The following is a 72,089-nucleotide window of genomic DNA, read 5'->3' as shown; positions in this document are numbered from 1 at the left end:
GATGTTATAGTTTGTATTATATATGTATTAAATGTTACAGTTTGGGTTTAAGGTCTGAAGGCCTTAAAACCATACATAGTTGAAGAAAACTGCATGTTTGTGTATAGACATCAAACCTGTTCTACCTCTGAGCACTGCCATAGAAAGTTTAATACATCACTTTCCATTTTATTTTTAATTATATATATATTATTCAGGGACATTTGGTAACCAAGATAAGTCCTTGGAGCAGAGGCATGGGGGAAGGTATCAGACAGAAACAGCACCAATGCACAGATGTCTGTGTCAATTGGCCTTCAGCTTTAAACTTAATAGGCCACCTGAGGCAAGATGACACACATCCTGTCATATCGCATGGCTTAATTGCAAGAAGCATTATCACAAATAAACATGGATTTTTAGCATAAGCCAATGATTATACTGAGAATAGCAATTTCCATGGGCATGGCCAGTGCTATTGAAATGAAGAGTTAGGTGTGGCTGTTTACTGAGTCAGAGAGAAAGGATTGCCTTTTGTTTGGCAAGGTCTTTTATAAAAGTAGTTTATGGTAATAAAATGCATGGTGAGTATACATAAGTTGAATCCCTCACCAAGACTCAGACTGTAAATTTAGATTTATGTTCCTTTTAACTGACCATTAGCATAAGCAATTCATTTCACCAGATTCAGAAATCTTCTGGCAGCAGTACATATATACCTTACATTTTAATTTTCCTTTCAACATACAACAGAATAAAAGTGTAGTGAGCAAAAGAAATAAATGCAGAATTCTTTTGATCTTTAGAAGAAATAATTTTGATTACTGAGGTGTGAACAACATGTATTAGTTTTGTCAATCTCTAAACAATCAACATGTACATTGATTTCTGTTAAATGTTATTGGAAATGTACACAAAAAATCCATTATTCTGTAGGCATGGGCCTTCTGTCCTCACTGATTTTGAATGTGACATTTGGAAATAAGAGTTAGTAGTCATTGAAAAATGTGTTTAAATTAAATTATTCCTAACGTGAAATTGACTTTTTTGTAGAAAATTCAACCAAGCTACACACAGTATTCTCTAAACATAACTCTTAACAGATATAACAAGCTAAAGCTTTTTCGTTGGCCTTTGTTATCGGAAGTTTGTTTGGCCTTTGTTTTACCAAAATGGTGGCTATGAAGACTGTTTCATTATCTTTTATACTGAGAAATGAGGAGTGCTGTTTTCTTGTACCAGAGTTATGTAACTGATCACTTCATCTAGCCATACTCCAGGATTGCCAATAAAGTTTTATGAATGAACTGTTGCTGGAATATCTTTCTGCATTTAGTGCTGCAGAGATGTCCTTCACTGCTGCAGTTGCTCCTACTCTTTGGAGAATACTTAGATATCTGTGAATATCTAAAGCTGCAACTCTCATATATATTTCCAGTCAAGCTCTGAAGGTAGTTAAGCTGCCTAAATTCAAATGGGAATGTGCCATTCCTAGCTTAAAAAATTGTGATACAAGCCCTACATTTTTGCAAAACCAGTTCTGGTACTTCCCTGGGTAGTCACCACTTAGGAGACTTGCCAATTTTTTCAGTGAAAGTCTCTGTCTCTGAAGCTTCAGAAGGTGTTATAAAAAGAAAGTAATGGTTTAATAAGACATTAGTACACCAATAAGAATCCCAGTATATCTGAATTGTCTTTTACTTTAGCTAAGGAGCAGCTTGAACCAATATGTTAACACGTCTAGGCTCTGTTTAAAACCTATCTAGATACTACTTTTCCTTTGATATAAACTGCAGGATAATTTTCAGAAAACATTTATTAAATATTCAGTTGGAAAGGACAATACCCAAAGCTGAAATATAAATATCTCTTTAATTCGATACCCTGAAACTTAAGTTTAAATCCTTATGTATACATGTTGGCTCAATTTTACAAAGATTCCCTAAATGCAAATATGAAACCACACTGATTTTCACAACTATCATTTCTGTCATATCCACCAGGGGAGCAATGTCAGTCTAATAATATTTTTTTGACATTTGGACATTAGAAACATGAGAGTCATATACCTCGGGGGGAGTATTTCAGGAATAACAGATAAGGATTTCCGTAGGAAAAAAAAAACTGCAGTGCAAACCTCCTCACCTTTGTTCTTCTTTCATCTACAGCATATTCCTGCATGTGTTTCAATGGAAAAAGGTACATTAACCCTATCACCAGTCTGGTAGGATTCCCAGAGATGCAGAGAGAAATAACACATATAAATAAAGTTATGCTAAAGGCAGGTAGAAGAAGTTTACCTGCTCATAACATAGCAAGGCCTTTATATTGCAGAGCATCCTTACAAAATATAATGGTAAAATACTGGCCTCACTGAAGTCACTGAAACAATGCCTTTTGACTGGTGGTTCAGGACCTGTCCAGTGAATCTTAGATCTGCTGGTGCAAAAGGCAGCTTCATGTTAAGGGAATAACTGGTGCCAGTCTGTTTTAGTCCAGGATCATATATGTTGTATTGATGAAACTGTATGCCATTTTAGGTCTTACTCACAGTTGAATAATATCTTCTTATCCTTTGGTTTCAGTGATCTATTAACAATTTAAGAAAACCTGATGTGAAAAGTGTTTGCTTTCACTATGCCCCATGTAAGTAGAAAAGATCATAAAATTTTTTTTCTCCAAATCAAAGAAATATAGCAATGTCTATGTCTTGTTAAACAAGTTTTTATGACCGTACAACAGCATTAGCTATTCAGCCAAAGAAAGTTGAGTGATATGCCAAACTGACAAGAGTTGATTTTGTCTGACTGCTTTAGTAACACTTACCATTTGTGTCTAGATTTTCCATCTGTTTAACCAAGAAACAAATATAGACTTCTGTCAAAAAACTCTGATTCTTTCCCTGATAAAAAGTATTCAGTGGCCAAGTAGTTTGAATGCTGAAATGACAAAGGAGAGGAAAAAAAAAATTAAAACCCAACCATACAGAAAAAGGTCTTGTTTGTTTATAGCCAGAGCTTCATAGATTAATATTATAGATGTGTAAGCATATAAATTAAAGTAAATCCAACTGGAAAAGTGAAATCTAGACAAGATTGTTGAATATCTGTTTGCCTTCATTAAAACTGACAGGTCACATTCATTCTTACAAGCAATCTGCTACGTTCAGTAGTACTATTTCAGGAGTTTGGCACATTCTCTGCGAATACTATTTTTATGGATATAATATTTCTCACAAAGACGAGTAACTATTATCAGAGTAAATATTGAGCAAACAAATGTGAAAATATGTAATATATTATTTAATGTCATTATTTTACTTCCTAAAAGAATCTGGTCCACTTGAAGTTCTTCCAGACCTATAACATCTGACCAGTGCATGACAAAGTCATTCGGAAGTATGAATATGTTCAACATGATGCAGGTCCAGCAGCCTCTATCCTTTGTATCACAGGTGTGAAGAGAAAAGGTAGGAAACCTAGAGACCCTCTGAGTGTGGCACATCAGCTCTCTGGCCCCTAGATGGCTAACCTAGAGTCGGGGAACAGCAGGGTAGCTAGTGCAGGGTTTGGGGAGCTGGGAGCATTGCTGACAGGGCAGTGCCCTCACCCACGTGGGATGAAGCCCTAAGGTACCTCAGCAAGAAGAGTAGAGCATGTCTCGATGTGCCAGTGTCAGGCAGAGCCCAGGTCTCCAGGCAGGTCCAGGGCCAGGTCAGCAAGGAGAAGTTAGGCAAGGAGCAAAGGCAAGGACCTGAGCAGCTGCCAAGACAGGTGGGGAGGCCCCAGAAGAGCTTCTGACAGCTTTTTCTCACAATGTAGCTGTTTTCACAGCAGCCTGATTCAGGGTCACAGTTGCACTGTAACAGAGCCGACCCTGCACACCCGCTGCCAGCCCCCAGGAAGGTGGCAAGGCTGCAGAGCCTGCTGGTGCCCTCAGCACCTGGACACAACATGGCACACCTGGACCTGTGTGCAGTTTGGAGACAGATCATGAGAAACGAAGGAGCTTTATAGTAACAGGAGGATTACTGGCAATGTGTAAAGTTGAACATGAGCCAGCAATGTGCCCTTGCCACAAACAAGGCTAAGGGTGTACTGGGTTGCATTAGACAAACTATTGCTAGCAGGTCAAGGGAGGTGATCCTTCCTGTCTACTCCGCACTGCTGAGGTCACACCTGGAGTGCTGTGTCCACTTCTGGGCTCCAGTACAAGAGAGACATGCAGATACTAGAGAGAGCCCAATGAAAGGTCACAAAGATAATGAAGGAACTGGAGTAGCTTTCTTATGAGGAAAGGCTTAGACATGTGAGACTAGCCTGGAGAAGAGAAGGCGCAGGACGGATCTTATTGTTAAATTATGAGTACATAAATAATATATATATGAAAATATATAGCATATTATATATAGTATATGTAAAATAAGAAGTATATAAATACCTGAAGGGAGGATGCAAAGAGGATGGAGCCAGGCTTTTTTCAGTGGTGCCTAGTGACAGGATGAGAGGCAATGGGCACAAACTGAAACACAAGGTCTTCGCTCTGAACATCAGGAAACACTTTTTTACTGTGAGGGTGGTGGAGCACTGGCACAGGTTGCCCAGAGAGGTTGTGGAGATATTCAAACGCCATCTGGACATGGTCCTGGGCTCTAAGTGGCCCTGGCTGAGCAGGGTGGGTGGACCAGATGACCTCCAGAAGTCCCTTCCAACTTGAGCTACTCTGTGATTCTGTGATTTCGTGACTCTCCCTGCTCCAGGATGAGGACAGACAACTGGATCAGCTGCAGCAGCATAGACAAGGCTTCCTGAGCCCCCTGCACCCTTAGCCCACCTCCTTCTTCTGGGTGGGCTGGAGTACCATGTTTGCATCCTGTCTGAGAACTGTCTTCTGCCCTGCAAAGCACAGGACAGTTTGAATGAGCATCTTAATGACATAGTAAGGAATGAGAGGAGTGAGGAGTGCTCCCATATGCCCACTAAGTCAGACATTCTCCTGAAGAATGTCAGTTTCAATGTTTTGGGGTAGGGTCAGACAGTGAATGCAGGCTCCTATTCATCATTACAGTGGGAGTCTGTTATAGACCACCCAACCAGGATGAACAGGCGGATGAGGAGTTTTACAAGCGGCTGTCAGAAGCCGCCCGGTCGCCAGCCCTTGTACTCTTGAGTGACTTCAACTTGCCAGATGTCTGCTGGAAATTCAACATGGCAGAGAGGAAGCAATCTAGGAGGTTCCTCGAATGTGTGGAGGACAACTTCCTCATGCAAGTGGTAAATGAGCCCACTAGAGGAGGGGCCCTACCTGACCTGTTGTTTGTGAACAGAGAAGGACTAGTGGGAGATGTGAGGGTTGGTGGCCGTCTTGGGAATAGTGACCATGAAATGTTAGAGTTTTTGATAGTGGGGGAAGTGAGGGTCAAGAGCAGAACTTCTGCCTTAGATTTCCGTCAGGCAGACTTTAGCCTGTTTAAGAGGTTGGTGGACCGAGCCCCTTGGGAGTCGGTCCTGAAGGGCAAAGGAGTCCAGGAAGGCTGGACATGCTTCAAAAGGGAATTGCTAAATATTCAGGAACAGGCTGTCTCGGTGTGTAGGAGGACAAACCGTTGGGGAAAAAGACCGGCCTGGTTAAACAGAGAACTTAGGCTAGAACTTAAGGAAAAAAAGAGAGCCTACTTGCTCTGGAAGAAGGGTCGGGTAACTTGGGAGGTCTATAGGGACATGGCCAGATCGTGTAGGGAGAAGATTAGAAGGGCCAAAGCTCAATTAGAGCTTGATTTGCCTGCTATGGTCAAAGATAACAAAAAAAGCTTCTACAAATACATTAACAGCAAAAGGAGGGTCAAGGAGAGCCTCCACCACTTGCTGAATGAGGAGGGTAGTGTAGTGTTAGGGGATGAGGAGAAGGCAGAGGTGCTCAATGCCTTCTTTGCCTCAGTCTTTAACGCCAAGACCGGTTGTCCTCAGGAGACTCGCCCCCCAGAGCCTCAAGTTAGGGACGGGGGGCTGTGTGAACCCCCCGTAATCCAGGAGGAGACGGTTAGTGACCTGCTGTGCCAGTTGGACACCCACAAGGCTATGGGCCCAGATGGGATTCACCCCAGAGTAATGAAGGAACTGGCAGACGAACTTGCCAAACCACTCTCTATTATCTACCGGCAGTCCTGGTTAACTGGAGAAGTTCCAGCTGACTGGAAATTAGCAAATGTAATGCCCATCTACAAGAAGGGCCGGAAGGATGATCCAGGGAACTATAAGCCTGTCAGCCTGACCTCGGTGCCAGGCAAGGTGATGGAACAGATCATCCTGAGTGCCATTACACGGCACATGCAGGACAATCGGGGCATTGGGGCCAGCCAACATGGATTCATGAAAGGCAGGTCCTGCTTGACCAACCTGGTCTCCTTCTATGACAAAGTGACCCGCTTAGTAGATGAGGGCAGGGCTGTGGACGTAGTCTACCTAGACTTCAGTAAGGCATTCAACACCATCTCCCACAGCATTCTCCTAGACAAACTGGCTTCCCGGGGCTTCGATAGGTGGACTCTTTAATGGGTTAAAAACTGTCCGGATGGCCGAGCCCAGAGAGTGGTGGTGAATGGGGCAAAGTCCAGCTGGCGGCCGGTCACTAGCGGTGTTCCCCAGGGCTCAGTTCTGGGGCCGGTGCTGTTCAGTATCTTTATAGATGATCTAGATGTAGGGATTGAGTGCACCCTCAGCAAATTTGCAGATGACACCAAGCTGGGTGAGAGTGTGGATCTGCTGGAGAGTAGGAAGGCCCTACAGAGGGATTTGGACAGGTTAGATAGATGGGCTGAGACCAACGGCATGAGGTTCAACAAGAACAAGTGCCGGATCTTACACTTTGGCCACAACAACCCCATGCAGCTCTACAGGCTGGGGGAAGAGTGGTTAGAAAGCGGCCTGGCGGAAAGAGACTTGGGGGTGCTGATCGACAGCCGGCTAAACATGACCCAGCAGTGTGCCCAGGCGCAAAGAAGGCCAATGGCATCCTGGCCTCCATTAGGAATAGTGTAGCTAGCCGGTCTAGGGAAGTGATCGTCCCTCTGTACTCGGCACTGGTGAGGCCGCACCTTGAGTACTGTGTTCAGTTCTGGGCCCCGCACTTCAAGAAAGATGTTGAGGTGTTGGAGTGAGTCCAGAGGAGGGTGACCAAGCTGGTGAAGGGTCTGGAGGGTCTGACCTATGAGGAACGGCTGAGGGAGCTGGGGTTGTTTAGCCTGGAGAAGAGGAGGCTCTGAGGTGACCTTATTGCAGTCTACCTGAAGGGAGGTTGTAGTGAAGTGGGAGTCGGCCTCTTCTCCCGGGCAACTAGCGATAGGACAAGAGGACATAGCCTCAAGCTTCACCAGGGGAGGTTCAGGTTGGACATTAGGAAGAATTTCTTTTCAGGAAGGGTTATTAGACATTGGAATGGGCTGCCCAGGGAGGCGGTGGAGTCACCATCTCTGGATGTGTTTAAGAAAAGACTGGACATGGCACTTAGTGCCATGGTCTAGTTGACATGATGGTGTCAGGGCAACGGCTGGACTCGATGATCCCAGAGGTCTCTTCCAACCTGATTGATTCTGTGATTCTGTGATCAGGCTTTGCTTACTAAGCTAGACTGGTTAATAACCTTAATACATAAAACAAGGAAGAAGACAGGAGGGTAGGAGGCTTCCTCTTCTTCACCTCAGGCTGTTATTCAAAGTAAATTGGCAGGTCTCACTACTTTTTGAAGGAAACGTGAGCCTGCAAGTGAGATTTGGGCATGCTCTTGAATACTCCAGTGTTCAAGCACCTACTTTGGGGATTCTCATTGGACTTACTTGTATTGAAAATGAAGCACTTGTGCAAAAAGTACTTAGGGAATAAAAACATTAACTCTAGCTCATGTGGAACTGAGGTTCCTTCATAAGTTAGCTGATTTCAAGTTCATGACTTTAGATTCATAGTACCTGCCTATGTTTAATTTATTTAGGTTCTTAAGTCTTCTTCTTTTAAAATTTGAATACATCATCACACTGTTATAATTTTAAATGGTTACCTTCTTTTTTTTTTTATAATCATTCATCAGCATCTATCTCCAGTCTGCTTCCTTGCAGTTAACAAGATCATTTTGTGACTAAGTGTCTGACTGAGTGAAAATTTGGAACATAGCTCAGATCATTAAGGGGGTATCATATTGGAGTGGTATTATATTTAGGATTAATCTGGATGGCTGGCAAGGCTGGCAAAAGTAGATTATTTAGACATCATCTGTTGCTGATGGTCATTTGCATTATTATTATTATGCTGTTCTTTGTGACACCATAATGAAAGTCATCAAGAACGTACTAAAGAGAAGGTTTAACTTCCTAAACATCAGGTTTTGAGTACAGATATTTCCCGAAATAGGTCTAGTTCACATTTCTCATTAACTTACGTTGTGTCTTTCTGATATGGCTTTACATACATCTGGTACTTAATGCCATTTAAAGTGGTGACTCCATAGAAGCCAGATGACATACATTATATTTAAAATCTCGCCTGACAGAATAAGCATTTGGACAAATTTCTTCTCTTTCTTCACTGTAAGGCAGTGACTTGTTCATTCATTGTCTCTTCACCTATGGAAAAAAAAGATGAATATGTGCATTTCAAGGGCTGCTATGTACTGATTCTGTCTCCATATAGGAGATGCTTTAGAGAACAGACCCAAGATCTGATGTCACTTCCTCATATAAAGGTAGGAGTTGCAGGTGACTTGTAGCAGAGGAGGATGCAACAAAGGAAATGCAACTGCTAAAGCAAGAGTGATCACAGTCAAAGAACTTCACTGATAACTATTTATTGTACCCTTTCCCATCACTGAAAGAATGTCCTATTTCCACTGTAGTCACCCATACATCTTATTTTTCCCCAAAAAGAACAGTCATTGGGGATAAGATTAATTACGTGAAAATTTTCACAAAGAAACTGTAGAAATGAAAAAAAAAAAAAGAGCAATAACCTTAATACAACACTGAACTCCAAAGAATTCACATTACAGATATAGCTCTAAATGGACAGTAGTGAATATCGTGGTGAGGCCTTCATGTTAAAGCCAAACATATATATATATATATTTATGTACGTGTTTATATCATGAGGTAGAAGCAGATAATTTTTCTTTCTGTCGCCAAAAAGGCTTCAATAACTTACTTGTCCCCTAAGTCAACATGAATTATAGTCTCACTTACTTTTACTTCTGAATATGGCAGCTAAAGATAAATCTAGTATTTAGAGGTCTGTCAGTTAATAATTAATTATCCTACCACATGTGAGTATATACATATTCAATGGAAATAAACAAACTAACCATACAGAGTTTGATGTCATAAGATAACTGCTCATATATTTTGGGAGGCCAAGCAGCTTATCAAACAGCAGTAAAATCAGTGACCAAAAAAGTAACATCCATAGGAGGGTATATTATTTTGCCCTGTACTCTGCACCCCTCCTGTACTCAGCACTGGTGAGGCCACACCTCCAATACTATGCTCATTTTTGGGTGCCTCACTACAAGAAAGACATTGAGGTGCTGGAGAGAGTCCAAAGAAGGGCAATGAAGCTGGTGAAGGGTCTAGAGCACAAGTCTTATGAGGAGTGGCTGAGGGAACTGGTGTTGTTTACTCTGGAGAAAAGGAGGCTCAGGGGAGACCTTATTTCTCTCTACAACTACCTGAAAGGAGGTTGTACTGAGGTGAGTGTTGGTCTCTTCTCCCAAGTAACAAGTGATAGGACAAACGGAAGTGGCCTCAAGTTCTACCAGGGGAGGTTTAGATTGGATATCAGGAAAAATTTCTTCACCTAAAGGGTTATCAAGCAGTGGAACAGGCTGCGCAGGGAAGTGGTGGAATCACCATCCCTGGAAGTATTTAGAAGATGTGTACATGTGGAGCTTAGGGACATGGTTTAGTGGTGGACTTGGCAGTGCTAGATTAATGGTTGGACTTGATGATCTTAAAGTTCTTTTCCAACTAAAACAATTCTATGATTCTGTGATTATGTTTATTAGGTTAAAAAGCAATGAATAAATAAGATTTATAATTCCTGTGATACTCCACTGTTTGGAAGTCTATAGGGCTGGTAATATGAGAAGACATGTAGAATAGTTCATATCAGATACGTCCACACTTGTAGTGTGAAGAAAAATTAAATAAGTAAATGTTTGCATAGCCCAAGCACACTTTGGCACAACAGGGTAAACCAGGCCCTTTTTATATTAAACCCTGTAGCTGGAAGCTACAGCTGGGTGAGAGTTTGCTCTAGCTAAGAAAAGGGTTAATATGAATCAGTTTACCCAGCTTTCCAGCCCTCTACTAACTGCCCACTCTGTGACAGGTACACAGATAATAGAAGGACAGCCTCTCTCCATAAAGTACCTGACTCAGGAGTCCCCATGGCCACTGCCTTATGCCCCTTGGTAGCTTTCCAGGAGGGCTCATAACTGAGTTCCTGGGAAAAATATGTGTGAATCAGAATCTGGAAGTGAAAAACAGGATTGCAATGACTCTGTCCTACATTGACTCAGTCCCACCCTGTTGTCATCGGAAGAGGAGTGGGGGCTGTACTTCGTACTAACTTTATTGGATCCTAAAATAGACAAGAGTACAGGTACTGAAAGCACCTATGATGTCTTCCCATATAAGAAGTATCAGAATGCTTCTGCTGCCCTTATTCAGTATATTCTCATAACTCACCACAAATCAGTTTTGAGTTGAAAGTTTTGACTCTGGAACCTGTGACAGAATTCAATCAAAGGGAAAAATAAACAAAAAAACTTTAATGGCAATGGTTTGTGTGTGTGGTGGGTTGACCTTGGCTGGATGACAGGTGCCCACCAAAGCCACTCTGTCACTCCCTTCCTCAGCTGGACAGGGGAGAAAAAATATAACAAAAGGCTCATGGATCAAGATAAGAACAGGGAGATCACTCAATAGTTACCATCAAGGGCAAAACAGACTTGACCTGGTGAAAATCATGGTCAGGGACATCTTTCACTAGATACGTTACTCAAAGCCCTGTCCAACCTAACCTTGGTCACTTCTGATGATGAGACTTCTCTGGACAACCTGTTCCAGTGTCTCACCACCTTCATCGTAAAGCATCTCTTCCTTATATCTAATCTAAATCTACCTTCTTTCAGTTTAAAACAGTTGCCCTTTGTCCTATTACCACAGGCCCTAGTAAAAAACCTCTCTCCGTCTTTCTTGTAAGCCTCCTTTATATATTGAAGGAGGACACAATAAGCTTTCCCTGGACCCTTCTCTTCTCCAGGCTGATCAAACCCAACTTTCTCAACCTTTCTTCATAGGAGGGTGTTCCAGCCCTCTGAACATTTTCATGTCCCTCTTCTTGACCCACCCTAGCAGGTTCCTATCCTTATTATACTGGTGACCCCAAAGCTGGATGCAGTACTCCGGGTAGAGTCTCACAAGAAGAGTGTAGAGAGGGAGAATCACCTCCCTCGCCATGCTGGCCACACTTCTTTTGATGTAGACCAGGATATAATTGGCTTTCTGTGCAGCGAGTGCACATTGCTGGCTCATACTCAGTTTTTCATATTGAATAAGAAATGATGAGCAGGAGTGAGATTAGGAAAAAAAAACCCAAACAAAAAAGACTCCTTTCTACATGCAGTAATGAGGCCAAACAAAGGAACTCTAACACCTGCATGTGTGGAGAATGATTTTCAAAGGTTTTCCATCCACATTTTAACCACTCCCTGTTGACTCTTCTAACCTTGTTTTTTTTCATGATGAAGGGAGCAAAAGTACCAGTACCTTGAGATTTACAAGTGCTTTCCATCTAACCTGCTACTCCCACATGAAGACTAAGCTAACCAGCTCTGATGTTTTCTCTGTTTACTGTGCACTGTGCAATGAGTTTCTGAATCAAGACCTCACTGCAGAATATTATGCCTAGAGCATAACCTTTCTTATGTTCACACAAAGCAGTAACTCACACTGGGGTTGAAATTTAATGACATTGTGTTCGCTGTTGTGCTCTGTACAAAGACTTGCAGAAAGAAGACTTTGGTGCACATAAACAGTAATACATTTAACATGCTAATAATTTAATCAAGTTATTTAATAACAAAACAAAGAGAAATTAAGAGACATGCTTTCACTGACCTTTTTTGGTGAGATCTGAAATTAGTTAACTAATTTATTACTTTAAAATGATTCAATTTATGTTACAGTATTATCTAAATCCCCTAACCTGAGTCAGAATGATACTGTGAAAACAGAGTCCCAGTCCCAGCCCCAAAGGGCTTACAATGCAAACTGACAACATAGACAAGGAGTCAAAGAAGGCACATCCAAAAACTGTCAGCAGAGCAGTCATCCCCTGGTATTAGAAGTTAGTAAGTTAGTGATGGGTATCACTTCTACTTCTTCATGCTGATTTAAACACAATAAAAATAAAAACAAAAAAACCCATACCCCCAAAATAAAAAACAAAATCCTTTCAAAAATTCTCATTTTCTGTGCTCTCCATTTTACCCCTAATGCTGAACAGCCAGTGTAACCCTTTTGCTTTCAATAATGAGAAATTACTCATTTTGACCCAGAGTCCTACTGCTAGCTGTGGCGTTAGGAAACAAACATTTAGTAACAGCTGTGGCCAGCTTTGCAGACAGTTTGAGAAACCCAGAAATCTGCCAGAACAATAACCACAATATCTTTAGCTTTGAAACAAAGTAAATATGTTTTACACATTTGTTTCATTCTCAGAAAACACACAGGTACAGCAAAATGATGACAACAGCATAGTGTTAGTGTACTAAATATCTAATTTACAAAGGTCTAATGCTGGTTATGTAGCAGACTCTGCCATACTCTCCTCATGGGTTCAGCTAGATTTTGTGGGTACTTACAGTGGAGAGCAAGGGCACATGCTGAGCTCCCAGGACAGAGTGCCTGTCCCAGTCCTCTGCTTAATCCATAATGGTGCCAAGGGGTGTGCGGGTGTGTGGATGTGTATATCCACTTTCTATGAAAAAGAAATTTGGGCATGAGGTTAGCTTGCCCTCACAGTTGCTTGTGAGATAATGAAAATGTATTGACATGAATGCAGTCAGAACAGAAAGACTCCAGAGATTATGCATTTTAATCAATAACAAAATGTTTGTTTTAGAACTATGGGTAATTGATAGTGGTTTTTATGTAAATTATTTTGGCTGAGCATTCTTGTGCCCTTTAAAGTGAACAGGAAGCATCCTGAAATTTTCAGTCCAAAAGATAATTATCTTTTTAAGTCTGAAATTCATATTTTTTTCAAACCATTTAAAACTTATGGTTCTTTTTTATGAGTCTTACTTTTTGAGAAGTAATGAGTCATTGCTACAATGTTTCTTGAAGACACACAGATATGCTGTGCTGTAGTTAATTAATCATTCATATTTCACAGGATGTTTTTTCCTCACAGAGCCATTCCTGATCAAGTGTCTCTTGAACTCCTTATAATGAAGTTGAAAAGACATAAGCTTTATAAACAGAGATTTGTCAAAATAAGTCATATGAATTAGTAGAGGTTGCTGTCTCTGAGTAATAGAAACTCAGATGGCTCTTATGTTAACATTTGGGAGTGTACACCAAAAGTTAATCTTTACTGGCCATGGTGCTTTAACAATGCAGTGGGAATAGAATTTACCTAGTAATCAGTATAATTGCCTTTAAAAAGAGGGTTGGAAAATAGCCATTTAAGCCATAGATTGAACGTAATCTAAAAATTCACGGTGACAATGATAAATCCAGACGATAATTACAGCAATTGTTCAAACGTACAATCATTTGAGACCAAGCCCACTGGCTTAAAATATGCAGTTTCTGGGTGCTAATTGTCAAAAGTGTTTTGGGTGACTCTGTTTTGTCATTGATGGAAGGGCAAAGCAATGTTGTCTCTATTACACTCCTACGTTGTAACTAACTGGATAAGATAAAAAGGAGAGCTTCATGCTCTGAAAGCAGGATCTCTCACAAAGAAGAAATGCTGTTATGATTCTATATCAAGGCTGGTAAAGAAAGTCACAAGTCCTGTTGGCACAAGAAAGGGCATTCACACTAGTCAAAGACTAAGCATATCTCCTTAGGTTCGTTTTCTGTCATGAGAGAAGGGAGACAGCTTCCTCCTAGGGGTGATACAGAGCATCTACTGTAGGTATGTATGTTGAAATTCTCCTTGAGGACACATCTTTCTACAGAGTAACTCTGTAGAGAGCCTTGCAAAAATCATCTGAGTTACACAGCACACATATTAGCCACATGCCTCCTTCAGTGTGTCTGCTTTGTAAATTTGGCAAATTATTGCACTAAATCCATTCAGTATAAGTTGACTATGGGATAATCAACTTTATGAAAGAGATTCTTAATACTACTTCACTATTCCTTTGTCCCACATATTAATTGTGCAAGAAGCATGAGAGGAAGGAAGGACGGAAGGAAGGACGGAAGGAAGGATGGACTCCCACAACACCCCTGCACTTTCACTGCTGTTAGCTGGCACAGCCTCGTTGCAACCATTCTCCCTTGGCATTTCAGCACTGCTCTAGGCTGGAAAGCAGAGATGAAACATAGGATTCCTGTGAGCAACTCTTATGCTCCTAAGCTATAGATAGGGACTGAGGCATATATCTATGCATGTACATAACAATATGTGTTCATGAATGGTAGCAGATCACACTACAAAATGCCAGATAAAATTATTTCAACCTTCACCGTATCCTCTGAACACCTAACTACACCTTATATTGTAACATTTCAGTAAATAACATTCTCTAGCCCTTACACTAATATACTTTTTTCTTTTCAATAGTAATTTTAATTAATTCATCCTTTCTGACATTTGCATTTGTCTTTAAATGTCACTAGATAACAGAGTTATAATCATTCCAAATAGCTTTTTAATTATCGACCTAATTACTTTTGCAGAAGGTTAAGCTGCACAAACAGGAATAAAACTGTTTGCTTGTGCTCTGTGTTAAGAATGATGTAGTGTTTTCTCATTAGGTATTCTGTAAACTTGCTCGGTCAGTTTTATGTGACATTTGGGGAAAAAAAAAAAACAAGCCCCAAACTGTATATCAGAAGGCTGGAATTAGATTCTAGGACAGCTTAACACCCAGCTGTGTGGAACTCTCATTGATCTTTAATTAATTATGAAATCAAAGTTAGTCATCTTTTTCCATTGCAGTGGTCGTTTTGGGCTGACATGTTTGAAAATGTAAATGTAGAGGGGAACATATAATCTTCCTGCTAGATAGAAGGTTTTTTCTTTGTAAACACTTCTTCTCATGTATTTTTTTTTCGTCTGAAAATTTTCCACCACTGATGATGTACCCTGCTGGCCTGATGGAAAATAATTTCTTACTGGAGAGATTCTATGCCTCTACTGGAGGGTAGCCAGTTTGCATAAACAAAAACAAGAGTTAATTTACACGTCACTGTCATCATATACTATTCTTGAAGGATAGTTCATTCTTTGTGGGTAAAGGTCTGAATATGACATAACTGGGCAGGAGCTCTTTCATTCCTGTTGAAAATCGTGCCAGGTACACTTATATTTTATGGCGTTACTATAACACTATAACAGCTGTCTAATTGCATAGCTTAATTTGTACATCAGCTGTTACATACAGTACTTTTAAAAAATCACGAAGCTAAATTTAGCTCAGAAAACTGAAACTTATGTATTTTTCCGCTCCTCTAGCCCAAATGGGCTAATTAGAATTGAAAAGCCAAAGTATATTCTACACCTATGGGCTTGACTCCCATTTAATAGTCTATATCTCACTAAGGTTAAATAATCTGCAGATGCCAACATATTGTGTTTCAGAGTTTATTCCACTCTTGTGCCCACTAATGATTTAATCATGTTAATATGTATTTGTTAGTTATACTTCTCTACTTTCCTTGGTTTGATTTTATTCAAGGGAATCTTACTGTTAGGTTGCGCTGTAACTATCTATTGCTTTACCAAAAGTAAACTCTCCTTTCAAGGGATCTAAAAATAAAAATAAGCCTAAACACAAAGTTTAGGACAAGAAAAAGTATTCAAAGTCTCTTACCAAACAATGTCACACATAAAATGTACACAGTTGAAGGTGCTGATGTAATTGCAAATATCTCATTATCAAACTGTTCGGTGGACCACTCAGTAGATAAGGAATTATCTGGATGGTTGCAGTCAGAGTTGCAAAGGCTTCATGTCTGGGTGGAGACCAGTGACAAGTGGTGTCCCTCAGTTGTCCCTATGGGGACCAGTATTATTTATCAACTTTGTCAAGGACCTGGACAATGGGATTGAGTGCACCCTCAGCAAGTTTGTGAATGACATCAAGCTGAGTGGTGTGGCTGATGCTCTAGAGGGAAGGGATGCCATCCAGAGGGACCTTGACAGGCTATAGAGGTGGCCCCATGCGAGCATCATGAAGTTCAGTAAGGCCTAGTGCAACAAGGTCCTGCACCTAGATTGGGGCAATCCCAAATATGCTACAAACTGGCTGATGAGTGGATTGACAGCTGCCCAGCAGAGAAGAAACTAGGAGTATTATTGGATGAAAAACTGAATATGAGCTAGCAACGTGCAATTGCAATTCAGAAAGCCAGTCACATCCTGGGCTGCATCAAAAGAAGTGTGGCCAGCAGGTTGAGGGAGGTGATTCTGCCACTCTGCTCTGCTCTCGTGAGACCCTACCTGGAGTACTGCATCTAGCTCTGGGGCCCCCAACATAAGAAGGACATGGAACTGTTAGAGTGAGTCTAGAGGAGGGCCATGAAGATTATCAGAGGGCTGGAGCACCTTTCCTATGAAGAGAGTCTGAGAGAGTTGGGGTTGTTTAGCCTGGAGAAGAGAAGGCTCCAGGGATAGCTTACAGCAGCCTTCCAGTACTCAGAGAGGACTTACAGAAAAGAAAGGGAGGGAATCTGTGTCAGGGGTGTAGTGATAGGACAAGGGGGAATGGTTTTAAACTGAAAGAGGGTAAATTTAGTTTAGATGTTAGGAAAAAATTATTTCCTGTGAGGATGGTGAGACACTGGAACAGGTTGCCCAGAGAAGCTGTGGGTGCCCCCTCCCCGGCAGCGTTCAAGGCCAGGTTGGGGGGCTTTGAGCAACCTGGCTAGTGGAAGGTGTCCCTGCCCATGGCAGGTCAGGCGGAACTAGATGATCTTTAAGGTCCCTTCCAACCCAAACTATTCTATGATGCTATGATAAACTGCTGAATTTGTAGAGGGTGAATTAATTTGGTTTTGAGATTTTGTTACCTTCAAATGAGACACTAAATATATGTCAGACTTCCTTTTTTGTTTGCTTCACTTAGGATTTATAATATATATGAAAGAGTAGAATACTCATATTTTCCTCGCTATCTTTGTTGTTATTTGGATATGTTCTAATTTCACACATGCAAAATTTATGGGTTAAACATGTACCTTTCCTTCTTCATTCAACAATATATACAATTTTTTGTTTTCTCAGAAACTGAGGATAGTAAAGATTAAGACATTTTGAATGAATGCTGCATTTAAGAAGTGCTTTTCATCTTGAACATTAAGCGTTTTACAAACACTACTTAAAATCTTTTTTTCTAGCAGGCAGTCTACGATATGTTGCCTAGTTCCTTTTAGTTTTCTTAAAATGTTGCCGTATTCAAAGAAAGACAATAAAAGTAGTATATGAAACAATGCTGATGCCATAACATTTTATGACAGGGTTTTGCTCTTACATATAATGAACATATTACTAAGAGGAAGTATAGCTGTGTCCTGGTTTGGCCCAAACCAGGCCAATTAGTCTTAGAGAAACCAAGGTCACTGCTAAATTCCTCACTGCTTATGAGTGAAGAGCCGAAGGGGGCTCGCACCTGCAGGGAGGAGCAGATAGGGCAGGTGACCCAAGATTGACCAACGAGGTATTCCACCCCATACAAGTCATTCTCACTTTCCTATTTATCACTAACACACTGCCTCCTGGAGGTGGGGCCCAGGAGGGAGGAGCCCTCCTGTCTCCCACTGATTGGTACCAGCTTTGCCAGTTTCCAGTTAAAAGCCTGCAGGTGTGATGGCAGGGGGAGCTACTGCATTTTCCCCTCTGCCCGTGCTGGGTGGAGGTACTGCATTTTCCCCTCTGCCCGTGCTGGGGAGAGCTACTGCATTTTCCCCTCTGCCCGTGCTGGGGAGAGCTACTGCATTTTCCCCTCTGCCCGTGCTGGGGGGAGCAACTCTGCCTGAGGAGGATTGCCAAGCTCTCGATCTTGGTTTTGTGTATATTTGTATATATTTGATTATTTCTATTATTACTATTATACTTTTTTTCATTACTATAGTTTATTAAAACTGTTTTAACTTTCCAACCCATAAGTCTCTCTCCCTTTTCCCTTTCCCTTTCCCTTAGTGGGGGGGGAGAGGGTTAACAGAGAGCATCTGCCACCTGGTTAATAGCCAGCCCAGCTTTAAACGGTGACAAGCTGGAAGTATTGTGACTGTGAATTTACACTCAGGAACAAATACTATTAAGAAAAAGACAGTAGAGAAATATTGGTATGGACAGTTAATAGGTGTGCGGTAATGGCAAGACCTGTAATAGTGTCAGACTGGTAGAGGAAACCAAGTAAATATTTTTTAAAATATAATTTCTTATGTTAAATAATATTTTACTATCAGATTAATTTCTGACTAAAAAAGAAAAGAAAATAAATATACTAAATAGATATATGGTGTTCTTTTCATAAATATCAAAGGTCCCTTCCAGCCCAAACTATTCTGTGATTCTATGATTCTCTTCAGGTTTGTTTTCTGTTGGGTTCTTCCAGACAGATCCTTGAACAGTTCGCTCTCCTGAAGTCCAGAGTTGTTATCCTGCTTTTGGCTCCTTCCTGTCATGATTCTGAACTCCACCATCTCATTATCATTGGCAACTGAGGTTGCCATCAGCTTTCACATTACTGACCAGTTCTTCCATGTTTGTAAGTATGAAACCATGTCTAAATTTTCAGTATGTCAACTGCCGTTTCAGCTTGAGAATTCTTGGGTTGTCACAATGGCAAGGTATCTCTATTTAGTCCCCGGTCTTCCAGCTGATCAATGGTATCTTACAAAGACAGACTAGTGGATATGGTGGTACGTTTATAACATCTTCCTTCAATAGAAACACTGAATCCTCAGGTATTTTTAGGGTACTGGTGTTATCTTCCCTTTTTTTTTTTTTTCCCCTGGAGTCAGCTTCCATCAAAGCCAAGAATCTGTATCTATAAGAAGCAGGAGGTCAAAGAAGTAAATTCTCTGTAAGTGGCTGATGGACTAGGCTCATTTATGCCTATCAAATCTACTGCTTTTTACATTTCAGATGTTAGACTTTATGACAAGGTTCTGAACTCATAAAAAGAGTTACTTGCTGGAGTACAGAAGTATGAATATAGTTGCTTATGATTAGATACTGAATTTCTAAGCTAGTTTTGGTATATTGAAGCAAATGTAGTTCTAAAATAGCTTCATAATGCAAGAAGAAAGTGCCTTGAGTCATAACGACATTGCAGCTACAAAAGTACAACCCTAAGACTCACAAAACTTTGACACAGGTTTTGGATTGTCTATATTTTCTCATCCTAAGAGAACCTATAACAGCACTTTCGAAAACCATCATTTTTACATGGCAGTTACTAATGCCTTTACAGAATCACAGAATCACAGAATCACAGAATCACAGAATCACAGAATCACAGAATCACAGAATCACAGAATCACAGAATCACAGAATCACAGAATCACAGAATCACAGAATCACAGAATCACAGAATCACAGAATCACAGAATCACAGAATCACAGAATGTTAGGGATTGGAAGGGACCTCGAAAGATCATCTAGTCCAATCCCCCTGCCGGAGCAGGATTACCTAGACCATATCACACAGGAACGCGTCCAGACAGGTTTTGAATGTCTCCAGAGAAGGAGACTCCACAACCTCTCTTGGCAGCCTGTTCCAGTGTTCGGTCACCCTCACCGTAAAGAAGTTTTTCCTCATATTTATGTGGAACCTCCTGTGTTCCAGCTTGCACCCATTGCCCCTTGTCCTGTCAAGGGATGTCACTGAGAAGAGCCTGGCTCCATCCTCATGACACTTGCCCTTTCCATATTTATAAACATTAATGAGGTCACCCCTCAGTCTCCTCTTCTCTAAGCTAAAGAGACCCAGCTCCCTCAGCCTCTCCTCATAAGGGAGATGTTCCACTCCCTTAATCATCTTCGTGGCTCTGCGCTGGACTCTCTCTAGCAGTTCCCTGTCCTTCTTGAACTGAGGGGCCCAGAACTGGACACAATATTCCAGATGCGGCCTCACCAGGGCAGAGTAGAGGGGGAGGAGAACCTCTCTTGACCTGCTAACCACACCCCTTCTAATCCACCCCAGGATGCCATTGGCCTTCTTGGCCACAAGGGCACACTGCTGGCTCATGGTCATCCTGCTGTCCACTAGGACCCCCAGGTCCCTTTCCCCTACGCTGGTCTCCAACAGGTCTGCCCCCAACTTATACTCATACATGGGGTTGTTCTTGCCCAGATGCAGGACTCTACACTTGCCCTTGTTATATTTCATTAAATTTCTCCCCGCCCAACTCTCTAGCCTGTCCAGGTCTCTCTGAATGGCTGCGCAGCCTTCCGGCGCGTCAGCCACTCCTCCCAGTTTTGTGTCATCAGCGAACTTGCTGACAGTGCACTCTATTCCCTCATCCAAGTCATTAATGAATATATTGAATAGAACTGGTCCCAGTACTGACCCTTGAGGGACTCCGCTAGACACAGGCCTCCAACTGGACTCTGTCCCATTGACCACCACTCTCTGGCTTCTTTCCTTCAGCCAGTTCACAATCCACCTCACTACCTGATCATCCAGACCACACTTCCTCAGTTTAGCTGCAAGGATGTTGTGGGAGACCATGTCAAACGCTTTACTGAAATCAAGATAGACCACATCCACAGCTTTACCATCATCTATCCACCGGGTAACATCCTCATAAAAGGCTATCAAGTTGGTTAAGCATGACTTTCCCTTGGTGAAGCCATGCTGAGTGCCCCTAATGATCCCCCTATCCTTGATGTGCCTAGAGACAGCACCAAGGACAAGTTGTTCCATCACCTTTCTGGGGATGGAGGTGAGGCTGACCGGTCTATAGTTACCCGGGTCCTCCTTCTTGCCCTTTTTGAAGACTGGAGTGACATTCGCTTTCCTCCAGTCCTCAGGCACCTCTCCCGTTGCCCACGACTTAGCAAAGATGATGGAGAGTGGCCTAGCAATGACTTCCGCCAGCTCCCTCAGCACCCACGGGTGCATCCCATCAGGGCCCATGGATTTATGGACGTCCAGATTGCTTAATTGGTCCCTGACCCAGCCCTCATCAACCAAGACAGATTCCTCCTCTATCCTGACTTCTTCTGAGGCCTCAGGGGTCCAGGGCTCCTCAGGACAGCCTCCAGCAGTATAGACAGAGGCAAAGAAGGCATTCAGTAACTCCGCCTTCTTTTTATCCTCTGTCTCCAGGGCCCCCACCTCATTCATCAGTGGGCCTACATTGCCTCTAGTGTTGGTTTTACCTGCAATGTATTTGAAGAAGCCCTTTCTGTTGTCCTTGACCTCTCTTGCAAGGTTTAATTCCAAGGAGACCTTAGCTTTCCTAGTTGCCTCCCTACATCCTCTGACAACAGACTTCTATTCCTCCCAAGTGGCCAGCCCCTCCTTCCATGATCTGTACACCCTTTTCTTCCACTTGAGTTTGCCCAGCAGTTCCCTGTTTAACCATGCAGGTCTCCTGGTACCCTTCCTTGACTTCCTACCTGCTGGGATGCTCTGATCTTGAGCTGGGAAGAAGCAGTCCTTGAATGCTAACCAACTATCTTGAGCCCCCTTACCTTCTAGTACCCTGTCCCATGGGATTTCCCCTAGCAATTGCTTGAAAAGGCCAAAGTTGGCCCTACTTTATGGATTGTTGCGTTTCTCTTTATGCCGTAAGTTACAAAAAGATGGGTAGGCCAGATGTAATAAAAATGTCTTGTTTTGTGGTAATTCTCTGCACTAAAAGCATGCAATTATCTGCTTGATGTCTCTCTGGTCTTGCCCTTATTGCTCCCACTCAAGGTTAATTTGGTAGCCACATAACTGAAGTCTCATTAATGCAAGATCAGGTTCTCCTTTGCTCTCCTATGCTTTTAATTTTCTTCTGTCTACTTACAACATTACACTCAGGCTGCATGGCAAAAGATAAAGCAAAATATCTCACAGCTATTCTGATGGCTCGGAAACAAACAATAAGAGGTGGCCGTAGGATTATCACATATGACTATATCACCCCATTCTTAGAAGTTCTCATCTCCTCATTTTGTTGCCAAAGGAAGACAGATTAGGTTTAACTATTCAAAGGAATTCAAATCAATAGCAGCAACAGCTATTACTTGTTCCTATGAAAAATTGTGTACTTAAGAACTCCTTGCTTATCATATTTTAAGAAAATGTGATCAATCCAGTGAATTAGTTCATACAATAAAGAATATTGTTTATGCTACATACTCATCTTAACTTGTGCTTATTTGGATCACAGGTAGGAAAAATAAAACAAGTAAAGGCAAGTGAAGTGTGAACCTATCTCGTCATGGATTTCACAGAAATGGATTTTGTGACTGGGGGAACATTGACATTTTACAGAAATTACAAGTAGCCTTCAATCATTGCAACATGGCTACTTCCATTTCTGTTGGTGTTCTCTTATCTTTACTTGCAAGACCTAGGTCTTACAAGTTTCTGCACCACTCCTAAATACAAAAGTCACTGGTGTTATGGGTGTTGATATCATCATTCTTTATACACTGGGGGGATAATCTTAAAAATATAATTAACTCACATGTTGCTGACACAGTAAATCCTTGCCTGGTCTGGTCTAACTCATGCAATGGTATGAACTTCAGGCCAATGGTTGACAAAGTTTACATTTATAAAACTAAAAGCATAATCAGCTCTCCTGTGCAGAAATACTAATATGTTTTCTTCACGTCTTTTATGAGAATGAATAACTTTTTGATCACTGTGCTTGCTTATGGTGATATTCCCTTCAAATTAACATCACTAGGAGTGTGGGGACCTCAAAATCCTTCTAGAACTATCTTTTTTTCTTTAAGTATCAATAAAACAATGTTGGAAATTAGTAACATAATTATACTGAGTAGGAATAAGACCTCCATTTGTAAAACTTCAACAGTGCTCAGAAACAGTTGTTTTTTAATATGTGTATTTTGTTCCCACACCCTCAAAAAATTTCTGTGATCTTATACTCAGGTACCTTTTTAATACCTTTTCAATATTCATCACTCTCTGCATGGGGTGCTAATATATTTGTTGCATGTCCTCTCACAAGGGATGTAAGAGTTAGTTTGTGAACAGAAGTAAATTTAAAGTCACATGAAGTATTAATATTTTAATATGTTTTGATTGGATGTATTGCTAACAGTTATAGACTTGTACTTCGAATTTTGTCATCTGGAATTGTATGCAGGGTATGAACAAAAGAAGTACTAAAATGGATGCCAATAAACAATTGGAATATTAGTCTGTTTTAACAGGACACAACAATGAACAGTAGTGATTCAGAACATCTACAATCCTGTGTAAAGGGGATGAGGCCCAAAGAGGTAAAACTTTTCAAGGAGTACCACACTGAAATGTTTCTAAGTGCATCATTTGAAGGAGATTATTCAGCTTTGTATTTAGACTAAAGGGTAAAGCCAGTGGATCTGCCTAAAGTTAGACCAATCCCTACTTGGGTACTGTGTGTCTGAACTACTTCTGGATCATTGATCATGCCAAAAGTTGCTATGAAATCTAACAGAGTGACTAAAGAACCTCTTTAGCTTGATTTATTAATAGACAAATCACATTTTCTATGTATCACTCAAAATGCATTTAAATTGGACTGAACATGCAGGAAAAAGTTATATGTCTGAGTTCAGGAAATAAGTGAAATATACTTAACTGACAGCACCAGTACAGAGCAAGACTCTAGTTTGGGGGACAGGACGAGCATGTTTAATTCTGTTAAAAGTCACTCACAGTTTAAGTGGGGGCAGAATATAAAAACATATAATAATATCCCATCATAGCAGTAAGAGGATGGAAGCCTCTATGTTTTAAAAGTAAGTTTTATTTTTATAAATGGCATCTAATCTTTGATTTTCCAACATCCAAATCTGGAGAGATCTGACACTGTACAAAGCTGGCCTTGGCTGTAAGAAAATCAGGCTCTTTCCTAGGACAGCAGTATGCTGGGGGTGTCACAGTTCTGCTGCCTGTTTTGACTGTACCAGAAGACTCGGCCATTTCATTCTTGAAATGAACACTACCAAAGCAGTGATCCCCTGTCTCCTGACCCAGAGAGAAGGATGAGTGGGGCTGTGGTTTTTCTCTTTGGAAATGAGGGGTGAGCCTGAGCTAGGGGTAACAGCAAATGCTTCTAGCAGCAGTTGCCCTCTCTGATCCTTTTTTGATGCTCTGCAGCATCATGGGCAGGAAGCCTTACTCTTAGATTCTGTCTCAGCAACAGCAGTTGACCATCCTTTCCCAAACACTTTACCATCCCACCCACTCTTTGACAGAAACTACTCAAGAGGCATAAGATGGTGTAATGACATAGGATTGGTTGTATGAGAAAAGACAGAAGGAGGAGCTCCTGATGGTCTTCTTGAGATGAAGGAAGGGGAGGATGAAGTCACAGATGTATGGGAAAAGAGGTCTGTGGGTCACAGCCTTGAAATGGACTAGGACAGATGTTCAGTGCTCCAGGTAAGTTTGGAAAGCAGAGGATCAGGCAAAGAAATAGATGAAGGCAAATATCTGACATATTTTGTACATGATGACCCAGTTTAACATCTACTCTGTGTTATATACGAAGTCACTGTTTTGCTTTCATTTTCAAAAATTCCACCCTCTAGATTTCTCATAGTCAATCTGTTCCTTGACAGTATGGAGCATCATTATGAAAGCCCTCCACTTACAGAATTGATACTAGCATAGAAGAGCGAGAACATGTGATTAGTCAAGATAAGTACTATAGCTGGAGTCAGTATTCCCAAACAGGCAAAGCTAATTAGTTATCTGGTGCCAAGAGGTCATACGAGTATCTTGTTTTCAGAATAAGCTAATGCATATGACGTATTTCTACAGTTAATGCCATGCCAGTGTTTTTCTTCTCAATGAACTGAAGTGACATGGTCCATGTTAAAAAGTAAAACTTAGCTCAGCTCTAAGAAATGAACAAATTACTTTCTGTTGTTTTGAAGTGAAAACGTTGTTGCCACTTAGCAAAACACGTAATTTCAATGTCACCATGTTCCACAAGGAAATCAAGCTTCAAGAACATCCCAGGATAGACCAGATAACAGAGGAAACTGGGGAAGAAAGGACAAACAAATGTGCTAAGTATGGGGCATTCTAATGTTGTGCAGATCTAACAGCTACAAGGTAAGAATTTATGATGGTAATTAATGCATAACTAAGCAAGGGATGTCACCAGAGAAATGAAGTTTTCCTACTGACACATTTTTGTACATGAAATTAAATGAAATTATAGGCCTGTTTCACAAAGCGTCTCTTGTGGAAGTCATCTTTTATTTCACTGAAGTTCTCAGTATGGAAATTTTCCAGACTGTCTTTTCAGATAGGTCCTTCTATCTTTACAGATACAGCATATTTGGCTAGCTCTACATTCCCTGGTGTGAGTATAGAAGTTCTTAAGATGGCTTGCTTTTTACCAGAAGCTACTATGCTCTTTGAATTTTTTTTTTTTTTGAGATTTTTGAAATTCCAATGAGGTATGTTCTTAGACCTATTGTGAGTCATCAGTGTGGATTGTTTGGTTTTTGAAAACATAGAATTCCTTGGCACTGTCAAGAGCAACCAGCAAACTTTTGAAGTGGACAACTGTACAGCTTTCTCATTTTTTTGTTTTTAGATTGACTATTATTTGCTGACAATTTTATATTAAAAAAAGAAGCAAATAGAAAAACCTTTTTAAAATATATAAATCATATAAGCTGGAGGAGTGTTTACAACAAAGTAACAAATTTGTTTAATTATCTATAGTAATTACACTGACTAGAGAAAAGGCAAGACTTCAGTTTCATTTACAAGGTATATATTCAGGGAGACTCCAGTGACTTTGAGATAATAAATGTAAACCTTCTTTGAAGGGAAAGAGCTCTGAATTTGGCCCATAGACCTCTTCATAACCCTCAACTGATAAATGACAGCAGCTGATATGTTGACTGATTACTTAATGCCTTTTGAAAACCAAATGTTATAATGTTTACTAAAAATTGGAGGGAATTGCATATTTACTAGATGTACATGAATAATTCATAACAAATAATTTATTCAGTGAATTTTACCTCTTTCTCAAATTGAGAAGATTGTCATTTTCTTGACTATATATTCATTAATTGAACAGCTTCAGTGAATAGCTCTGTCCATTCTCGCAACAGGAGTATGACACAAGGAGTATTCAGAAAACAAAATAGGTTAGTTTTAATTCAGAGAAATAGATAATTTTTTCTGGTATGGTATATTCCTATTAAAAATATTGCTTAGAATATTTCCCATTGAAATGAAAACTGAACAAAATAATTTCTGACACTAACCATCAACTTTTCCTGAAATTTCTTTGCTTCTGTGAACATGAATGTACTTGCTGTTACTTCTACACTTAATGCTGCCCTGAATATGAATTAGACTTTTTTTTATGACAGTTTTTCATAGTGAATTCTAGTTCCTGGGCACTGAACTAAAGATTTCTTCTTTTGGATTATACATTTACTAGTTATATCAAACTTTTGTCTAAATGCAAGGCATTTTTGCTCCATGGTAACCCCTGAATTTTGATCTCCCTGTCCAGAGGTACTGGAGCAAATCACAGGTCTTTTGCTGCCCACACATTCAGATTTTATTTCAACTGAAATCAGACATGAGATGTTGCCGATTCAGATTTCATTGCAATATGCAGGGAAATGGTACCCCAGTTCCCCAATAGGAACACATGCTCTGAGATGGGAGGGAGACTGTTCAGCCAAGTTTATAGAAATAAGCTTCTAGCAAAGTAAGTGTTTGTGCTCTTGACTCTACTCCAGTGAATTTTTCAAGACTTACAAAAACAGGAATATATGTGGAGGATATACAAGGATGTATGTGATAGATATGTTGAAGTACATCCATATCTCCTACCACTTTTGATATAATGTTGAAAACACACTTCCAGCAAGTAAAAAAATAAGGATGGGAAACTCCATCTCCCACAACCCCAGTGAGTATGGTAGCTTCCAGATTATACTGCTGTGGTAAGAACAAGTATTTCCTTCATACTGTGAAGTATAACAGTTGAAAGACAGGACTCAAGCATGTATATTATTCTTGCCTGCAGTCCTCATGTCCTCAGCACAACTGGAGGTGATGAGGAGGTAGAAAGAGGACACAACTGTTGTGGTTCACAATGCCCATAAACTCTTTAAGTTACTTTTACCATTCTCAAGGCCCACTCTGAAAATAGGCTGCTCTGACTACTCACTTTTCCCCCAGAAAATGAATTCAGAACTGAGTTACAAACTGTCTGTCTTCTCTGGTTTCTCAGCAGAGCAGTACAAAAGAAGGTGTCGGATGCATAGTGTGAGCTCATGACTTGTCCCAGAGTTGAGCTACTGTATCACAAATAGAAATATTATCACCACAATTCACAGTCACAGCAGAGAAGCCAAAGAAAGATGCTGGCTTGGAGACTGATGCTTCCTGAAGTACATGGCTCCTTCACACAAGAATATTAGCAGTGCAGTACAGCACTGAATCTGCCATGAATATTTAATAAGTAGTCGCTATGATACTTTGAAGCAGACACAAATCCTTTTCCTCCAGCACTCCTCTCCCTCTGTAAATCTTTAAAGTTCTTATTCATTTTTAAACACATAATAACCACAATAAAAATCTACTATCTTTGATGGGATTGAAATTATTATCTTGGCCTTGTTTTACATGTGTTTTGTTTTGCAGTTGCCGTTGTGTGCAGTGCTAATATTCACAAGCTAAACTACAGCAGGTAGCCTGGAACAACTAGCTATTGCAAGTTTTTCATGGATTTCAGTGGTCTTCATCTACAGGGTAGCCACACTTCAGTACAAAGCAGGACATCGACTATGCTGTTGAAGAATGTATAACACCTTACCAAGAAATCATGACTTTTCTCCCCACCCATGTAGAAGAGTATTCTCTCTTCCTTCTAGAGAGAAGGAGAGAAGGGACCCTCATGTTAATCTCGTTGGATTAACACTGTTGGGCAATTAAAAATGTGATATTTGAGCTTTATCCACCACTGCATAACGCCTAGCCTCAGCAACCCCAGGGTTTAACTAGAAACTATAGAATCATAGAATCACAGAATGGTTTGGGTTGGAAGGGACCTTAAAGATCATTTAGTTCCAACCGCCCTGCCATGGGCAGGGACACCTTTCCACTAGACCACGTTGCTCAAAGCCCCATCCAACCTGGTCTTAAACACTGCCAGGGAGGGGGCATCCATAACTTCCCTGGGCAACCTGTTCCAATGTCTCACCACCCTCACAGGAAAGAATTTCTTCCTAACATCTAATCTAAGTCTACCTTCTTTCAGTTTAAAACTGTTCCCTCTCATCCTGTCACTACATGCCCTTGTAAAAAGTCCCTCTCTAGCTATCCCATAGGCCCCCTTCAGGTGCTGGAAGGCTGCTATAAGATCTCCCTGGAGCCTTCTCCAGGCTGAAGAGCCCCAACTGTCTCAGCCTCTCTTCATAGGAGAGGTGCTTCAGCCCTCTGATCATCTTCGTGGCCCTCCTCTGGACTTGCTCCAGCAGCTCCATGTCCTTCTTATGCTGGGGGCCCTAGAGCTGGATGCAGTACTCCAGGTGGGGTCTCATGAGAGTGGAGTAGAGGTGGAGAATCACCTCCCTCGACCAGCTGGCCACACTGCTTTTGATGCAGCCCAGGATACAGGTGGCCTTCTCGGCTGCAAGCACACATTGCCGGCTCATGTTGAGCTTCTCATCAACCATCACCCCCAAGTCTTTCTCAGGTCTGCTCTCAATCCATTCTCTGCCCAGCCTGTATTTGTGCTTGGGATATATATAGAGAAGGTAAATGTTATTAAACTTATTTGTCTATTTTCAGAACAAGAGTGCCACAGAAAAGCCAAGCACACGTCCACATTTAGTCCACACCCAGGGCTAAAAAATAAGCAGATTTTCTATCACCCGATGTCCCTTCCCCAAATGAGGAAGGGAATTGGGAAAAAGAGGGAGACCTGTAGGTTGAAGTTGAACAGATTTAATGAAATGAAGAAATCAATATAAATGACAACATAAAACAGACAAAACTATACTTATCTACAGAGCACCAGCAAGTTGCTCCAGGAATCACAAAGATGGAGAAGGCAGTAAATGCAAGAAGAGCTCCACCTCTTTCTCACAAGCCCTCTCTTTTATAGTGAACTTGATGTCAATGATATAGAATACACCTGTGGGCCAGCCAGGGTCAGTGGATTTAGCTGCTAAGGGCCTTGATCACCATGGCTGGCCACAAACGGAAACCAAATCCGAATGAAACCAGGACAGCACAAAATAAAAGGGACTTAAAACACAGAAGCACAAAGCTTGCAAATCTTCTGTAGGAGTACGCTGCTCGCTACACTTTGAAGTCATTTAGTCATTTAGCAACATGAAATAAAATATAAAATAAAAGAGTAACTGAAAAGAAAAATCTGCAGAAGTGCTGAATGGCCAGGTTACATAAATTATGTTTAATAAGTCTTGAAGTGGGCTTACCATATTTTCAAAAAATTTTAAGCTTTTGGGAAGTGAAAACTTGAACAAAAAAAAGAAACTGTATTTTGAATTCTGAGATCATACAGATGCTTGTGTTTTCTTTGCTTTATCTTTTGTTTACTTATCATAAGATAATTTAATGTAGTTAGCATAAAATAAATGTATTTCTGAAATAAAACAGGAAGAAAGGTTTATGATTGGCAGAAGAAGAATGAGGCAGCAGTGGGAAAACAGCTGCTTCCTCTGCGTATTTTTCTTTTATGGTATCTGTTACCTTAAGATGTCACTTACTATTTCGTCGTTGGGTATGGGTTGTCACAAAAGGTCTATGTAACCAAAGCTTGCAATGAACTGCACCGTATGTATGCCCTCTCTTCACGCACAGCCATGGCACCAAAGGCGACACCTCACTGCTTTTTGGCTCTGAAGAGATACCTCTGTCTTCCAAAAGTCTCTGGACATCAGTGGGGTATACCCACATGCCTTCAGCCTCTACTGGGCAAGTTATTTTAGGAAGGGATAATTCCTTCTTCTTCCTCATGGCTGAGCAGAAAGGACACAGGATGTCCTTGTTTATGTTAAGAGTGCCAGTAGAGAAAGGGGGATTTTTGTTACACTTTTAAAAGAGAGATTGATTACATTTTGCATAGAAGATGGTCTCTTGCTATGGAACCACCTGTTGAACTGAATGCAACTGAACCCAGAGCAAAGGGGCATAAATACTTTAGTACTTTAAATAACAAGGCTTATTTTTTCCCTTTTTTTTTTTTTAATCTGACCGTGGGCTGACTACCTTAGTGTAGAAATATATCTTCATGCAGGTAACTGTGTTGTCCAATACTAAATTGCACACTAATTGCATCTGCTTTCATTTTGAATATATTAAACTAGCTATTTAAAAACCAACCATCAGGTTTTAACAAATCGTCTCTACCTTTCCAGAAGCATAAGTTGCATTCCTGGCCTGCTTCCTTAGCCAGTCTCTGAGGGAAGACAACAGGCTGTGCCCATATGCTGCTCCTGCCATAGATGGCTAGATGGCCTCAGTGACTCTGCCTCAGTGACTAATCTGGAACATACCTGCATTAGTTTGGTCAGATTTCTCCCATAACTTCAGCAGCAGTGACAGGATCTTTCTGAGGTGTTGCAGTTAAAAATATCCACATGTCTACCACGGTTTGCATTTCCCATTAACCAATTCTCCACGATAGATGCCTATTAAAGGCAGATACAGTCTGGTTTTCTTCCTTGAAGGAACAAAAAATTTGATATATTTGCGTTCAGGAAAGGAACAGAGAGCTGGAGGAGAGGACTGAGAGCTTTCTGTTTCATCAGCTTTAGAGTGTCTTCCAGTCTGTCTGTCAATCAGTGCAGGCCGGTATGACTTGCCTCCGTTAGAGACTAGCAATGAGGAGGCAATTACATCTCAGAGACTTGTACCTGGAGGCATGTATCTCTCAGGGTGGTTCATCATATACACTACTCCTTGCTCAGGGCTGTGCTTACAGGCATGATTTAGCTCACAGGTATTCGAGTTGTCTACTGGGTTGTCTAGTCCTCTCCTACGCCAACAGAAGAGGGCTCCCTTTCATGTATTCTGAAATGCTTTGTCCATTTCCTTTTTGAACTTGACAGCATAAATTACTTTCTCAATTTTGCACACAATTCTGGTCATAGTAATGAACATTCCACTTTTTAGTCAGTCCTCATTTGGATGCAAACTCTGCTCTCAAGATGTGCATGGCTGATCTTGATTAAGATATTCTTCTCTTTTTACATACATAATCCTTTGAAGTTCCATGCGTATGGAGAAAGAATAATATTAGAGTGGAGATCTGCCTTGCAGATTTGAGAGGAAAATTCCAACTTTTTGATTAGGATCATCCTTTTCGAACATGACATAAGCTATTCAGTAGCTTATATTGTATGTTCTACAATAAGGGACAAATTTGCAGTCACTCATGGGATGGGCCAGATTCTCTCATGCCCAGACTGCCTGAACCCTACTTACTTGATTCAAAATGACTGTTTATAAAATAAATTATTTTACAAAAACAAAAATAACATGAGCTGGCTCAGTGACTTACTCAGATTATGCATTCATAGATACAAAAATGATATGTTTAAGAGTTGATTCAGTGTATGCATATGTGTGTGAGAGAGGGACAGAAACAGAGGAGCCTGCTGAAGCTGTAAAATATGTGGGACAGATATTAATCTATTAAGAAATTCTGAACTCTGCTCAGTAAGTCTTTCTGTTTGGCCTTGGAATTTCATGAATCCATTTAGCCAAGGTGGATTGGCTGCAAAAGGATATTGAAAATGCCAGGTACAAATATGTCCCACACTACCAACCATCAAAGAAGTTGCTTCTGTGTGTCTATCAGAATGAGAATTTCAGCATAGTTGTACCCAAAACCTCTTCATGTTGCCTAAGAAAAAGAACCATATCTACAATGTGCTGAAAACAGATACAAGATTATCAATTTTTAAGATTGTTAACCGCATTTAATAATAGTCTATTCCCTGTTGTCAATTTTTAATATGAAAAAGGACAATCTTGGTTTAGTGATTCTAATGTTTAAACAGTAAACTAAACCACTCTTAGATTCCATTCAGTTAAAAGTTATAATTTTGTAGCAATGTGCAATGTCACAGCAGAAACATCACTGCCATGGCCTTCTGGTGGCATTCAAGAAATATTACAAATTGTTGTGCCTCCTTCTAAATCATAAAAACCACATTGTCTCTTTTAAAAGGAAGACTTTTGAAATCTAAAGGACAATACTAGCACAGTGTCCTTCTCATGAGAACAATATGGGCTTTTTGTCAGCTATGAAATAAATCCTAACATTGACCCAAGGAAAGCTTTGGGAGCTGTAGAAGTTGTTATCCTGCTCCGGGAACTCAACACACAGCATTTTCGTCTGAATCTGGACACGAGACTGGTTGCTGCTCACTCTCTCTAGGCTGTGAATGAAGGCAGGGGGAGCTCCAGCAATTCAGCCCTTTGCCTGTGGCAAATCATCAAGAACAATTTATAATCCCATATTTTTGTACGTATGGTTACACTGACTCTTTTTCTCTCCACTTTTTGGCTGCACTGAGGGAGCTGGGTCTCTTTAGCTTAGAGAAGAGGAGACTGAGGGGTGACCTCATTAATGTTTATAAATATGGAAAGGGCAAGTGTCATGAGGATGGAGCCAGGCTCTTCTCAGTGACATCCCTTGACAGGACAAGGGGCAATGGGTGCAAGCTGGAACACAGGAGGTTCCACATAAATATGAGGAAAAACTTCTTTACGGTGAGGGTGACCGAACACTGGAACAGGCTGCCAAGAGAGGTTGTGGAGTCTCCTTCTCTGGAGACATTCAAAACCTGTCTGGACGCGTTCCTGTGTGATATGGTCTAGGTAATCCTGCTCCGGCAGGGGGATTGGACTAGATGATCTTTCGAGGTCCCTTCCAATCCCTAACATTCTGTGATTCTGTGATTCTGTGAAATAAAATATCAGTGACACCATATACATAAGGCATTATAATGAAATATGAATATGTTTCCAATTCCCTTGCTCATCACTGTTTTATGGCTAAAATCACTAGCATAAACTGGCGGTTTTCCAGCTATTAGTAAAATCCCTCCAGCAACCCCACTTCATACAGACCTTGAAAATAGCTTCTGTACATGTTCTGAGATACAAATCTATTGCTACGTAATGAAAGATGCTGGGGTTATTTCACCATCTTGAATCCTAATGACCGCTACAATTAAAATGCTGCACACAACACATTATGCATAAGTCCCCCCCACAAACAGACACAAGACTTATTTGTGAATCTCAGTCACTAGTTTCATAGCAAGTCAATATGCAAATAAAGTAAAAATGCATTATTTATCTGATGTTTGCCAAGCCAGGTAGGGAAATGTATGTAATTTACAGTGTGAAATCCCAGATATGGATGCTTTTAACTGTCATTCACAATTAAATTATATGATTCCCCTCATTTAAGTAGCCAGAAATGTTTTGCTTTTTGTATTTCAAAATGGCTGAAATATATTTGTTCTTTTTTTTCTCTCTGTGTAACACTAAAACAGTGCAATAATAATGTTTCTTAAGGATCTTTTTAGAGGTGATAATTTCATTAAATACATGTTTTGCATCAGTATACTAACAACAATCCTCTGTCATTTTTCTGCATTAAAAGCTTTCCTGCACTTGCTCTCAGAGAGGCAGAAGGTAGCTGCCAGATTTCTTTATGCTGTCAATTTACTCTGTGCTCTAAATTCCACAGGAAAAAAGGTACTTTAATTGCCCATTTCTAGTAGTACTACATAGGTTTTATTGACTTAAGTGTGATTCTTTGGGAGCACTAGAGACAGTGGGAAAACTAGTGTGCTCTGGGGTAATTATTTACACGTGTTTTTTTTACTTTTCCCAACAAAGTGACCATGAAATGGCACTTCTGATTCCTACATGTGTGTTTGATGTCTGCTACCATGGTGAACAAAAGCTTCTCCTATGAGGGTCTAGCCCTCAAAGCAGACTTTGCTAATAAAAAAGAAACAAAAAAAATCTCAATTTGAACTTCACAGAAGAGTGTGATTATTTTAAAGTCTGGATGAACTATGTTAACTCATATGGAAACTCAGAGAGTTTACCGGAAAAGCTGAGCTGAAAGAATATTCTCTTCTGTGGTTTATAGTTGTTGTTGCTGTCATCTTATACTGTTGAGTTTTCTCCTACAGTGAACAGTCCCATGTACAGGACACTTAGATATGGTATCATAACAGTCTATGTGCTGTGTTAAAGTAACTCACCAGCTTAATCTTTTTATTTGTTGATATTTTTTAATGGATTTTTTTGACAGATTGGAAACTGAGACTTTTAGGCTTGCACAGCTCAGTAACTGGGTTCCAGCTCCAATACCAACTTCATAAAGTCTGTTCATTAAGAAGAAAAAAAGATGAAGCAAATGTCCCATTTCTTCTCAGAGCAAATTTTGCAAATCAGAATTGAGATGTCTGTACAAAAAACCTCATTTGTATGCTGCAGCCAAAGTGGCCGTTAGTAAAAACAGAAATCTTCTTAAAAATGGCCAGCTAATTGGTTTGTCTTTTCTTCTCTGACCACTGTACAGGCCTTGATGTAGACAAGCAGTTAAGCACATGTAGACAAGCAGTTAAGCACATATTTATTTTCAGCGTGGTAACTGTTGAGTAACCGTTTCATAAGAACTGCTTACCTGCTTTCCTCAAATAACTCCTCAAATATTTAAGATGAAGATTTCAATGGGATGTGTCACATTTGCAAATAATACTTCAGAAAAAAGTGTAGAATTATTTTTTGTTATTCTAATTATTTCCCTTTCATTTAATTTTGGTTTTATTTTTCTTTGATGCCAATTGCTGCCTTTTAGCCCTGCTCTTTTGAGTAGCTCTGCTTTGTGACTTGGAGCACTCCTGATTAGAAAAGCAGGAAGGAGGGAAATGTGGAAAACAAAATCGCTTGACACAACAGGATGAATTAATTCAAGGTGAATTTAAGTACTGACCTTTGATTTCAACTCATTCGACAGCAGTGTGCATATTATAATTTCTTAGTGGAAGAACCGGGCAGAGAAGAATGGTTCTGTCCGTTAGAGTAAGAAATCACAATTTTATTCTTCTCTCCCTCCCTAAAATGTCAAATGATTTTGGTTATTCCTTTGGAGCTCGGAAAAGGTTTTGGACTGCTCAGTATAAGCTTCTCTCATACAGGAATTCAAATCAAACCTACTCATTATTTGTTTTTGAAAACCCACATCAGATATTTTTTCCACTTTGTTTTTTCAATTATTTTTGTCATAAAAATCCTTTTCAAAACAGGCAGATTTTCATACACTAAAAGCAAAAATGTTGGGAGTTCAGTTTATTTTTTAAAATTTTTGATGTTTTAAAAAGGAGTGCCACCGAACAAGAGGAAAGGAAAATTTCCCTATTATTACTTTCTGATTGACATTTTTTTTCAAGGCTCTGTTCATGAAAACTTGCAAAAACATGGGCTCCCTAAAACAGCTATATAAGTTAAAGAACTGTTTGGAAACCCTGTAACTGGAAGTGTCTGTAGGTTTCAGAATATGCTGCTCAGCTGTCACTGAGGTTTGTTGCTTTCATTGTACTTTAGTCTGCCAGCTGTATCTGATCCAAGAGTACAGAAACAGACTTCTTTAAACTCAGCCATTGTGTAGTGTTTGTGATGTGTGCGTAATGAATTCTGAATGCAAATATATGCTGTAAAGTGAAATACTGAAAACCTGTATGACAAGCAGTAGAGCTGCACAACACGAAACGTGGTTTTACAGCATAAATATTCACTTGTGTCAAATATATAGAAGCTGTTCAAAACAGCATTCTAATTATGCATAGTTTGTTACTCACTCACTCTCAGCTATTTGAACTCCTTACTTTGAAGTGTTTGACCTTAGCTGCAAGAACAAAACAGAAAGAGTAAATAACTGACTTGTAAGAGGTTAACATCCCCCCACTCCTCAATTCTGCAGCAGCAGAGTATTTTCCACTTAATTTCGATATATTTAGCTCCCTGAAATAATTTTGAGACAGTAGCCAGGATTTTTTTTTGTGCTGTTTTTGTTTTCTTTTAATCTGAAACAAGTAAAAATGCCAAAAAGAAAAGGTATTTTATATCTTTTGGAACATAAACAGCATTTATCCCAGGCTGATTGATAATGTAAGCTAAGCAATGGTACAGGAAAAGGCAGAGTTAGACACATAAGACTCTGGTTTGTGTGAACAACTCTAGAATTTAATACGCAAGAGAGCCCAAACATTATTAGAGCCTCAAATAACCCTTTCTTCTCTCTTGGGTTTGTGGGCACACTGTGGGTGCAACTGATGTAATTTAGTTTTCTAGCTACTTGACTGCCACAGGGGCATTCCTCTGAATTGCTAACTTGCATCAGTTGTGCCTGCAGTTGTTTGCAGTTTTGGATCTTGAGCTTCAAATTTGTGTGCTAGTTATTTTATGATACTTTATTAAAAAAAAAAAAAAGAGCTTAAAACTAAGGGCGGGGGGGAGGGAAACAGTTAATCTGTTCAACCTAAATCAATTGTACATACGTATGAAAGGAAGTAGCAACTAATGGAATCATCTTATTCCACCTGCTCTTTGAGTATAAATGGCCTTTTCTTTAGTTTAAGAAGTGTCACAATAACATGTCAGTTCAGGTGGAGACACAGTTCTTAAAGACAATGGAAATGGACATCAATATGTGAGAGACTGACTGAAATGCAACCTGCAAAATATCCCAGAGATAATAGAAAAATCAAAACAAGAAAATAAGACAGCAGCATTGGTCTGTAGAATTCCTTGTCAACCACTTGGAACATTAGCAACTACATTCAATTCAAACACTGTGAGCAATCTTGGATTCTTATTCCTCTTTGCAATAAACAAACCAAACCAGAAAGAAATGGAAACAAAGCCTGCCTGGTTGTTAAAAGATAGACATACAGACAGACACACACACACTGATAATTATCTGAAATCAATGACACACAGAAGACACACAGGACCAGATTCTGCCAGATTTTTATGTACGGAGTTACCTTCAATGTTCTGCTGCTATGCTGCAGTGTGTGAGAGTAGCTGCTCCTGCATTTTGTTGAATGCCTCCTGTAGGGCAATAATATGCCCACTGGAATACACAAATTCTCTCTGCTGTGGTGTTAGTGCTGTGGAGCTAAATATGGGTGGACCAGACACTATGAAAATTATATTGACATTTAAATTTATAGAAAAAAAACCCAGCAAAAACAACAAACACCACCACCCTATTACATGCCTAAATATTAGCAAGGTCTACAGTTTTTCAACGTTGTGCCTCATTTTTGGGGTAGTTAACCGCAAAGCAGATTTTAGGTACAGTTGACACATCCAAGAACAGAAGTCCACTTCAAATGAGTTTGAAGGTGTTAATGTCAAAACATGCAAACCCACTTTCTGAGATACTGGTCCAGACAGAAATTCTTAAAAATAGATAAATTACATATAAAATTCAATCTGTAGCTATAACTTACTGGATAAAAAGGCTTCTTATTCACTAGAATGCAAAATCATCTTGTCTTTCATCACACTCTCATAAGCACAGAAAAAGATACTGGAAATGAAAGAGACTGTGGTATACGTGTTGAAGGTCAGGAAAGCCATCTTTAAACAGTTCTCTGAAGGAGACACTGTGATACATAAGCCTTTCTCAGAAAACAATTTTTTTCCCAAAAATTTGCCAAATTACAGTAATTCCAAGCCCTGTTGTACATATTACATAGTGAGCATGGAGTGCTGCTGGAGTAAGACTTAGAAAAGGTACAGGCTAACCATTGTAATTAATTTGATAACTAAAACTTCATAATATGATTACATGCCTGGACAATTTTGAATAGGATTAGTGTATAGGTGTGGAAGATACCCAATCAACGGAACTGCTGACTATGTTGTCTCAGATATCTATACCCTCTGCACCAAACTTAGATGATCACGACCACTGAATGAACTTTCCTAATTCAACAATTTCCAAACTGTTTGTGAATGACTTGCTCAGTTCTAATGGTATACTAATGGTATACTCTTTCTGTGCTAAAACACATACTTATGTCTTCAAAGCTGTCAGATTGCCTCTTTTCCCGAGAATTAAATTCATTGAAAAATATGGTAACTTAAAAAAAAATTGAAATGTCAACTAAACCTGACATTTAATGCTGCACTTTATGCTCCTCTCCCCCTCTTAAGAGGTTGAAGCTGCAGAAAACATTCAGGAATTGCTCATGTGGATATTCTGTGTACATTCAGGGTTTTACTGTAAGTTATATCTATTCATGGTAGATAAGGACTGCAGAACAAGGCTTTGGCTGTAACACACTTTTTTCCCAATTCATACAGTAATATAGTGATTTTACACCACCAAATACTCTCCTTCAGAAATGCTCATTTTTCAGAGGCTATTTTTTACATGCAGAGCTACACTAGAAACTCAGATCATCCATTTTCCTAGCAATTACTCCTCAATTTTACTTTTACTCTTTTGCTTTCCAGGCACTTATTTCTTTTAGTCTTGATTTAACATGTGAGGGTGTGTGAAGTCTTGTGTTGATACCAACAGGACTCTAGTCAGAGAATGGGACTTGAGGTTATATTTATGGTGCATGCTTTCTCTACTCTTTCACAACAGTACCCAGTTACATACTATCTCATTTTCTTTTATAGAGTGTTTTTGTGATCATAGGAAGCATTCAGCCACAGTGGTGTTTGTGCCCTCTTTCAGTATAGTTGACATATTAATTTCCTAGCAGACTATTTATTCCAAAATTTCTCTTTATGTGTTAGTTCCTCTCATTTTTAAAATTTATTTATATACCTGCAATACTTTGGTATCATTTTAGTTACAATACTTTTTTTCATTTTCTCCTCCAGAAAATTCAATTGTTTCTGACTTTTTCCTTGTTTGTGATCCCTGGTGCATTCCCAAAGACGTTGGCTGTTTCCCAGCAATATCTACTTGGGTTTTTTTGTAATTTTCCTTTCATTTTCTCTACAGATACTTACTATATGTATTGCCATACCAGCTTGCATCCATGCAAATCTTTACAAACCTTTTTTTACACATTTTGCACATTTTAAATTTACTTTTTTATTTTAGGTCATTTTAACATCTTAGTATAATTAATATCTGTATATTTTTCATGGTTTTTTTAGACAGCTGATTTGCATTACCAATACTTTTCACCTTATTACCTCTCTATTATGACAGTCATAGAAGTTATATCTGTATTTCCTTCTAGCGTACTCACTGGGTTTGCCTCTACTAGCCTGTGTACTTTCTATTCCTCTTTTTTGTGTGAAGAAAAAGTTATTGCAGTTAGAGTTCTGTTCTAGAAATGAGTACAGGTTACCAGAACAGAATTTCTTCTAATTTGTTTTGAGTGGAATACTCAATACTACTCAATACTCAATACTACTTCTGCTGCTAACCCCCCTCTTTGCCATCTCCAACTAATAAAGTATATTCTGATTTTTTTATGGAATCAGCAATGACGTTAGTCAGTATTTTCATCAGTGTAACGGGCTCTAGCCTTAAATCTTAACAGTGTGGCAGGTGCACCCACCCTGACAAAGACCTAACAAAGACATGACAAAAGCCTGCGAAAACTTCCTGCCACAGCTCTTGTTATGCCCACACAGGGGTGGTCAGCACCTACACTTTTTGGTCAAAAGGAGAGGAAGTTGGGATCCTCAGCCAATGGGGGAGCTACATGGCCATATTTGACCACAGATCAGATTCGACTAGATGTCACCTTGAAGGCTGGGTGGGCTGTTAAGTGGATGACAGACGCTCTCTCTTAACCCTTTCCTTCCCCAGAGGGGAAAAGGAAAAGAGAAAAGGGAGAGAGACTTACAGGTTGGAAAGTTAAAACAGTTTTAATAAACAATAACGGTGAAATAGAGTATAATAAATAATGAACTATATCCACTCCCCCCTATGGCAATCACATCACCGATTATGCTGCAGGGCAGGCACTGGGGAGTCCTGAAGCAGGCACGGAAGCAGGCAGGAACTGGATTCAGGAGCGAAGGCAGAAGTGCGGGCAGAGTCCTCTCCAGATACCAGCCATAGGAGAAGAGAGAGCACGACCCTTGTGGTCCCTCAGCTTTAAACTGAGTATCACGTGGGTGGAATAACCTGTTGGTCAGTTTTGGGTCACCTGTCCTGTCCACTCCTCCTTGCAGGTGCGACACTTTTATGGTCCTTTCCTTTGTGGAACAAAGAGACCTAACAGGGATCCTAGTTTCCATGGCAACAAGCACGTGGTCAACTTCAGACAGTACAGGCACTTTACTGAAAAGTCTGTCCTAGTCCAAACCAGGACACTAGGGTATAAACAGAGCCCCATGAGAGAGCCATTTTGAGTCAGTCCTCAGAGCAGTGGGTCTGCAGTCGGGGACTCTCCCCTTGGGTGGGGATGTCGTCCAAGGAAACTCCTCGAGATTGAGAGCTCTCCCTTTATTAGGTGAGTGATTGTGCATTTTGGGTCATCAACTGTAAACCTTAAGAATTCTTAAGACGTTTGTGTAGTATTAACTCCCAGACGACATTCTGAGCCTGTGGATTGTTAATGTTTGTCAAAGTCTCAAAGCGGTTTTGGTTAGAGTAAAACTTAGTTTGATTTTGTTACCATTTTGTAAAAATAAATCCCATTTCTAGTTTGTTAGTTGGTCTGGCTTGGTTTCATGACGGTCAGTGACAAACAGTACATTACTTTTTCATCTCCTACATTCAGTGCATTTTCCCTAAGACATCACCTGCCCTCTTTTCTATTTTACTTGTTTCATCCTGTTTCTTTTACATCTGCATTATTCTTCACTGAACATATGTCTTTGGATATTCATTATTTGTAACACTTTCAGCTTTAAAATTCTTTCTTTCATTCTTGTGCCCAATGAAAGAAAGTGATCATTGAAACTTGTAATCAAGATGTACAGACCATAGTTTTTAATTGCTCCTTTACAAACTTGACAGCGTTGTCCATGTCCATTTTTCGGAATCTTCATTTCAGAAATGTTTTAATCACACCTGTGGGTTACATTATGCTGCGCACAAGAATCCTACTGTAGTTAACCATGTCTTAACCATTGCCCAGAAAATTCCCTGTGATTCCAGTATTTTTTCCAGAAGAAAAAGCTGAGTCAGAAAATAAAATGCAGTATCTTATTTGTTTACAAATCAAATGCCAAGCAGTTATACTTGTGCTACAGAGCTCAAACAGAAAAGTCAATTTGACTAACTCATACCTAGGAACACAGACATGGAAGAGTGTTAGAGGGCAACATGAAGGCCATCGGAAAATAAACCCTGCATCCACTGGCCCAGACACTCCTGTAGGATAAAGAAGAATGATCAATAGAAGTCTCAATTATCCACAGCAATGGAATGGGAGTATGAGTCTCAATGTGAGGAATGAGTCGGCCTCTTCTCCCAGGCAACTAGCGATAGGACAAGAGGACATAGCCTCAAGCTTCACCACGGGAGGTTCAGGTTGGACAATAAGAAGCATTTCTTCTCAGAAAGGGACATTAGACATTGGAATGGGCTGCCCAGGGAGGTGGTGGAGTCACCATCTCTGGATGTGTTTAAGAAAAGACTAGACATGGCACTTAGTGCCATGGTCTAGTTGACATGGTGGTGTCAGGGCAATGGTTGGACTCGATGATCCCAGAGGTCTCTTCCAACCTGACTGATGCTGTGATTCTGTGATTCTGTGAATACAGAACAAGTAATGGTGAATTGTGGGACAATATTTCCATTGGGGGATTCTCGTGAAGGCATGAACTGCACTAGTAAAAACATAATTCACTTTCTTCCGTTTGACTAGAGGAAAGGACAAATACATGCAAATCAATGTTCTTTTTTTGGTGTATTTCTGTTCTCTTGCTCTTTATTTGTCATGAAGTCAAATAGCTTGACATTTTGACAGCTGATATTATATTCTTATGGGCACAAATCAACTGATAAAAAAGATCATACCTGACTTTCACTATCTTTCAGCTAAGATTGCTTCTAGAATAAATAAATCCATGACAGTAGATTCTTATAATTTCTACAGATGAATTTACTCCTATATTATTCAGATACTCTGTGATGTCATTCCTGTAAATGCCAATCTTTGCTCATGTTGTTTTTACTATGATTCCTGTATTTTGGTAAAGTTTTGGTTGTTTCCTAAATGTTTTACAAAGTTTTCCTGGAGATAGTTTACAAATATAAGTTGATTTTGCTAAATAGCTTTGAGAAAAAAATGGGAGGTGCAAGAACTCACCGAATTGATATGTGCTATAATATCACACAGGTTAAAAAATTCATTTTGGGTGTAGGAGAGAGATTCATTTTGGATGTAGGATACCCAGACTGAAAATTTAGTGCCTAAAAATGTTCAAGACCCATATTTCACAACAATGCTGTAAGTACTGGGCTGGAATCTGTTCCTACCTTCATGTATATTCAAATATTCTTGCTAAGATATCTCTGTTAGAAGTTCCAAAGCTGTATTTACACATCATTTTATGACACAAAGCATCTTTGAGGAGCCTCTGAGTCTGCTGAAGTGACGAAATTTTTTGGTAGTTGCACCTTTCTGTCCATGCGATCATAGGATCATTCCCAGATCTTATCTTGACACTGTACAGAAATGTGATGGTGGGCAAGTGTTCAGTTCTGGGAACTTGGAAACCTTCCTGTATCTCCCATCAGAGGAATAAACCTTTTTTGCTAAGAGGGATAACCCTCACAACCCCACTGTTACACAATGAAAAGGTCTGATTCCATTCTTTCCTGGATTTATCCTTCCAGGATATGCTGAGTTGGGGATACTGTGAATATCTACCTCGTGTAAGGACTTGCTTAGTCAGAGAGAGAAAAAAATTGTGATTAGGACGTTGTAGGGTGTATCTGAGATAGTATAAATCCTCAGGTGCCTTACTCCAAGGAACAGCTTGTGTAATCATAGGAAGTAGGGCCTCAAAAACATACAAAACATCTGGGAAAAAACAGAACATCTTGCATTGCATACAGATTCAGATTCATTCTTCTGTTGAGATATTTACTTTTTAATTAAATTCAGCCTGAACTAAACTGATTCTTTGCGCTCCATTTTTCAGTTTCATAGCTCAAACACAAAATCAGTTATTCACAGTGTTTTAATCAGGAATCATTAGCCAAGAATACGACAGCTCAAAACTGACTGACTCTGAAACTGTACCCTAGTCCATGCTCTTGGACTTTGTAACCCAGTGTAATTTCTCTTGTCCTGATTGCTTCTTTCACCCTTCCCTTTTGATCTCTCATACTTTTCCATTGAGTCTGTCTCACTTTACTTCTCTTGTTTTCTTATGTAACCTATACAATCATTACTACAGCTTTTATATCACTGTAGGATCTCAGTATCTTCTCCCTTCCAGCCCTGTGCAATTGATTTTTTTCTTAATCTCTTTTCTCTCTTATTTTGCTCCTTCAAGTTTCCTTTTCCTCTCCTTCTGGTTCTTCCCCTTCTTTATCTCTTATTTTCCCTCCCCTGCTGCTCTTCATCCTCTCTGGTTACCCACTTTCACTTTCTCATCATTCTTATCATTCCACTGATTTCTACCTCATTCTCTATCCCAATCCTTCTCTGTTTTTTTTTTCAGTTGCTTTCTCTGATGCCTCCTGGTGTGCCCTGTAGCTCCTCTGCTTTAAATTTTTCTCCTCTGCTGTCTACTTTCCAGACTTTTAAAAAGTGATCCTAAAACCCTGCAGCTTTTATAAAATAGAGCATTTTTCAACACACTGTTTCTTTTTGTATTCTCTATTACCTAGAACTGTCTTCTCAAAATCAGTGCTTTGAGGGAGATGAAGCAAGAAAACAAGTTTCACTGCAGCTAACAAATTAGGAGCAAACTTGCACAGCCTGGAAGAATCACCCCAAATCTCTTTTTACTTTTTTTGTCTCTGAGAAAACAATTGCCTGTGGTCATTAGAATTAAAAAGAAAATGATGACACTTCTTAATGATTTTTTTTCTTTCCCAACTGACATTTTGGTGCCATAGATAAACAAATTTATTGTAAACCAAGCATCCTCTTTCTCTTATTAACACAGTTAAAAGCAAAAAAAAATTTCTTCTTGTTATTGGACTGATATGAACAATGACATGTGGAGATGGATCTGTTCACTCCAGGTCATTCCAATACAGACATTGATTGTCCAAGTCATCACAAAATAATGCTATTCATTACTTTTCCTGATCTTTATAAGTGCTTGTACGGCAATGGCTGAATGTAAATATACAGTACTAGCAGTGTAAACAGAGCGCAAGCAGTGTCAATACCGTATTCAAGTACTGGTCAGCAACACATGGAGAGTCAGCAAAATAGGAAGTTGAACTTGCAAAACTGAGCAATTAATCTTTCAGAACTGGAACATGCAAAGGCGAACAGTGCCTGCTTCCTCTCCTTCTCCTGTACCTCCCTGGAACATTTTGTGTCCCCTGATTTACCCATTGAAAGTTAAATTTTTTAAACTTTAAAGTGAGCAAAGATTTCACCCTTACTCTCTGGGGCTCTGATGTCATTTACTCAGTGTGATATTGCATTGCTTACAAAGCATAAAGTGTATCTTCAGTCATAGTAAATCCTGAATATGCACATTTCTGAGAGTTTCTACTGTAAAAATTACAGTGATTTGGAGATCAGGATTTTTGTGCAGCCTTCCTTGATGCCCGATAGGCATCCATCAGTAAAATTTTAAACAAACAGTAGTGGTGGGAAAAAAAGAGAAATATTCATGATTGATACTGGCACAAGATCCTCGCAGCAAGGTAACATTACTGTTGAGTAAAATGAAGAACTTTCAGACAGCCCTGGCCATCCCCATGACAACCTATGCCTGTTAAGGAAGTGGAATTCTGTACTAATTCTTTTGTTTCCACTAGGGGTGACCATTCTCCTCACAAGAAATGCAAGCTCTATCAACCTCCTGACAGACAAACGGAAAATCTGAAAACCAACGTAGCCTTACTGTAGAAGCAGTAAAAAAAGTGAAAACAACAAAATTTCTGCACTAGTCTTGGTCACTGAGCACTAAAGTTAAGGTTTATTTTTGAAATAAAATATAAAGTTACTGGAATATAAAGCTGTTAGGTATGATAAATGGTTAGGGGGGGTTAGGTTGGGGGTTTTTTGGGTTATCGACCACACATGTTCTTTAATAAAACCAGCTTTAACTTATTGTCCATATTGATTCTGATCCATGCAACTCAGCAGAGTGCAATGATCTTTTTGTGTGTGTTTAGTAAGCATAGGCAGGATATACTTCAGAAATTGAGGTTTAAGCATCTGGGATCTTACCTGAATCTGCAACAGCAATCACTCATTTCCTGAATCTGTGGTCTACTTGGTTTCCCACGTTAAGTCTCTGGTTGGGCTGACAGGCTCCACAAGAGGTTCCATCTGGGAAGCAGATGTCTGTGTATGGCCTCAGATGCTGTTGCCTGTCTAATGTAATGTGCTGGTTTTGATTGGGATAGAGTTAATTTTCTTCTTAGTAGTTAGTATGGGGCTATATTTTGGATTTTTGATGAAAATAGTGTTGATAATACAGGGATGTTTTCATTGCTGCTGAGCAGTGCTTACACGAAGTCAAGGCCTTTTCTGTTTCTCACACCATCCCACCAGCAAGTAGGCTGGGGGTGCACAAGAGGCTGGGAGGGAACACAGCTGGGACAGCTGACCAAAGGGATATTCCATACCATATGAAGTCATGTTCAGCCTATAGATCTGGGAGAAGAAGAAGGAAGAGGGGGACATTCAGAGTGTTGGCGCTTGTCTTTGCACATAACCATTATGTGTAATGGAGTCCTGCTTTCCTGGAGGTGGCTGAACACCTGCCTGCTGATGGGAAGTAGTGAACAAATTCCTTGTTTTGCTTTGCTTGCATGTGCAGCTTTTGCTTTACCTATTAAACTGTCTTTATCTCAACCTACATGTTTTCTCACTTTTACTCTTCTGATTCTTTCCCCTATCCCACTGATGGGGAATGAGCAAGTGGCTGTGTGGCACTTAGTTGCTGGCTGGGGTTAAACCACGATGTGTAGACAGATAAGTACCAAACACAGTGGTATCAATGGCCTTTGGCATAAATTGGTGGTGAAGAGTCTTGTCCGTGGCGTAGGAGATTTGAGTTGTAGAACCATTTTGAGGCTCTGTATCTTTAACTAATAGGTCCACTAAGTTATACTAAAAAAAGAGATTCTCTTCCTGTTATCAACTCTACTCATTTTCCTCTGGCCACAAATTTGACTGGATTAATAGGATTAGAAGAGGCTGCTGTCTTTGTCTTCCTCTGTTCAACCTCCCCTTCATTTCCTGTCTGCCTCAGAATGAGGAGTAAGATTTCCTTTGCTCAACAACTTCTCTATCCTCCTTGTTATTATGCATAAGATGAGAGCATAGCCAGCTCCTACATCATCTATTTTGAAAAGAGACAACCCTCTTACACTGTGAATTTTATTTCAGGAGAAATCCAGGTAGAGTAAATCCTAAGGGGAGAAAGGCATCTAGTATCTATTGTATTTCTTTACCTTCAAGACATTCCTATACCTTTAAAAGAAAGAAGTGATCTTCAAAGGATAGTTTCAGGATCATTTTCTGGATGTCTCTATCTCTGATAACATCTCAGGTAATTGAGGTCAACCACTTTTTTCTCCTCTACTACGAGAACAGACAAATTTTAGTCTAAGCAATGGATCCCATTTTTCTGTTGTCCCACATACAAAATGTCTTTTTTTTTTTTTTGTCTTAAAATAGCAATTTCAGAACATTCAATGGTCTTGTGCTTAAGGCATCAGGACATCTGGATTTTGTTCCAGTTTTTCAGAATCAGTATCGATTGATAAATATTGATTCTCAGTGGATTAACATAGCAACAAATAAAACTAACTCTTTCAAAGTCTTTTATATAACTGATAAAAGGACAATTTAGTACAAAGATGTATTCTTGCATATGTTTTGAGGAGTTGTGATGACATCTGAATTCAACCACTCAGACCTTCCAGTTTAAATGGAAAGACAATATATGTCCAAATCTAGAAAAGAAGCCAGAATTTACTTTTCCTTTTCTTTTTTTTACAGTTATAGGTCATAACACTCAATACTTGATATTAGAGCCACTGAAAAAGATCCACACTCTAGGTAGCTCTCTCTCTCAGAAATGAAAATAACCATGATTTTATAGGCAATTTAATTAGTTCATGATTATGATTAGTTCATGTAGGTTATAGAAAAAGCACAGGCTCCTCTTAGTCAGAACTATCAAAGATTTGGCTGTCATAGAACTATTAGAGTTGTTACCTGTTAATTAAGCTAAATGAAGACCATATCATATTACTAATAAGAACAATAATTTATTGAAATACTGTATCTTTTATGTTACAAATATTATTGCCATTTTAATTACATATTCACATTAATAAAACACAAAAAAGGAACACTTAAGACTTGGAGTTAATGGGTTTTTTTTCCAGCTTTTGAGTTTCTACACGTTTTATATCAGTATCAAGGTCATCAGCTCTCAGATAATGTAACTAAAAATTGATTTCTGAATAGTATCCTGCTGTGCTTGTTGTCGGTTTCTGTCCTTATAAAAGTCAAGAAACTCCAAGAAGAAGGTAAATTTTCTTTTTTCACAAGATTTTTTTCTTTTTATGTCCTATTGTTGCCATTATTTAACTTGCAGATTTGTTTGTCTGATGATCCACCCAGAGGCAAAGCTAATTATTCTTGAGTTTAATGTTCCTTTCTAGAAACCTAACATACATATATCTGTCAATGCCTTTTCATATTAGTAGCTTCAGGTACTAAGCAAGAAAATTTTCAAAAACTTTTTTGAGTCTTTGCTTTTTTCATTTTATTGTGTTGCTTTTGGTGAAACTATTTATGGTGTGATTTTTCTTGTCTCCCTCAAAGAAAACACAAAAAAATCTCTGTGGCAAAAGGGGCTTGATCCCCAAACAGTTAGAAAAGCAACATTTGAATTTTAGTTGGTCAGGAAGCCAAAAAATAATGCTTAAATTAAAGATTTTTTAAAGGCACAATTTTATGCTTAAAAATAATAAGTCAAAAGCTCATATAGACACTGCCTTTCTTCGTTTGTCCTCTTCCTTCTGCAAGAAACGTAAAATTGCTACATTTCTTTCATTACATTAATCCTTGTAGCACCTTGCTACCAATAAACTTGCACATACTCTCCTGCAGAGAGATGGAATCAGCTGCAAAGTCAGAACATGGAGCAAGCCTAGTTTAAGTTCACATCTAGAAAATATTTATTTCAAAAGTTATTTTTGTTGCTAGTTAAACAAGTTAACCTAAAAACAAAAGCTTTGAGTAGAATACTAGAAGAGTGCTAGTGAGCCCTGGGGAAGGGCAGCAGCATTAAAATGGCCATACGACAAGAAGTAAATGTAACATAAAAATTGACTTGTTAAAGACATGAATCAGCTAATAGAATTAAGTAATGGAAGAGTCTTTGAAGTCATGCTAAGGAGCCATAGAAGAGAGGAAAACAGCAATCTGAATTTTGCAAGAAAACTGGTAGGCTAAGATAGACAACAGCCTTATATTCCTGAACAAGTGTATATTAACTCTGGAGCAGGCTAAGACTTACATTGTCCTAGAACACTCATTAAGAATATACTAAGCAGATTTTCTCTATCAATAAATGACTAGTTTCAATTTTTTTCTCCAACTTAAGTGCTTCAGAGATGAGTTATGCTGTAAGACAAAAGCACTGTGACTCACCAACCTGACAGATACTCTTTTCTATGGTTGTCTCTTAGAACATGAAGAAGTACAAATATTTCAGTGCACGTTTCAGAAGACGAAGTATCTTGAATATATACACTTGCAATATCATATGTTGTAAAAATATCTTTCCTGTGTACCAGCAGTGATGGGGATGGGGGATGGGAGTGGGGAAGGAAGGAAAGGTAGTGAGGAAAAAGGAGGGAAAGAAAAGAAGGAAAGGCAGAGGGAAGCATTATGATCTACCAGAACTGTGTTTAAAAGTCTTATTCTTGTCTAGGAAGGATGGTTGAAGTGATATTATTTCTCTCCAGAGAAAACAGCAAGAAGTGAAGATAAAATTTTTACATTAGATTACTTTTACTATTGATATTTTTCTCCATATTTTTGAGTGATCAGCAGGAAGTGAACCACTATTCTTAAAATCTAAAATAGCATTCATGATTAAAAAGACCAACCAAGAACAAAAATGCTACATATTGGGATAATTCGCTGGATAATGGACCTCCTGACTCTGCATGCAAATACAGGGATTCATTTGATCTCTACAGGACAATACTAGGACAAGAATGAATAATCTTACTGATAAGAATTAAAAAAGATTGGAAAGAGTGAACAATTTTTTTTTCCTGGTGTTATATTCATGTAGAATCATGTTGAAAGAATTCAAACAAAAAAAGAAGGGAATATCAGCTGATTATGAAGAATGGGAAACAGAACAAGTGGAAACCATTAGGATCATAAGGCTTCACTCAGTAATTTGGGCAATCTTTCAATATTTATTTTATAGCTTCACCAAGCCAGTTGGGATTTTATGGGACTTGACAGGTTATGTTTGACAATGTTTGAGATGGGATTTCCATTACATTTAGACAAAGCATAAGGTTTATCATAGTCAGAATGCAATGATAGAAGTGGTGGGATCAAACTACATACAATCAGCCGTAGTGACAGTGTGTACGCAATTATATTTTCTACATGGTGACAGGTTGTCCTGGTTTGGCCCAAACCAGGCCAATTAGTCTTAGAGAAACCAAGGTCACTGCTAAATTCCTCACTGCTTATGAGTGAAGTGCCGAAGGGGGGTCGCAGCTGCAGGGAGGAGCAGACAGGGCAGGTGACCCAAGATTGACCAACGAGGTATTCCATCCCATACATGTCATTCTTACTTTCCTATTTATCACTAACCCACTGCCTCCTGGAGGTGGGGCCCAGGAGGGAGGGGCCCTCCTGTCTCCCACTGATTGGTACCAGCTTTGCCAATTTTCCAGTTAAAAGCCTGCAGGTGTGATGGCAGGGGGAGGTACTGCATTTTCCCCTCTGCCCGTGCTGGGTGGAGGTACTGCATTTTCTCCTCTGCCTGTGCTGGGGGGAGCAACTCTGCCTGAGGAGGATTTCCAAGCTCTTGATCTTGGTTTTGTACATATTTGTATATATTTGGTTATTTCTATTATTATTGTTATTATATTCTTTTTCATTATTATAGTTTATTAAAACTGTTTTAACTTTCCAACCCATAAGTCTCTCTCCCTTTTCCCTTTCCCTTAGTGGGGGGGGAGAGGGTTAACAGAGAGCATCTGCCACCTGGTTAATAGCTGGCCCAGCTTTAAACCGTGACACAGGTACATAAGAAACTGGAGTTCTGAAGAAGGTGTAGTGTTGATTACTTCTTTACCTGAGAAACTGCACAATTTCATAAAATAGATTTTATATGAATTTGCAACCACATTTTCAAGGGCAGAGAAGATTTATTACAGGAAAATCCCAGCAGTAGTGACGGAAGGGGAAAGCTTGAGCAGGATGAAGGTCTTTGTACCTATGTTCAGACTTTGACTTAGATAGTTCATATAGAGTAAATATTTCAAAAAGATTAGACATGACAAGAAATCTATGGCATAGGTACTGAGAAGCTGGAAAAGCAGAAGTGATCTCAAGAACAAAAATTAGCTTTCAAAGGCAGTAGCTTGGGCACCAACCAGATAAGTTTGTGAGACTTCCAACCTTAGAGGAAAGAAAGACTCAAGTCAGAAAAACATGAAATGCATTCTTTCTGAAAATAAACATATCACAAAAATCAACTAAAAAATTGAATGAGACCTAATCAATATAATTAAGAGAATGAAATGAAACTTTCTTTATAAACGTGCTTGGAAATTAAGGTACCACTTAGAGAAAGTATTCATTCAAAGATACATGGAAGGAAGCAAAAGTAAGAGAAGACTAATGACCATTTGTAGATAAGGGAGGCAGAGAAATTGTAGGAGCGAGGTTCAGGCAAACAAATTTAGCAAGGAACAGGTAAATGTTATTTGCGCAATCAAATTGTGTATGCCACTGATTTGCAAGTTAGGGACAACTGTGTGTAATAACAAAAATAATAGAAAATATTCCTCAAAACAGCACTGACAAAGTTGTGACAAAAGTCTCAGTGTCAGTTTTCAGGGGGTGTCTTTTGTTTTAAAAATGCCCATCTTACAGCTGTGATATTTAAAGTTTCTGAGTAACGGTGTCGTGATTCTTATAGCTGATGTCAAAAAAGGTGTAACAAGGCAAACTTTCAGTACAAACAACCTAAGATGAGGCATCAGAAGCAAAGGAAGGGATCTGGGTTTTTTGCTTGTTTATATGTTTGTTTATTTAAAACAGATAACATTACACCAACAGAATCTGATTGTCTTAGGAAGACTAAAAAGTTTATTGGCACGGTAATTTGGGGAAAGTAGGAAAAAAAAAATTGTTTCAGTTAAATCCATTGCAGAACAACCCACTTTGCGTTTAAAAATCTTTTCTTGATTGGTCACAAGGATAGAGGTGAGCATGTGCCCAAACTGCACATTTGGATTAAGTAGGAATTATCATGTACTAAATCTATTAAATTTTATAACAATAGAAACTCATCTCAGAACATCTTGGTGTTTTTCTTTTTCACTAAAGAAAATGACAGAATTTATTTTTTTTTTACATAGGAGGTTTAATTGTGTGAGAAGAACTGCATTTATTTCACTTCAGTTCTGATCCTGTAGTTTTAAGAAAGGTGTGTTAAAAGCACCAGCATCATGCAACCTTTGTATGAGTCACCATTTATAAGTAGTTGCATTTAGAAGATAACAAAAAGCCTTTTCTGTGCTTTTTCACAGCAGACTCAAATAGACTAGCATCTCAGGAGTGAGTACTCTGTCTCCATGACACCTTGAAATATCCAGTTACCATAGTGCCCACAATTTTAAAAGACTGGTCATTCCTAACGTATTAGTAGGAGCATGAAAGAACCAATCCAGAATGAATTTAAATGCTCCAGTATCCTACTGTTCCAGGTAATAGCAAGTTTTTACAAGGTAGCAAGGGCTTTGTTTAATAGCTTTGTCGGTTACTGTTCCCTTTGTAGCATCATGTATGAAAAAAAAATGAATTACATGATGAAAAAGATAAGCAATAATTTCTCTTTGAGGATATTTATAGGTACAGTTTTTAAAGCACATCACCTCAGAAAAACAAAATAATTCCTCTTTGTTTATCTATTAAATTCTACCCTAACAAATATTTCAAAGGGTCTGTCTATGTAATCTTTTACAGATAGATATAGGCAAACTGTGTGCATCTCTCAGACAATCAGAGGCTATAGATATTTCCGAAGTTTTCTATCCTATTTGGAGCTTCTAATTTTCAGATCCAATAAGAAGTAATTACTTAATTCATTATTAGATACTTTATACTTTTTTACTTCAATCCCCACTGTAGTATCTTGCAAAAGGACAAACCATTTAATGGAGAAGAATATGAAATATCCTTCAGAACGGTGATTATAAATAGAGAAGCAATAACTCTGGACAGCTCCCTGGCAAAAAAGAAAAAAAGGATCTTGCAGACTTGGAGACAAAAGGGCAATGAATAAGCATAGAAAAAAAAAGATCTGGTAAAATATACTGAGTGGTGAAACTGCTAGGGAAAGTAGTGACGTAATGGGCTAGCATCCATACTTTAAGAAGCATGATGAAAGATTAAAGTTATTGAAGAAAAGGCATTGATAGATAATATACTGGCTCAAAGAAAATCTTTACAGTAAAAGCTATAGAAAGCTTGATATGTTTAGATTATCAAAGAGAAAGTCTCAAATGCTTTAAATGAGCTTCTTCACAGATACTTCACCAACAGTGATTATTTAAAGGAATTCAAGAAATGTTTGTTGGTAGAAATTAAACCTGGACAGATTCAAATTTTTTGACGACATACATATTTTTGATAGAGCAAGCTGGTAATTGTTGCAGAATCTGCCAAGGGAAATAGCAAATTCTTTATCTTTTGACAGCTTCAAGTCAACAGGGACATAATTTGTTATTGTAATCTTTTATCCTGCTGAAGTTGTTGGGCTTATTTTCCATACGATTTGAAGAATGACATTTTAAAGGTGTTACTGAAGTTTTTATTTCTGTTAAAAACTTAAAGATCTTATTTAGATTGTGGAATCCTATCTTTTAGATGGGCATTATTACTGGCCTTGATCTTACAAAGGCTTATACAAATACTTTGTTTTGCACATTGTGTAATTTATTGGTCTACTCACAACATATGCAGAGATTAAGAGCTGCTGAAGGAAGGTCCCCAGTAATATTTAAGTGAAGTGATGACCAACTTACTTTTCTTAATTAAGTGATAGGAAGGTAAGGCTGAAGTTTTTAGCCTAGCGATCTCTGGAGAGAGCTGGGATTGCAACACAAGGTTAGATGTAAATATTTGTTGACCTAAACCAGTAAGAGTGAAATGAAATCAAGCTTTTGGGTTTTGTCTGAGTTTTCAGATGAGTGTTCATCTCCAGGTACCACAGAATACCAAACATATCTGACTCCATCTTGGTGATGAGGCACAGGAAAACTGAATGCAAACATATTTCCGGACCCTGCCCTGCAAAAAAACCTACAATTCCTTTGTTTTTTTGTCGTTTTTTTTTTTTATATGCCAAAACAACTACCAAGTTAGGAGGAAAATTGACTTTGCTACACAAGTAAAGATTTCACGTAACTTTTAGTGTCTAACTACCAAGTAGCAGTTTCATTTAACCTACACAGCCCTAAATAGTTCGTATGTAGAAGATAAGAAAATATTTAATTACCACAGCAATTGAGAGCAAGAAAGGATCATGGGTTACCAAGGACTGTTGGCTCAAGCATGATACAGATGGTAAAGAGCTTCCTCACTAGAGGCTGGGGTGCCAAGCTCTCAACTGGCTCTTTAACTTCTGGTTAGAGGGATTGTAGGGCACATTAGCAAAGACAATTTGTACTGGGAAGTGTAAGTTTAATTTGATTCTGGTTTAAAGCAAAATAATTGCAAATAAGCTCATAGTATTATACCACCCATGCATCAAAATTAAAGAACTAGTTGTGCAGAAATTTCAATTGCTAGTTTAGAGCTTTTAGGTTGTCTAGCTGAAACTGGGCTTATTATATGCAGGACGCTCCTGATCAAGCATGCACAAATGTCTTGATATGCCTCTTACACAGGAGAAATATAAAATGTGTGCATCTTGCTAAAAACTATTCAAAACCTAATTGAATATTACACAGGAAATAAAACAGTTTTTATCATTTGCAACTGCTGAGTATGAAAAGTAGAGATAAGCGACCAGAAAATTACTTTAGTTGACCCCAAATTGTCAAATTCATAAGCACAATTGAAATAGAAAATCCTGCTGTACAATCTAGGCACAGATCCTGAAATTCAGAGTACCTGGCAGGTGAGCTGCCAAGGGTCTGTCTGGCTTTTGGGATAAACGAAAGAAATTTATGGGCTTCCTCAACCTTTTGCCAATTAGCAACAGTTCCGAAAGGGATGTTCTCTTGATCTGGAATTGCAGCAACACTGGAGCCCTTAAACCCACAAATCAACTCCTTAAAAAAATTCACACTGTGACTGCTCTTGCTGGATATGACAAGTAGCCAAGTGTGTACTGGTGGCCTTTGAGGCTTTCCTCATATATTGGGAGCATCTAGTTGTCTGTTCAGGGGAGCAAATGTAACACACACACGCATGCGTAGCAAGAGTCAGGAGCACAAGTCTGTTCTTTGCACTAAAAACATCTAACATGTTGATGTGCCTTAAAATTATAGTAACCTCATAACCCCTTTTTCACATGCTATGAATTACCAAAAGACTACATTATTCCAGAAGCCTAAATTCAATAGATTTCAGTTTTTCTTTATTAGGTGTTTTCAAACCTGATAATTTCACAAACATCAGCAAGTTTGACTGATAGTTGCCTGAAAGAAAAGTGAGTGACTAGTAGTATAAGCTGGATAGCAATTAGTGAGGACTGGCAGATGGCCACTGAGCACAGGACTGGCAGAGAAAAACCACAGAGCAGACAGCAGCGCTTACAGTGATGACAGATTGCCTGACTGGATAAAAGCTTGAATGCTCTTGTGGTGTTTTCCCCAGTGTTTTAATGGTGGACACAGAAGTTCAAATTTAGCTTTACATCCATCAGACCTTTTGGAGAGATAATCTAAATTGAACACAATAAGTACAGTATCTTTATGTATGCTTTTCTGTTATCAAAATGTAGTCCCTTTCTCCTGTGATTCTGATGCTAAACGGAAGTCTGCAATGACACAGGGAGTACAATCCCACTGTGGTTACTTCTAAAAATAATAAACCAATTACAACACATAAAAGAAATTAACACATAAACAGAGAATTTTCTAAGAAGATGTCATATTCCCTAAAAGTGTAATTCAATGATAAGAATTATATTTTTTTCACCAGCAGGCCTCATTTGACCACTTATGCCAGACAACCTTAAGTCAGACCTGGACTCCATCTTCCCCAGTTCTTTGAGATGTAAGTTCATCCACGTTGTCTATGTATGGACTGAAGAAAGAGATGCCAGGACTTCTTATAGTTAGGGCACCTTTGCCCAGTTGACTTTATTAGCATTACAGTACTTTTCAATGTTTCTCATTTGAATAGGAAAATGTTAGTTACACCATTAATTAATCTTCTATTTCTTTTAAACTAAATCAATTCATCCTCTTATGTATTCTTATGTATTCTTGTGTGATGAAAGCCTAAAAATGACCTTTGCTTTTTCCAAAACCAAGTGAAAAACAGCAGTAGTTCAGGAAGTTCAATGAATATTGGGCTAAGAAATCTGTCAGCCATCATATTTGATTTCTCTCTATCAAAATTCAGGGGATATCAGGTCGTCTTTAGTGCTGATCTTAAAAAAAATATTTTTTACATTCCATATACAGGTCCATTTTCACTTTCCGAAAACTGTAATCAAATCTTGTTATTGTTTTTCATTTCTCATTTCTATTGAATAGCTAACTCACAAATCTTTCCTACCGAATTTGCTTGGCTAAACAGTAGATACTTCGAGTTATAGCTGCTTCTTGAGCATATTTTCTCTCTCCTTCTTATAATATATGATTCTACCTGTGGTACTGTTATTTTTAGTATCATTTTGATGTTAAAGATCCTTGAATTAGAATGCAAAGGTCTCAATTGTTTCTCTCTGGCTTTCTTAAGTACCTTGCCAGTCAGAAACAGACTTTCACTAACTATATTGCCATTGTAAATGTTACTGTCATCAATATTACAACTCTTTGCTGTCCACTCTGCTTATTTATGCCACTTTAGTCAATGCTGTATCTTTCCTAAGTGGACATATCCTTCTCTATAAACTAAAATACAGTGTGAACACAAGAAAAAAATGAAATACTATTTTCAAATTACTGATGGATAACTAATGCAGTAATGAGTTTATAAATTATACTTATTGTTTATTAGATGTATTTCTAACGTTTTTCGTTTAGCACATGACTTGTGGCAATATATTCTTGAATTATTTTAAGTTAATTCAAACAAAATTTCTGTAAACACAAAGCTTAGGAATTTGAAATCTGATTTCTGTTAATAATTTATGATATTTGTTCACGGTTCACAATTTCTTTCATAAATCAACTGTGCAAAACTGTTTTAGAAGAAAACAAGGAAAAAGTTGTTGAAAGCTATCAGAAAGAAAAAGTTTATATTATTTTTCTAGTACACTCCAGGATGGAAAAAAAAGCAACCCTGATCTATCACAAAAATGTATTTTGCAAGGCAAAAAGTCCCTATTCATAAAATTACTTTTTATGATCAAATGACAATTCTATGATGTAGAACAACCAGAGAAGTATGACTTCTCTATTAGTTTGATTTGAATTTTTACTCATATGTTATATTTAAACAGCAAGTTACATGAGCAAGATACATTCCTGGCCTACTTGTATGTTTACATCTAAGTGCATGCTAAGTGGTTTTGTAAAGGCACACAAATTGATCTGTTATATCTATAAATTCTGTAGACGTCTAGTGTCTCGTGTAGACATGGCTCTTCATTTTTTTTTGTTAACAAATCCTATGTTTTAAAGAAAATCTGGAAAACATCCAATTTATGTTTGAAAGAAGAAATATATTTATGTCAATATTAATTCCAAGTCCACATCATGTCTTTGACAGCTGTCATCCCTGAAAAATAAATTGTTATGTAGCCAAATAATTTCTGTTTAATACAAATGCACAAAACATTGTGCATGTGGGAATATCTATATCTCAGTTTTTCCTTCGATTTTCTCCCAGAAGAAAAGCATTCTACACCTACATTGCTCTTGTAACTATATGCCTAAAATCAAATGCTGCTTCACCTTAATTAGAAACAGAAAAGAACAGGATGATGAAACACAACCCTAATGTCATTATAATCTAGTATTATAGGTTATATATATGGTACTATATATTTTCACTTTGAATTTTACTAAAATGCTTTTGATCATCTTTATAAGAAAATAAGATAAGAATAAAATAGAAAAGAAATGGATGGAAATTACTAGGTATGATCAATGACAAAAATTATAGTTACTGGAAACAGCTGGAGTATGGACCATGCTGAGAAAGGAGGAAACATAAAGTTTACCTTCAGGGTGATGAATAGGGAGGTAGCAAGGCCATCAAGAGCAAAAAGATCTACTTGTTGGCTATTCAGCAAGGAAGACATACCCTTCCTCAGCCCCAGTTTGGGTTGTTTTAAGCCTTTCCTCTCCAGATTATCTTTTCTGTAACTTCCAGACAATTCAAGGTGTAAATTAAACCATTCAATGCAAACTGTGGTGAAATTACATAATAGAAATGTACCAGGTTGACTCCTCATCTCCATGAAGGAGACAAAAACTGATACTTTTCAATTTTATTAGATGCCACATTGCACTTTCAGGGGATTGGTGCCTTCCCTATCCTTCATTTTTGCACTTTAGTATTAGTTTTGTTTGCATGTTACTTTAAATGTTCTTTTTGGCAGACAAACTGCCAGTATTATTTTTAGTATATTCTTTTTACTGCTTAATCCCTTGCTGGGCAAGCTTTTGGTGTTTGGGAAATAAAGAGACACAGAAGCTTGAAAACTTAATAAAAGTTTCAGATTAACAATACCACAATAACAATAGAATATTAACGAACAAATTGTTAGAACACACCAAAGTTGTTCTCCTGTTGTATTTTTCTTGTCCTATTGAAATTTTTTTCTCTTGTTTCCTTTTTCCAGGATATTGGCACATAATGTTTCCCTTCCCTCATTCTCCTGCATTCATTTCCAGTTCTTAAAGATGCAGCTGTGTGGTGCGACTCTGGCTCCCAGAGGGTTTTATATGGCTGTCTTCATTCAACTGGAGATTGGCAGAAGCTGATAGGGCGATCTGGGGAAATGCTACAAAATTTTTGCCCTGCTCTGCCTTAAAAAGCCCATCTCTAGTCAGGGGCTTCTTGATCAGATAAACCTTGAGTTCACCTAACCTTTTTGGGTGTTCTTGTGTTTTGTCCTGGAATTCACCTCCTACCCAAAAGTATATGCCAGCATTACCCCACATTTCCTTACTGTGGTGGGATAAACCTTATGCTGCCAGGTTCTCTTTCATCTGGACAAATGTACAAATAGACTTCATGTTGTATCAAAAATGGGCTGAGCTATATTAGATATTCCCTCCTCTCTTATTTGTAAACTTTGCACAACAGTTGCTTTGAGTTTCTGTAACTTGTTTTGATTAGGAAGAAAGAGTATCATACTTTTACCTTTTTATATAAGCTCCAAAAATCTTTTGAAAGGTCACTGGATTTATAGGCATTTGTGGAGAATAACTGATGAGAGAAACAGAGTGGAGGTGATGAGATAAGTCAGTTTAAGTCATGCCTAAGAGCTATAGAAGATAAACAGAATGTCACTGCAGTCCTCAAGAAACATGGTAAAGGACCAACTATTTTACCAAAGGGAGAATTCCTTCTGAAACTTCTTATATCATAGAATTCTATGATTCTATAATATCATCTTGTGAAAAGATATTTAAATTATTTTTTAAATAAATAACTGACTTTTTGCAGTTATTCCTCTTCTGGTCAATATGGGAATATCTTATCACTCACCCCATCCCTTCACGTTTAGAATGAAATAATAGTCTTGCAACGTATGTGTTCAGTGTAATAAGGTTTATTGCACAGTGGAGAGCAGCAAGTTTTTACAAACAGAAAAATATTTCTTCTGGAATAGCTAATGCTATTTCCATCATCATTCTGCATTGAACATGATCCCTGCATTTAATTATTATCCCTTTTTCATACTGGCCACCTTCATGTAAGAGCAGCACAACTTTCACTACTGGGAAATCACCAAATTTTCAGAGGAAACATGCTGGGTTCTTAACTCTATAAATATTGTCATGGTCTAAAGCTGGGCCGGCTATTAAACTGATGGTAGATGCTCTCTATTAACCCTTTTCTCCCCCCAGAAGGGGAAGGAATAGAGAAAAGGGAGAGAGACTTGTGGGTTGGTCAATTTTGGGTCACCTGTTCTGTCCGCTCCTCCCTGGAGGTGCGACCCTTCTACAGCTCTTCACTTGTAGTTAGTGAGGAATTCAGCAGTGACCTTGGTTTCTATAGGAATAAGTCTAAGCAAGAGCCTTTGTGCATACCGTTCTTACCGTTACCTTAGTAAAAACTATAAACTTTGAACGTTATCAGTCCTAGAAGTGGATATTGTCTGCAAAACATACAGTTAATTTCAGGAAGCGCAGTTACTCAGAAGAAACTTAACTGAAAGGAAAAATCACTGAAAGAAAAATTGGTTATGTTCTAGTCCAAACCAGGACAATATACATAAATTTTCCACACACAGTTTGCTCAGCTCATGAAAAAAATATGAACAAACTAGGTGCTACTTGCTTCCAGAGTCAATATATGGTTATACAACAAAATGAAAATGTTTGGTTTCTTTTAATGTGATCTCACATCTTTATTACAGTCAAATGAATCTGGATTTTTGTAGTATTTAACTTTGTCAAAACTTTCAAATTCATTGTCAGTCTAATATCTCCGTAACTAGGTTCAGAGGTAAAAATATAACTACAGTACAATCAAACTTCATATTTTTCAAAGGTGCCACTAATTATAAATATTGTAACAGCTTTGCTCATTAAAGGTTATAACTATGTTACAAATAGAAGCAGAGAAAGGTCATAATTTTCTCATGCATATTCCCAGCAAAATTTTCAAGCTGATATAATGTGATATGCTTTTCAGTAATGATTAGGGATTCACGTCACTGAGACTTCTTTACAAAAAAGGCGTGCAGAAACAATCAGAAGTATTTCTTTTCTTATCAAATCATCTCTCACTATCTGACTTAGAGTAGCCAAACACATATTTTCTCAGCAAGCCGTAGTTGTGAAGCAGAGCGTGTTAAGCTTAAGCTGCAAATTCGCTTTGTTCTTAAGTGGAACAGAGCCAGAAGAAACTGCATTGTCTGATTTATAAAGAGAAAATATACAAATGAAATTATACAGATTACCTAAGCAACAACTGAAGTCTATAAGTACTTTGATAGCATAATAGGAAAAAAAAAATCTATATACCAGTGATTTAGGGAGAAGCAGCAGAAAATTGGAGGAAACTCAGAAAAGAAGAGGGAGCTATTAGGACAAGCTTACTTGCCTGTAGATATATTCGTTTCCACCACAGTGATGGTCGAGATCTCACTGTTTGAATTATTTTAAACTGGCTTGCAAAAGGCATTATAAAATGCACAAACATATACTGGCAGGAAGATAGAATGACCACACAACTTAATAAGTCTTTTCTATCTCTACATTTTCATTTCTATGAATATCACAGTCAATTGGAATTGCACTGGGAAACCTAAGAAAGACTGCTGATAAGGAAAATACCAAACTGATGCCTTATATACATATTTTAAGGCATCATTATGTAATATTAGAATATAATAAAAAATTTAGTATCTGTTATTTAGATTCCTTTCATTTATGAGACAAATTCTGTGCTTGTATAAAGTACAAGGGGGAAAGAAAAAGGTGATTTAATAATTCTGTTTTCTGCTAGAATTAGAAACATTCCAAATAACAGTCCAAAATTCTTATATCAGTCCCTGAGGAATTTTGCAGTTCCCTCAACACTCAAGTCAGAAATAGAGGTAAATATTGAAAGAATATTAGGAAGGAGCACACAGTCTAAGTTTTCCGACCTTTTGTGTGTCTGGGGCAGCACTACAGACTCTTCTCTGGATTCAGTGATAGGTCTGCTTACACTAGTGCCTTTTATAGCAAATTGGTGGCTGCTTGAGTGCAAGACATGGACTTGTCCACAGGCTGTATTTGGAGCCCTGAATGGACCTACTCTGGTGAAAGGAGAAGATGAGTCATGTTGTGTAGTGACCAGGAATGCTGGATCATGGGACATTCCTGAGGAAATCAGAGGCTCTAAGGAGATAACTGAGGAAATGTACCCCAAAACTCTCCAGGGCGCAGCATGTGAAGCAATGCAAAACCCAAGATAGAGTCAGCCGTGACAAAACTCATACTCATTCAAACCTGAGGAATCCTCCAGCAGCTCTTTAACTGTGATGGAAGTATCACTTGTGGCATATGAACTATGGTAAAATTCAAAGGCTGAAGTAAGAAGCTGTATGGATAAAAAATTATAAAGATGTTACCCAGCTGCTTGCAAGTTGTGATACAGTAGCTATTACAGCTGGAGAACTGTTGGAAAGGTGGAGGCCTTGTGAAATATTTGTGGAGGCAGAGGACGAATTCTCATTTGTGAGGTACTGGCACCAGAGAAACCTACTGTGTAGACACCTTAGAACTGGGTTTATGCATAGATTTAATTTTATCTCAATGTTTAATAATTCTATGCTAAGAGATACCATTGATGGGATAAGGGCATGCATGACATTTTATTTGTCAGGCTTTATACAAAGATTTATATTGAGAAAATAGAGACACATTGAAGACTTTGGATAGCACGTTTAGTATTGAATGTAACAACAAAATACTATTGCTGTTGTGTTTGCTTGGCATGCCGTCTTGTTTCTTATATATTGTTATGCCCTACACTATATATCCAAAGAATAAAAAGTAATGCATTTTTGGCTACTTCTCATAAATATTCAATTTACATCCCAAGCACAAACATCTGTTTCAAAAATATTTTTGGATGTAGTTGTCATTTTAATAAGCCAATGTTTAAGGGTTTCTTAATATCTGCTATTTTGCTCTTCATTCAGCATTTTTCTCTATAGAGTGAATGTTTTGGTACTAGAAAATTACAAGCAAAACTATGGACACAAAGTAGAACAAAATCTGTCGTTCCATATTGTCATAAAGGAAGCACTTCCCAGAAGCCTGAAATCTAGAAAATGTATCGGGATTTATCCACATCAAAAAGAAGTCAGTTGATAAAATATCTTGTGGTGTGTGAAAAGCAGACTGTGATGTTTAAAGTGAGTTTACTGTTGATTACACTTTACATCAACACTACAATACACAACACGTTTCTGAACAACTTACAGATGGTGAGGACACTTTCTACATGAATGAAGATCCAAAACCTCACCGTACCAAACTTTAGCATGTAAGTCATACGATTAATGTCTGTAAACTACATGCTTATATGACAATCCTTAAAGATATTTACCAAAGCTCCTTAAACTTCACAGAATGGACAAATAAAAGCTAGAGCAAATCCTTAACATGCTTCTGGATTTTAGGATGAGAGAAACTGATCATGTATTTAGTTAACAGGGTAAATATGACCTTTTTAGAAGGTCCTTTCCAGCACTGTTTTCTATGCTTTCTATTCTTTGTGTGCAGAGGGAAAAGTTGTGCCTCATATTTTAAATTCATGTTCCAAGCATATTTAAGCATTACACCATGTAAACACCCTTGGGGAAGGAGCTTGGTCTGAGAACATTGCTTTGAGGTACGTGGAGGAAGAAATAAGATAAGAAGTGGTAGTACCGACTGATTGGAGCAGTGTCACTTTGAAAAGGGAGTGGAAGATTCCCCATCACTTCAAGTTTACTGATCAAAATGTACTTTGTTTTACAAAGATATGCTTTTCTTGTGGTAAAGTTCTATGGTCTATTCTCCAAGTTTTATTATTTTAAATTGTAGGGTGGGTTTTTACCATTTTTTTTAAGAAATCACAGATAATAACAGATAATAATAGAGAAAAGCATACTTTCAGCTCAGAGGCATGGTGAGTAGTTTTGTGAATTCTGTATAATCTGTTAAAGGTATCTCAAATTTACAAGAAAATTATGCCCATTTTGCTCAGCTAAGCAATATAGATATACGGAGTTACAGACTATGAGAAGAAGCATTGAGGAGTTGATACAAAGTCAACTGAGATAAATAGGAAACTTCCCAATCATTCAGTATGCCATGTACTGGCAGAAAGAACTGTGTAAGGCCATCCTACATAGATGGATGCATGCACTCAGAGCTGAAGGAAATAGATGAAAATGACTGAGGTGGGTTGATGTTATGCCTCTTTCTCACCTCCATGAAGGGCTCCAGAGAGGCAATAATAACGACGACACACAGATCTGAAGACAGGAGCAATGAGGGCGTGATTTGGGTTAAGCCAGTCTTGACCAGTGTGCCTTGCAGATAATGAGCATGTAAGATCTTTTAGGTAATTGTGCCAGGAAGTCTTACTTAGCCAGGTATTCCAGCCAGAAAAAAAATGTCCTTCCATCTTTCTGTCAGGACATATATTTCTAGCCAGTGGCAGGGACACCATGAGGTAATGAGGAGGGTAGCTCTGGTATACTGTGAGTTCCAATATCAATATCCAGATCACTGAAATCTGCTGCAACCCTGGCAAAACCAGAAGAGCTTCTTGATGGTGTACTATCCTGATATGGCAAAAAGAGCAGGACAAAATCGAAAGCAATTGAACTACAAGTTACTGCTTCATAACTGCGAAGTCCCTGCTGATGGCTGTGTGCCTGTGATCTGTCAGGCTGCCCCACTCAGTGACAGAAAGGACTTCAGTTTAGCTACCTTCACACTTCTAGCTTACATGCTGTCATGCTTCTTAATCACTTACTATAGCTAGAAGTTGATATTTTAGCCATGGATCTTACACTTTCGTGAGTGCTGTGTAGAGAAAAATTCAATTTTATTCTGACATTGTATATTACTCCGCAAAAAATGAATTGATCACCATTAGTAGGGAAATCTGATTTGATTGATAGAACTATTGCAGCCGTGCAGCCCTGTAACACACTATCCCCATTGCTATTAACAGGCCATAGTTCTGTGCTGAATTTGCAAGGCTTCAGGACTGAGGCTAGTCATGCTTGCTCTACCTGAACTTCTCCTAAGCTGCCTGCAACTTTGTTTCACTCAGCTTAGTTGTGACAGCAATTTCTCTAATTGACCCATGGTTAATTTGTTTTCCTTTTGTTTGTCTTTGTGTGGTACAAGAAATGCTTTATACAGATTTCAATAAAAGCAGTTATTCTATGTAGAATGAGATATTTATAACTCTAACATGACAATGCAGTGTGGAGAAATACAGGGCTGGCACTGGAGAAGAAGAGACACAGAATGCAGGGTAGAGAAGTGCAGGCATTGGATGGGGCACAGGCTTGGCACTGGAGACCCCACAGCTATGAACATCTCACCAATGGTTAATCAAAGAAATGCAGTCCTGGAGCTGGGCATAGCTAGTTTTAGGGGTAACAAAGAGAACAAAGAAATACTATCTTCCACACTTAAAAGGCACTCTATATAGCAAATTCAGATGCAGTGTGGAGCTGCAGACTGATGAAGAATAAGCAAAGGTGTAAAAGCATGTTAGCAAATGTCTAAAAATGACCCCAAGTGGATCCTAGAGGGAGGGAGAAGAAGCCATCAACATGAACATCATGTTCCTTCTGGTGAAGGACTCCAGTTGCTCATGGTAACAACCCCCCAACCTCCAGCACCAGAATCAAACCACCAACCACACAGTGCAGAGGAGCAGGGAGAGAGTGGGCATAAAACCGGGAAAAGGGGAGGAAAATAAGCATATAAACTGCATTGTTATTCTTTCTTTTTCTGTAACAATTAAATCTGCACTAATAATGGTTACACTCTTCAGATTTCAGTTATACTAACAGTAAATTCTTGGCTTTACTTGTCTATAAGGTATGCTGCTATTTTGCCTGTAAACAAGATTTTGAGCATAATACTGTATTGCCTCAGGGCAATTCAAATAAGTCACCAATCATGGGCATTAATCATGTTGTGCAGAAGCAAAGAAAGCAGTTGTTCCAAATTTCTTTCTTGTATGACTCCACAATCTGTTGCCTATTATGATCTAGTCTAGTTTTGGGAAGCAGCTTGTCAATGCAGACACTTTTTCTCCCAGAGATGCTGTGTATCCACAGGATGACAAGACACTGACAAGATTGGAAGAGGAATGAAAGAAACACCAAGGGAGAGCAACAAGGAGGTTAGCCTATTTTTACTCAGGATTTCTGGAGAATTAGAACTTAGGGGATAGAGGAAACAAACAGATGTTGGGAGAATAGAAGGCGTTTTGACAAAGATACTTTGTCCATGGGGGAAAAAAAAAATATTTGAAAGCAAAAGCTTTTAGTGTAAAGTAGGGCAAAGCTTTTAGCCAATCAGGAGGAGTTCTGTGAAGATAAGCTATGTATGGAGTGGTGAACTCCATGTCTAGGACCTGGGTTTCTGGTAGTTCATACTATTTAATTACTTGCACATCCCCACCACAACTTTAGCCTGTGTCAGTTAGCATTCTCACAAACAACAAGCAGGCACTGCTCAGGGAACAGCAAAGAAAAACCACTGTTCCCAGGAGGCAGAATGGATGAGACCACCTTGCTTGGAAGAAGGTGGGGAGAAAAAAGAGGGGTTGAGGTATACGATGGCAGGCTGTGACACGTGGCCTCCTGGACAGAGAAGCATCTTAGACTTCTTTTGTGTACTGGTCTTTTTTATGTCTTTTTTATGTATTGGTCTAGATGCAGCCTGACATACCAGATAGTACTCCTGAGAAGGAAAAGAAAAATATTTTGTTTTGTTTTGTGTTCTTCAGAAGGGCAGATGCTATAATGGGATGCAGAGAATAATGACTGTTTTAACCTGGGAAGACTGGTATACAGCTGTGGCTTGCAGAAAGTTAAATTTGACAAAGGTCACGCAGTTTTAGTTTACACAGAACTAGGAGTAGATACTGTTTGTTGCATGATGCAGAATTGGTTTAGATGTCCAGAGCAAGTCAGAGTTACTGCAGATGGTCTTTTTTTTAGGAAGAATAGATCACATCATACAAGCACAACTGGATTTGCAGCTGTGTAACTTGGAACTGTATGTACCAGAACCCTGATTTTTATTCTTTCTGTGAGAGATTTTCAGAGAGCATAATATTCTTGTACTCTGAAAACCACAATGGAACTTCAAAAGAATTAGATGCCAGTTTAATATACTGTGACAAGAACACTGTGAAAATCTGTCAGGACTTTTCTAATATGAGTTATCACTTGTTATAGCAGATGAAGAAGTGCAGAAAAACACTTAACTACTATTAATTTTTCCAAAATAATAATTTGGGAAAAAAAAAAGTAAAATAAAACTGTCGAGTCTATAAATCAAGCCCTATGTTTTGATTAGCCTTTATTTTTGATTAGAATCTGTATTGCTTAGGCAGTGCACATTCTATTTTGTCAAACACAACTTTTTTAGGTGATCCCAAATCGGTTAGATTAATATTTATTTGCAAAATAATTTTAACATATTATCTTATGGGAAAACAGACAAAATAAAAAGTCCTGAAGGATAGCATTGTATGTGATGTTATGAGTGGCAGTGGTGATTTTTATCTCACTACTATCACTAACGATGTCATCCCATGACTCCTTTTTTAAGTAACAGAATGAAAGCTACAGCCTCATATTGCAGCAGGTGAGGAGGCAGGGGATTTTGTTTTGAAGGGAAGTTACACGTCTTGGGAGTTCCAGGTTAGGACGAATTCTGTTCGTTTTCATCCTGCAGAAAATGTTGCTCACTTATTTTCTTTTTTTCAATCAAGATAAAAATTTCAGGCTGAAAGAAAACATTAAAAATATTTATTTAGTACAATTATGTTTGTATTTGATTTGGAGTTTAAAATAATTCAAGTATCAAAACAAGGAACTGTATGGAATTTTTAATTTTTCTGTTATCACCTTGAGATACAATTCTTATTGTGCAATTAGAGATTTGAAAATATCAGAAACCCAGTCATCAGCTAAAGCTGATAGGGAATCTTTAATGGAATCAAAACACACTTTTAGTACAAAAGAAAAAATTCTGTGGAAAAAGGCTGATTTTAACTTACTGTTGAGATTTAATTTATTTCTAAACAAAAAAACCTCCAAAACCTTCTGTCTTGACAACATCTATTTTTAAGTTGCCAACTAGAAAATGTTATTTTTCATAATGAAAGTGCAAACATGATCTACTTCAGATATATCTACAAGGACACTCGTCGATTAAATAGACTAGGATAGTGAATATAGTAGACATATATAGAAATGCACATTTTAATACACAAATTTTAAACAAAAATACAATAAAAACATTTATCCCTTGATGGCCACAACCTGGTAAAACTAAGTTTGTGTCATGTGTGCCAGTCTCACCATGCAAATTTTCGAACACAGCTTAAAAATAATTGAACATCGCAGAAGAGTGCTGCTGCTCGTTTAATTTTCCCACACAGCCAAGACATCGGTAGAATAAAAAGTCCTGGATTAAACTCTTCTTCACAAAACCAGCCCTCTGAGTTTCAAACAGAGCAGGCATGCATGTGGTCAGGAGTGGTGGAAAGCATTGGGAGAGATGGACCATCAGGGGTGATTTGACATGAAAGTTCAAGTACAAGCTCTGAAAGTCTAGGGATCCATGTTCAGTGGTCTGGAGGTCTTAGCAGATTAGGGAGCTGTAGAATTTTGACACGACTGTTTTGCTTCTGATTCCAGAGCTATTTCCACCTTCCTTAGAGCGGTGATAGTTTCTTTGAGCTCCATCGCACTGGGGTGAGGAGCTTGTAGTTTTCTTGGGATGCATGTTGAGTAATTTAGAGCAAATCCAAGACCTAGGGTCAGGTTTAGAATCAGCAAATTACAAATGGTAGTTTTTGTGTTCATGTAATTGTGATAATATTCACCCCAGAGTAAATACATTTACTGTAAAAGAGGTTTCATACTGGGCCGCTTGTTTGTATTCTTACCTCTTATTTTATATTTCTTGTCTTCAAAATATTGTGAAAACATGGTTTAACTTTTATGAACAACATTGCTCTGAGGAAACAATACTTTGGTATAAAAGTACATACAAAGATTTGCAACTTGGTTTAGCTTGCCATTTTGTAATCTATAATAATATAACATAATATAATATAACACAATACAATATCCATTATTCTATTAGTTGTACTGACTACAAAAAGTTTTTGCATATCAATGTGTACAAAAGGATTTTTTTTTCTACAAAAAAAATTTTACATCAGAGACAATGTCAGATTAAGGTAATTTATCAAATTGTTCTTTTATTAATTTAATTCTCTCCAGTTTAATAGAAAACATAATATTTACTAATTTAAAACCTAAGGTTTAATTTCTATTTGTGAAATTGAAAATCAAAATGTTGGTGAAGACATACTTCGCAGAACTCATGTGAGATTTCCAGAGACTGAAATAAGCTTCTCTTTTGTACTAGTAATTGAAACAGCTGCATTTATAAGTTTATTGGTCTAAATTTTAATACATTTGACAGTCACATTGTTATTTCAGAAATTTTATTCTATTCAAACATGGGATAATTTGAATTTAGATTTAGATTTAGATTAGATATTAGGAAGAAATTATTTCCTGTGAGGGTGGTGAGACACTGGAACAGGTTGCCCAGAGAAGTTGTGGATGCCCCCTCCCTGGAAGTGTTCAAGGCCAGGTTGGATGAGGCTTTGAGCAACCTGGTCTGGTGGAAAGGTGTCCCTGCCTGTGGCAGGGAGGTTGGAAGTAGATTATCTTTAAGGTCCCTTCCAACCCAAACCATTCTATGATTCTATGATCTTGTGATAATTTCTATTACAATAATTTGAGGAAGCTCACTGTAGATCAACAGCATAGGAATAAAAAATAAAGTCAAAATGAATCACGAAAAAATTAGTCTAAATATGCTCATAGAATACTGATCTGAAACCCCAACTAAAGAAAATTAATGTAAGATACCCATTCTCATTGCAACTAAATTCCAGATTAACTTGTCAAGAGCATAACAAAACCCAATAATATCAACAACACTTTCACCTCTTAGAAAGCCTTTGTATAAAGGAAGGGCAGCCTGCTACAGAGATTAGTTACATTGTGCTTCCAGTCTGGAAGCCTGATCTCAAAATTTAAGCGGTTTAATTTTGCATATCCATACATTATGTACATCATTCCTACAGACTGAAGTGGATGCTACACTTCAAAAAGCTGAATTTCCCATATATATATATGTATCCACATGATTCAACCACAATACCAAAATATTCTCATTATTTTCTTTCCTTCTATGAGCTTTGTAAAGTATTCTGAGCATTTAATAGAAAGATCGGCTTAATGCTTGATATGTAACAACTTGGTAAACTTGATACTCTATAAACTATCAATGATAAATTGACATTCCTAAATGGCTATTAGGTTGAACTGTTGTCCCCTGTACTATTTCATTATCACTGAAGAGAACTTTTCATGAGAATTGGAAAGGAGAAATGAAATTCAGGTAGAGTTCTTTACAAATAAGTGCTACATTTTCTAAGCAGACTTAAAAGAAATTAATATATTTTAAAAACACATGAAGAGAAAAATTTAAATCAACTGTATTAATGATGGCCAGAGAAACAAAACAGAATTCTCAGTCGTTGCATTCAAATCCAATGGCAGTCCAGAGGACAAATAATAAGAAATGGAATTGAAATAATAGGAACAGCATCTCAAATGAAAAGTCAGACATCCCAGGCATCAGTGTAGTTAATTATTCTTTTGTTCTTTAGGAACAAAAGATTACTGTGCTGTCAGATCATGCAGTGTTTGTTTGATGCACCTTTCTTATGGAAGCTGGAAATATAGATTCAAATCTGACGTTTGTAAGCATGATCAATGTGACAAAATACAAAAAAATAAGAATTTAAACAAATATTAATTCCTTACGAATGGCACAGCCATTTTTTTTTTGTTTCATTTGGCCTATAGTCTTCAAAATTGGATTCAGATTTTAAAATACCTTATTACAAATATTTTTATTTCTGGTCATAATTTTTTCAAAGCTTTCCTAAAACCAAGATTTTCTCATATGGGTTCTCAGTTTATTTATCACTATGACCTGCTTTGGACTAGGACAGACTTTTCAGTTAAGTTTCTTTTAAGTGATTGTACTTTCTGAAGTTGACTACATGTGCTTATTGCCATGGAAACTAGGGTCCCTGTTGGGTCGCTTTGTTACACAAAGGAAGGGACCGTAAATTGTCGCACCTGCGAAGAGAAGCAGACAGAACAGGTGACCCAAACCTGGCCAACGGAGTATTCCATCCGGCCAACGTGATACTCAATTGAAAGCTGAGGGACCACGAGGGTCGTTTGCTCTTCCCCTGTGGATGGCATCCAGGGACGACTCTGCCTGTGCTTCTGCCTTCACACCTGAACCCGATTCCTGCCTGCTGCCATGTCTGGTTTGGGAATCCCCAGCGCCTGCCCTGCAGTATCAGCAGTGATGTGTTCATCATTGGGGGGACCTCAGTAGTGGTTTTGTACATAGTTCATTATTTATTATACTCTCTCTTTTCATTGTTATTGATTATTAAAAATGTTTTAACTTTCCAGCCCGTAAGTCTCTCTCCCTTTTCTCTTTTCCTTTTCCCCTCTGGGGAAGAAAAGGGTTAATAGAGAGTGTCTGTCCTCCACCTAACAGCCCGCCCAGCCTTAAACAGCAACACACTGATATGAGTTAATCAAATTTTATTTCAGATTTGTATGTATATATTGCTAAGATTCAGAAATCTGAATTCATTCATTTATTATTTGAGGACATGCTCTACTTCCTTTCTTCAGCTTGACTTGTTCTGAGGGCCTCATAGATGATCAGAGGACTGGAGCACCTCTCCTGTGAAGACAGGCTGAGAGAGTTGGGGCTCTTCAGCCTGGAGAAGAGAAGGCTCTGGGGAAACCGGAAACCTAGCAGACTTCCAGTACCTGAAGGAGGCCTACAGGAAATCTGGAAAGTGACTTTTTACAAGGGCATGTAGTGATAGTAGGAGGGGTAATGGTTTTAAACTGAAAGAAGGTAGATTTAGACTAGATATTAGGAAGAAATTATTTCCTGTGAGGGTGGTGAGACACTGGAACAGGTTGCCCAGAGAAGTTGTGGATGACTCCTTCCTGGAAGTGTTCATGGCCAGGTTGGATCTGGCTTTGAGCAACCT

Source organism: Nyctibius grandis, chromosome 3, assembly GCF_013368605.1.
Source record: "Nyctibius grandis isolate bNycGra1 chromosome 3, bNycGra1.pri, whole genome shotgun sequence".
NCBI classification, from domain to species: Eukaryota; Metazoa; Chordata; class Aves; order Nyctibiiformes; family Nyctibiidae; genus Nyctibius; species Nyctibius grandis.
The sequence above is the reverse complement of the archived record's forward strand: the minus strand, read 5'-3'. Positions refer to the sequence as shown.